The 72,089-nt window shown below is 43.8% G+C and overlaps 1 protein-coding gene and 1 long non-coding RNA gene across 2 annotated transcripts; both read right to left on the bottom strand.

The window, feature by feature from the left end:
* Positions 1–20,978: 20,978 nt before the first annotated feature.
* On the bottom strand, positions 20,979–21,546 carry LOC123404581. The gene is made up of 4 exons (XR_006611856.1): positions 21,528–21,546; positions 21,356–21,431; positions 21,132–21,261; positions 20,979–21,038 (listed from the first exon to the last, which is right to left on the bottom strand). It is a non-coding gene; the product is annotated as an uncharacterized LOC123404581 (long non-coding RNA).
* Positions 21,547–23,383: 1,837 nt separating this feature from the next.
* LOC123405732 lies at positions 23,384–24,713 on the bottom strand. The gene is made up of 4 exons (XM_045099309.1): positions 23,979–24,713; positions 23,723–23,875; positions 23,503–23,651; positions 23,384–23,413 (listed from the first exon to the last, which is right to left on the bottom strand). The coding sequence occupies exons 1-4, from the start codon at positions 24,337–24,339 to the stop codon at positions 23,384–23,386; spliced, it is 693 nt and encodes a 230-aa protein (XP_044955244.1). The 5' UTR covers positions 24,340–24,713.
* Positions 24,714–72,089: the final 47,376 nt, after the last annotated feature.

The following is a 72,089-nucleotide window of genomic DNA, read 5'->3' as shown; positions in this document are numbered from 1 at the left end:
ATACATGCCCTGATTGTTTGTTGCATTTTGTGTGTTATTTTTTCTAAAACCGGATACATGATGTTCCTAATAATGCTATGGCGTTGCTGGCATCCAGGCGATGAAATTGTTCATTATAACGTACCTCTACCAACTGATGCCCCATCATTTCTTGTGTAGTTATCTCGAGTCTCCCATTTTGACCAATCGAGAAATGGTTGAAGAAGCTCTTGAAGGGAAGACGGTGATATCTACTGTACCATGCTTGTGTGTCACCATTAGACCGGTTCCTGTTATCCAAGTGATATTATCAATGATCAACTTGCATGGAAGAACCCTTGTGTCTGTTGGTCCATGCTTAATGTGGATGGTTCCTTACTCGTTCTAATGAACTTGATGAGATGGGACAATTTTGAGGGAGCATATGGGGGTATTATCTTTAGTTCATGTTATTTTTTGAGAACCGGTTCATCTGCACTTGAATATGAGACTGCTTCATGCGAGGAAGGTTTATCACTAGCCCTTCAATGATGTACAACCTCGGTTGTAGTTGGAACGGATTGTTTGGAGTTAGTAAACATGGCCACTAGTGAGGAGCAAGATAGGTCAACGTTTTCAAGTATGATTGAGGAGATCAAAACTTTGATGCTCACTAGATAATCTTATATTACTCATATTAGGAAATGCCAGAATCATGTTAGCCACTACTTGCCATCTTATGCTAGACTAGAAACAGGCACCGCATTCTTGCTCCAATTTGGACCAAGAGATGTTCAGAACATTTGTAATGTAGATTATGTCCCTAGTTGATGAGAAATACAACATTCTTTTGCAAAAAGAAAAAACCAAACCAAGGGAGGGGACAAACCACATTTAGAGACACACAAACAAAATATCCCCATTAATAGTAGAGATCAGTCTCTTACTTCACTGCTTAATTCCAAATATGATCTATTGCCACAAAAATAAAATATGCAAGGCAGTGCATGCCTCTTTTCATATTTTTTTTAAAACAATTATAGAGGTGTGGTGGTCTGGAGTACAAGGATCACCGAGAAGGTGGGGGCACTAGGTAGTAGGTACCTCAGTGTCCACTCCTCAAACCTGAAATGTACAAGCTTGAGGCTTTTCTTTTCAAGCTCGACTTTGAAAAAACTTATGATTGTGTTCGTTGGACCTTGACGTTTTCCTCTCTAGAGGATTTGATCATGGATATGTCCAACACATCATGCAACAAGTGTTAGGGGACCACATGCCCATCTACATTAACGGGGTTGTTAGCCCTTATTTTCAGAATGAGAGAGGCCTTTGTCGGGGAGTCCTTTATCCCTGTCGCCTTTCACTTTTGTGGTAGACGCACTTTCATCGATTGTAGTTAAGTCGGACTATGTTTGCCCATATTCTGGGTGCTTGGTTACTTGATCCCTGGGTGTATCAGTAAGCTCTAATATGCACACAATACGAGTATTATTGCAGAAAAGAACGATCTTTAGCTTGCGAACTTGAAGTTCATTCTTCTTTGTTTTGTGCATAGAGTATCCCAAAGAAAGTGAAATTGAATGATGAAGTTGCCACATAAGGTGTTTGCACTTGCCCATGCCAAACATGGTGAGACCATCGAAGACGACCTAAGGTCCCTAATCCTGTCTTAGGGATAAATGCCTCAATTAGAGTGTGTATATAAAATCGTTCCAAGGCGAAGATTCATATTTGGCTAGATACATATCTGCTAGATGACAACCTCGAGTTTGGGCTGAGTATGGTGTACGGCTGAGTAGATTGACCTGGTGAAGGAGCACTATGGGATGCAGTTGTAAAATTTAAAAGATACGTTGGGTAAAAAAGCAAAGATGATAAACTAATGAGTAATTGGTACTTTAATGGCTTCTAGGAAGGGTTTGTTAATAGGTGATTCCACTTTTCATATTTTGGGATGGGTGTAAGGAGAGTACATCTAACCCCCTAAGTGGACTTTCATGTAAATGAAGAATTGACAATTAACCATGAACAATAAGTGAATGAGAATGTGTTATTGCGCAAGGTTGAAATCATATTGTGGAGGGGACATGGTTTCACCATATTCATGTGTCGCACGTACTATATTTTTGGTTGTAATTTTTTATGTATGTGTGCCCCCCTTCCCCCGAGTGGGCGGCCAACTACCTTATACATATCACGCCTAGATTCCTTAGAGGCAGTTGTACTCTACAAACCCTATTCAACTTGGAGAAGAAGAAAATGAGATACCCTCCCATCGACTTCTTCTTTATATAAGGAGGTCAATACCCTGCAAGGAGGTACAAGTTCCAAACAAGCCATCACCATGCGAGATCTTCCACCACATCTGTTAGACCTAATTAATCAATATTTTGTTTGTCTCAAGAACAAATTAACCTGCTTACCTAATTGATGACCCTTGCTTTTGTCATCAATTTCCATTTTCTTGAAATTGTTTTAGCATTTTTAACCAGATCATACTTTGGACAATGTGTGCCAAGAACCGAGCTAATAAAGTGATTACATGTGTTTAGTGAAGTACTCAAGGATATCATGTCGTGAAATAAGAGCATTTTATGTGTGTTTTTATATGGGCATACTAAGTCATGGTATGAGGAATGTTGTGCTAAAGAGCATGACATGTTCAGTTGGGTCTCATCTTAGCTGCAAAAGACTATATTCACATGAAATTAGTATCTCCTGTTACCCAAAATGTAAGACACGTTTGACTTTGCATGGTCTTCAATGCACGACTTTGACCATCAATATATACCAAAGTACATGGATTGACCTTGTATAAGTTGTATCACCATATTTGTATTGCAAAACAATTTTATTCTATATGTCTTTACACTAATTTTATGGACATACAACCAATGGTAACCAGAGTAAAAGTTGTGCCATGAATTATGTCACAGGTTTGAGATTCTAAAACAGCGGGGGTTCCTTGCATGGGCATGACAATCACATGATACGGACTTAATGCCCCGCAAATAAATGAGGCACTTGGTAGCAAAATGATTAAGTAGGTTCTCTCTATATGCAAAATTAAATGGCTCTCTAGATCACATGCCCCTAGGATAAAGTAGTGAAATTATGATCAATTGTAAAACATCAAATTATATTAGTTTTTGAACATAATAATGATTGTATGTATTTCATGTTAGTGCAAAAACATTCATGTCGGAACGTTTGCACAAAAGGCATGAATTTAGGTGTCCCAAGCTAAGCATATGTTAGCACACCAAATTCATTTCTTTACCACACCTGGTAATATGTGTTCTTTTTCGTGAAAACTACAAACATGCAAAATACATAATATGTAAATTATATTTTTTTTACATATATGTTGGGAATAATGGTTCAGTTATGTTGATTTGACCATTTCCTCACGAATGTAAGAACATGAGTTTTCTATAACACAAACAGGAGATTATCCAGAAAGGACAAATCCTATTAATGAATATAGTGGAAGGATGCTCTTTCTACATTTTTTTCTTTCTATCTATGAAAATATCACTTAAAGTTGTATTTCCCCAACTAATATTGTATTTGTGTGGTAATAAGTCAATTATCTGTATTTACATAATATGTGTATTTTGTGAGAAAAAGTATTTTATTGAACTCTTGGTATCTTCATGAAGATAATGCACAAAACCCCGATAATATAATATGCACATAAGGCTGAATAACTGAATCTAAAATTATGCATATGATTTACGTTGCCACATGCACATACAATATTTTTACTTCTAAAATAAGGCCAATGGCATCAATTGATGTACACAGCATAATTTACGAGATATAAGCATAACCAAGTGTGTTGCCAACTGAATCGGTTGGATAGATCCTGAGCGGCCATCTCCGTAGGTTGCATTCAAACACCACGCATGTTTGGTCCTCCTTCCAACGTATGGATAAAAAAGAAGGCTCTGGATACAACCTACAAAAGTTTGGAACATTTTGTCCTATTAAAACACATTCACAGTGATAGTTTAATCTATCCCATAATAAAAGCACACATTTCCTCACACGTCTGAGCTGTTAGTGCCCTTGGTTAACAAAAAATCACTTTGGAGGAAGAGCTCCATTGATCCCTATATTTGAATAGTGCCAAAATAGTATTTTAAAGTTTTAGAAAAATTCAACATGTTTATATGGATGTATATTGCGCATGTGCAAATTTTGTTGGTGGAATAAACAACCATGTAAGAGCAACTCTAGCAAACCCCGCATCCTGCCCCGGCCCACGAAATAACCGCCAAAGTGCGGGTCGGGGCGAAAAAACCTGCCCGACCAGACCCCGCATCGCGCCCTGGTCCATAAATATTTTTGCGGGGCGCGGCAAAATCTCGGCCCAAACCCGCGTATTCACGCCCCCTCGCCGCTGCGGTGCCGTGCATATAAGCAGGAAGCGGTTGGTGGGGGGACATTTCAGCCCGCGCTTTCCCCCACCAACCACCTCCCCTCTCCCCCCTTCGCCCAAGATCCCGGCCGCCGGATTTGGCTTTTGCCGGCCGCTGGTGGCTGCGCCAAGCGATGGAGTGGTCGGGGAGCATCTCCCGCAACCCCGGCAAGGCCGCATCAGCGCATGCAGGGACGGGTTCGTCCTCCCGGCGCCACCGACAATTTGCGGGCATGGATTCGTCCGGCCGTCCACCGGGCTCGGTGCTCGCGCAGCGGCTCTGTGGCTCCCCGTTGCCGCTCATACAGTACGACGACTGCACGCGGACAGTGCTGCGGCTTACTTCGGGCATGCCGAACCACCCCGGACGGGTGCTCTTCAAATGCGAAAACGACGGGGTACGTGCACTTGCAATATCTCATTGTTTGGTTCAATTGCGGATCCTCATTCCGAACATGGTTATTCTTTTTGTGTAGGAATATGGATGTTCATTTTGGTTTTGGGAAGGCGAATACATTTATTTATTGATAGAAAGAAAGTTAATAGATGTCGATGCACTCCTTAATAGAATAAAAACAATGATGAGGCTGCATGTGCAACGTCTACTTCTTCCAAACCAAAGATGAAGAATGCAAGATGAAGAATCCACAGATCAACAACAAGTGCATGGAGAAGATATTGCTTCAACTAGTTGGAGCAGTTATGGAAGTTGGAAATCTTTTAAAATGCATAGTTTTTGTTCTTGTTTTCTTTGGTCTTGCTATTCTAGCAAAGATGTGGTGATGTTTATGTATCCAAATGTTGTTGGAAAAACAAAGAAATGCATTATTCTAGCAAAGATGTGGTGCAAATTTAGGTTTTTCGGGCCAAGAGGAGCTGCGCTAGAGCAGACCCCTCAAAGACGACCCGTAAAAAAGCATATTCCGCGAATATGCTTTTTTATAGATCCGTTATGCGGGGTCTGCATCCATGCCAGCCCGCGCCGGTCCGCAAAAGGGGTTTTGCGCGAACTGCAAACACGTTTTACGGGTCGGACGGATGCGGGGTCTGCTAGAGTTGCTCTAAGTTACACAAAAATGACAAAATCATGATTTTGGAAAGATGATCAATTTGTTTTATTATTCACTATTTAGAAATGGTCATTTTTTTTTCATTTTTTGTATATCTCACTTGTTTGTTTATTCCATCATCAGACTTTACACACTTATAATATACATCCAATCCATATGTGCGGTAAAAAAAGATACATCCATATGATCATGTAGAATTCTTTTCAGAGTTGTTTGGAATTTTATATGTGATTTTTAAACTATTTAAAACAAGGTCCTCCAATGCACCCAGGCTCCAAAAATCCACTCTTCGTTAGCCAACTAGTTTCTAAACATATTTATACTACTCACTAGTAGTGGTGGATTAAAAGCAACATAGATAGAACGCCACGAGAATTTAGCATGTGAAAAACCAGATGTTGTATTGATTCTGGTTACCATAAAATATATTTTCTGCAACATTTTGGCATATTTGAATATCTATATTAAACTTCCCATGAAGTCTAGTTACTTGACAGGACTTAATCGCATGAACGACCACATACCAACTGAACCATACCAGACAAACTAATATCCTAATTAACCATGCACAACAATTACAAGCGGCAGGAGATAAAAAATTTCTTAAACACCTCCATATATTAATTAGTTAAAATGATATTAGATCACTCATTACAGCATACGCCACGCACGCAGGGCAGGATATAAGTTAAGCTATCAAGAAACAATAGCACACCATTTTTAACACCTCTTATGCACTAGTCCTAGAAATTATTCATCACACTGGTAGAAAAAGAGGCTTCCGTCCAGCCCCATAAGTCGCGAAACTGTAGGAACCGCGACTAATGATTTCTTTAGTCGCGGTTCGGCAGACGAACCGCGACCAAAGGCCTGGGCCAGGGCGCTCGGTGGCCAGCTGGTGCACGTGAGGGGCTAAAGGTGCCCAAAGGCCTTTAGTCGCGGTTGGCCATGCCAACCGCGACTAAATCTCCTCCCCTATATATACCAGTTCAGCACACTCACTTAGCCATTTGGTGCCACTTCTCTTCACAAGCTTCACAAGGGGGTGTAGGTTTGCTTTTGGTTCCTCTTATGCACACAAGGTGTTTGATGAAATGCCCCAAGAGCGTGAAACAAACATGATATGAAGTGTTGGAGCCACACTTGAGGTTCCTCATTTATTTTTTCCTCCTCGATCGCGGTTAGCAACTTGAACCTTTCATGCATGTGTGTCATTGATAAAATATGCATGTGTGTTGTTCATTGTTTAATTTCTATTGTTTATAGCTAGTTAGTTTAACAAATGCATGATGGTTAATTATATATTTTATATTATAATAATGCAGATGAATCGGCAATGGATGTACAGTAACCGACTCTCCCGCGAGTTCACTACGGGTTTGAAAGATTTCCTCGTAGTGGCTAATGCGAACAAGCAGAAGGGTTTTGTTATCTGTCCATGTGTTGACCGTAAGAATCAGAAGGGTTACTCTTCCTCAAGAGAAGTTCACCTGCACCTGCTTCGGCACGGTTTCATGCCAAGCTATAATTGTTGGACCAAGCATGGAGAAAGAGGGGTTATAATGGAAGAAGATGAAGAAGGGGATGATTTCATCGATGAAAGCTATCTTGCTCATTTCGGTGATACTTTCATGGAGGATGCTGAAGGTGAAGGGGAAGGTGAAGGGGAAGGTGAAGGTGAAGAAGAGGCACGTGATGAGACCGTTGATGATCTTGGTCGGACCATTGCTGATGCACGGAGACGCTGTGAAACTGAAAAGGAGAGGGAGAATTTGGATCGCATGTTAGAGGATCACAGAAAGTCGTTGTACCCCGGATGCGATGATGGTCTGAAAAAGCTGGGCTGCACACTGGATTTGCTGAAATGGAAGGCACAGGCAGGTGTAGCTGACTCGGCATTTGAAAACTTGCTGAAAATGTTGAAGAATATGTTTCCAAAGAATAACGAGTTGCCCGCCAGTACGTACGAAGCAAAGAAGGTTGTCTGCCCTCTAGGTTTAAAGGTTCTGAAGATACATGCATGCATCAACGACTGCATCCTCTACCGCGGTGAATACGAGAATTTGAATGAATGTCCGGTATGCACTGCATTGCGTTATAAGATCAGAGGCGATGACCCTGGTGACGATGTTGAGGGCGAGAAACCCAGGAAGAGGGTTCCCGCCAAGGTGATGTGGTATGCTCCTATAATACCACGGTTTAAACGTCTGTTCAGGAACAAAGAGCATGCCAAGTTGTTGCGATGGCACAAAGAGGACCGTAAGTCGGACGGGGAGTTGAGACACACCGCAGATGGAACGCAATGGAGAAAGATCGACAGAGAGTTCAAAGATTTTGCAGCTGACGCAAGGAACATAAGATTTGGTCTAAGTACAGATGGCATGAATCCTTTTGGCGAGCAGAGCTCCAGCCATAGCACCTGGCCCGTGACTCTATGCATCTACAACCTTCCTCCTTGGTTGTGCATGAAGCGGAAGTTCATTATGATGCCAGTGCTCATCCAAGGTCCGAAGCAACCCGGCAACGACATCGATGTGTACCTAAGGCCATTAGTTGATGAACTTTTACAGCTGTGGGGCAGACCTGGTGTCCGTGTGTGGGATGAGCACAAAGAAGAGGAATTTGACCTACGAGCGTTGCTTTTCGTAACCATCAACGATTGGCCTGCTCTTAGTAACCTTTCGGGACTGTCAAATAAGGGATACAATGCATGCACGCACTGCTTACATGAGACTGAAAGTGTACATTTGCCAAATTGTAAGAAGAACGTGTACCTTGGGCATCGTCGATTTCTTCCGAAAATTCATCCAGTAAGAAAGAAAGGCAAGCATTACAACGGCAAGGCAGATCACCGGCCGAAGCCTGCGGAACGCACTGGTGCTGAGGTATTTGATATGGTCAAGGATTTGAAAGTCATCTTTGGAAAGGGTCCTGGCGGACAATCAGTTCCGAAGGGAGCTGACGGGCACGCAGCCATGTGGAAGAAGAAATCTATATTCTGGGAGCTAGAATATTGGAAAGTCCTAGAAGTCCGCTCTGCAATCGACGTGATGCACGTTACGAAGAATATTTGCGTGAACCTCCTAAGCTTCTTGGGCGTGTATGGGAAGACAAATGATACAAAGGAAGCACGGCAGGACCAGCAACGTTTGAAAGACCCTGATGACCGGCATCCGGAATGGTTTCAAGGTCGTGCCAGCTACGCTCTGACCAAAGAAGAGAAGGTCATCTTTTTTGAATGCCTGAGCAGTATGAAGGTCCCGTCTGGATTCTCGTCCAATATAAAGGGAATAATAAACATGGCGGAGAAAAAGTTCCAAAACCTGAAGTCTCACGACTGCCACGTGATTATGACGCAATTGCTTCCGATTGCTTTGAGGGGGCTCCTGCCGGAAAATGTTCGAGTAGCCATTGTGAAGCTATGTGCATTCCTCAATGCAATCTCTCAGAAGGTAATCAATCCAGAAGTTCTACCACAGTTACAGAACGATGTGATCCAATGTCTTGTCAGTTTCGAGTTGGTGTTCCCGCCATCCTTCTTCAATATTATGACGCACCTCTTGGTTCACCTAGTCGAAGAGATTTTCATTCTCGGTCCTGTATTTCTACACAATATGTTCCCCTTCGAGAGGTTCATGGGAGTATTAAAGAAATATGTTCGTAATCGTGCTAGGCCAGAAGGAAGCATCGCCAAGGGCTATGGAAATGAGGAGGTAATTGAGTTTTGTGTTGACTTTGTTCCTGACCTTAAGCCGATTGGTCTTCCTCGATCGCGGCACGAGGGGAGACTAAGTGGAAAAGGCACGATCGGAAGGAAATCAACGATATGTATGGACGGTCATTCTCTGACTGAAGCACACCACACTGTACTGACCAATTCCAGCTTGGTGGCTCCGTACTTTGAGAAACACAAGAATATTTTACGCTCGGACAACCCGGGGAAGCCTGAATCCTGGATTAGGAAGGCCCACATGGAGACTTTCGGCAGTTGGTTGAGAAAACATTTAATGAATGACAATGATGTTGTAGATCAGCTGTACATGTTGGCCAAGACACCATCTTCGACTATAACGACTTTCCAAGGGTACGAGATAAATGGGAATACATTTTACACGATCGCCCAAGATAAAAGAGCACCAACCAAAACAGTGGTGTCCGCTTTGATGCAGCAACCGAGAATGGGCAAAAGGTCACATATTATGGTTACATAGAGGAGATATGGGAACTTGACTATGGACCCTCCTTTAAGGTCCCTTTGTTCCGGTGCAAATGGTTCAAGCTAACAGGAGGTGGGGTAAAGGTGGACCAGCAATACGGAATGACAGTGGTGGATTTCAACAATCTTGGTTACCTTGACGAACCATTCGTCCTAGCGAAAGATGTCGCTCAGGTTTTCTATGTGAAGGACATGAGTAGCAAACCGAGGAAACGGAAAGATAAGAAAACGATCAGTACATCATGCGATGATCCAAAGCGCCACATTGTTCTTTCAGGGAAAAGAAACATCGTGGGAGTGGAGGACAAGACAGACATATCAGAAGGTTATAATATGTTTGCTGAAATTCCGCCCTTCAAAGTGAACACCGACCCAAGCATTAAGTTAAATGATGAGGATGCTCCATGGATACGGCACAATCGTAAGCAAGCAGGGACACAAGGGAAGAAATGATGTGTAATAATTTATTGTACCAAACTTTGTTGAATGGATCATGTGAATTATATTACCCGTGATGTGTTTGGTGTCCATTTTCGAATGATTCGAGATACCACTGATGATACATGAAATTTGGAGTGATTTAGTCATACTCCTGCCTAGGCGTATAATATGCATACTCGTAGTCTTCATAGCTGCCGTCGTCGTTGTACTGGTAGTCGTCGCCTTCTAAGTTGCCGCCGTCGTCGTCGCTGCTGTCGTCGCTGTCGTCGGGCGGCGCTCGTGGCTCGAACTGAGGGTAGCGCAGGCGGGGGATATCGCCGGCCGTGATGTAGTCCATGACGCTCTGCAGAGTCCGGCCGTACCACCATAGCCGACGGCCGGCCTCGTGGAAGTTCCCAGGAGGCAGACCGTCCTCCTCATACCTGGCGAGCGCCCTCTCACGCCGATTGATGAAGAAGGCGTCCCAAGTATGCTGGTTATCGGGATGCCAGCGGGGATTCATCCGCTGCTCCGGCGTGAGGTCGAGGTAGTAGTGGTTCGTGATGGCCGCCCGGCGCGCAGTACCCTGAGGGACGGGAGGGACCGGCACGCCGCCGGCGCTTAGGCTCCAGCCGGTGGGGACGCGGTAGCCCGGTGGACAAGGGTAGTTCGAGGCGCAAAGCTCCTCCACCTGCTGGTAGGTTAGAGTGGGTGCGGTGGAAGCCATGAGAGAGTGATGAGAGATTGTAGAGATGTGATAATGCTGGCCAAGCCGGGCTACATATATGTAGTGAGAAATGGCGGGAAAAATGGGAGCGGGAAGACAGGAGGCGGGAAGAAAGTGGCGGGAAGAAAGAGGCGGGAAGACAGGGAAGAAATGGCGGGAAGAAGAGGAATCCAGAGCTGGTCATCTAACCTTTAGTCCCGGCTGGTTGGTGCAACCGTGATTAAAGCTGTCGGCAGGATAAGGACGCGTGGGTAGCAACCGTGATTTTTAACATTTTGAATTGAATTAGTTTTATTTTTCTTAATTTTTTGATATATTATTTGTATTTTTAACATTTTGAATTGAATTAGTTTTATTTTTCTTAATTTTTTGATATATTATTTGTATTTTTAACATATTGAATTGAATTAGTTTTATTTTTCTTAATTTTTTGATATATTATTTGTATTTTTAAGATTTTGAATTGAATTAGTTTTATTTTTCTGAATTTTTTGATATATTATTTGTATTTTTAACATTTTGAATTGAATTAGTTTTATTTTTCTTAATTTTTTGATATATTATTTGTATTTTTAGAATTTTGAATTGAATTAGTTTTATTTTTCTGAATTTTTTGATATAATTTTTGTGTTTTTAACATATTGAATTGAATTAGTTTTATTTTTCTGAATTTTTTGATATATTATTTGTATTTTTAAGATTTTGAAAAAGAAAAGTATTTTGAAAAATACCTTTAGTCGCGGTTGGCCTGGCCAACCGCGACTAAAGTTTACCCTTTAGTCGCGGGTCGCCTCCCCAACCGCGACTAAAGGTCGTTGTGCGCGGGAACGAAAAACCCGCCAAAAAACCCTTTAGTCGCGGTTGGTCTGGCCAACCACGACTAAAGGTTACCCTTTAGTCGCGGGTCGCCTCCCCAACCGCGACTAAAGGGGGGGACTATAAATACAAGCCCGAACCGTCGCCTCTTCTCGTCTTCTCCGATCTCTGCCGCGCCGAAGGCCTGCCGCCGTCGCCCTCGCCCTCGACGCCGCCCGCCGTCGCCCTCGCCCTCGACGCCGCCCCCTCTCGCCCACGTACGGCGCCGCCGGCCGCTATCACCGGCCTCCCTCGCCCACCGCGCGCGCGCCGCCTCGCTCGCCCGCCCTCAACGCCGCCGGTGCTGCCCGCTCTGCTACTGCTAACTAGAGCGCCGACGAGCCACCGCCCACCCTCACCGGAGTAAAAATCCTCATCGGAGGGGTCGCCGCCATAGCTCCCCTGCACGACCTTGAAAAAAGTTTTTCGGACATTTTCAAAGATATTTTATACAATGTAAAAAATATTTTTTTGCGTAATATAAGAAATGTTTTGAAACATTAAAAAGATGTATGTGACATTTGAGAAAAACAAATCCAACAATTCAAAAAAGATTCATGACATTTTTAAATTTGTTTATACAATGTTCAAATGTTGTTCCATAGGTTAGAAAATGTTGTTCCATAGGTTGGAACTTGAAATTCCTCTATAAGCGTAGGGAATTTGGAAAATAAAACCTTCAACGTATGAAATGAGCTGATTTGCAGGAACTATCCAACTCTATCTCATTTGCCTCATACGAACAAACGGTTTAGAAATAGGATCGAAAATACGATTCTTGTTTTTTTGTATCAACAAAAATGGTTTTCAAAACTATATTTAAACTATGAACATTTTGACAAAAAATTAAACTAGGCACACGGAGAACTTGATAATTAACAACAAAAAAAGTATACGGAGAGGGGGCGGCGAGGGGGGCGGCGATGCGCGCGGTGTTTTTTTTTGGGATCGAGAGGGGGCGGCGAGGGTTATACATGTGTGTTGTCCTCGCCTCCCTCTCCGTGACGCCGTCATCTGCCGCCCCGTCTCGCGCTCTACCGCGACACCCTCTCCCACCCCTTCCTCGCCCCCTCCTTTTGCCACCGCCCTTTCGCCACCGCCACCGCCACCGCCCCCCTTCTTCACTTAATTAATTTGTTTTTACTACATGTTTTCAGGACTGACATAATGGCGGACGATAGAGCTGACCCGATTATGGACAACTATGATCCGGACGGTGAAGCACATATGTTCGGCATCATAAACGGCGATATTCTATATGTGCCGACCGGAGAAGAAGAAGATGATATCTCTTCTTATCTGAACCTTGACGGTGAAGATGAAGGGCGCCGTCAGCAAGATGATGCCGAACAAACGTCGATAAACGACGATCTTCAAATGGAAGTAGCAACCACCTCCGGCGCCGAGGTATATATATACATTGAGCCTCTGGTGATACAAACTAACTGATTTGAATAAATATGTGTGTACTAACGCGCGCGACTCTCTTTCTTATTTTAGCCCTCGGCCGGATCGTCGAAACAATCGAGTACGTCGTCAAAGCGTGGCGCAACCAAGACGATGAAACAAGGAGAAACATGCACCATCGAGGTTGTCGACAGTGCAACCGGCAGGCTGCTGGAGCCCCGCAAGAACGCCACCAAGTTTGTCAGCCAATGCGGAGCCGTTGTTAGAGACAACGTCTCGATCACCGTCCAGGAGTGGAATAAGCCAAAGAAGGCACGAATTGCTGGTTTCACTTTTGTCGATAAGAGAACAAAAAAGATTGCTTCAAGAAGCTTATGGAACATTTCGTTCTACCTCCGGAATACAACAAATTCGATGAGGAGGGTAACAAGATTGAGGAAAACAAGGAGAGGAGGAGGCTAGTCAAACAGTTCGCTCTTCATAAGATGGCCGACGCATTCCGGAAATTCAAGCAAAATCTAGCCCATGACTTTGTCAAGCAGAACAAGACTCCGGATTTCAAAGGACAATATGAGAAACTGAAACATGATTGGCCAGAATTTGTGAAGCAAAAGAAATCGGAGCAGTTCATTCAAATATCGAAAAGAAATAAGGAAAATGCGGCTAAGAAGGAGTACAATCATATTATGGGGCCAGGAGGGTATCGCATTTGGGTGCCTAGGTTGGAGAAGATGGAGAACGAGCTGAGGGCGCGAGGAATCCGTCCAGGTACGGAGGGATGGGACCCAAGGGCCAAAAGCTGGTGGTACGGGCATGGGGGAACGTTGAACCCGGAGACAGGGGAGTGTGTTTACCGGGGCAAATTAATTAAACCCACCCAAGCCCTTATTGACGCAATGAGGGATGCTCAAGAGGGGAAGATCAAGTTCAACAGAGAGAACGACGCGCTGACAAAAGCCCTCGGGAATCCTGAACACGGAGGACGTGTACGAGGCATGGGGCACATTCCGTGGAAAATAGGGTTCCCCCAGAACGATGACCCGTACGGTTACAGAAGCCGTAAGAGAAAGATGGATCGGGAAGCAGATGTTGTGGCGCGGTTGGCATCGGAAATGGATGTGATGAAGAAAACCGTGAGTGTACTATTAGCCGAAAGAGATGTAGCTCGGGCGCAGCATGAAGATCATCCAGCGGATCTCGGAAGCCAGCAGCGGAGAAGCAGCGTGGCTTCCACGGAGGCCCCACCAGCTGGTGCAGATGCACCGACGATCGAAATTACTGCACCGGAGCCTCTGGTGGTCGAAATTACTGCACCGGAGCCTCTGGTGGTCGAAATTACTGCACCGGAGCCTCCTCGCTACCCCGTGGACGATATAAAGGAGATGAAAGAATGTCATCTGTATTATCCTATCGGGAACATGTCCATGAAGGTAGCCATCGGCAGTGCTTTACCATGTTTACCTGGAGCACTCCACCACAACAACCCCATTCAAGATGGCTATGCTCGTGTCACGGTGGAGGACATAGTCCAAGGGTTTGAGGACCTGGAGATTGACATTGCTACACCTGAAGGGGAGAAAAGACTTGGAGATGTCAAGCGCCATTTCATTCTATGGCAAAAGAAGTTTATCAAGTTTCCAGGCGAGGCGCTAAGGACAACAAGTCCACCCCCCTACGGTGGTGGTGGTGGCGGTGGCGGTGGTGGTGGTGGTGGTGGTGCTGGCGGTTCACCTACACCTCCGTCACGTCAGCCGACGCCCCCCAGTCCACAACGTTCGGCGGGTGATCAGACGCCGCCCCTCAGTCCTCGTCCGGCGGGTGATCAGACGCCACCCCCCAATCCACCTCCGGCAAAGAAGCAGAAGCAGTCCTGGATTATTAACCCGGACCCTTATGTACCTAAGACCACAAAGGTACCGGAGCCATCACTGAAGCCTCTCCCCACAAGGCCTTGGGAACGTAGTGCCGAGGAAACTACCGCGGCCGCGGCCGCTGATCATGAGAAATGGAAGGCGGACTGCAAGAAGAAAAGAGAGCCCGAGCCCAAGCCAGTATTTTCTGATGAGCAAAAGAAGTGGGCTAAGTCATTTTTGAGCACACCGTCCCAAGCCGCGAAGAATCTGCCTGACGACTATGCACGTGAACTTCGTAGGCAGGCATTCATGTTGAAGGAGAAGAAAGAGCGGGCGGAGAACCAGGAGAACAAAGCCTTGGAGGAGGCCGAGAAAACGGAATTAGAAAGTAAAAAAAGCGGGAAACGAGTTGCCCAGCTCGGGGAACAAAGTAAACAATCGATTGCCCCGCTTATAGTGAAAGCCGCCGGTCCGGATGACCCCGATATCATAGCAGCTGCGGCAGCACATGGATTGACTGTAACGAGTGCCAGAGAACAAGCGGCCAACTTAGGTATTACTCTTCGGGAACTGTTAGGCCTTGATGAGGCGCCAGTGAAGGAGGTAGTAATTACATATGTGAAGAATGGGCCTCTCGTCGAGCCTGCGCAGGAAGAGGATCTACCTCCACAAATGAAAGGTCTGCTGAAATGGTACAAGGGTTACATAAAAAATAAAAACGCCAAAGAATATATTTATGCGGAAGTTAGATATGAGCATCACTTCAAACATTACTATGTACAAATTCATCTGAGTGAATTGTTCCAGCTTTTCAATCTGCGCGAGCTCGACAAATCTATCATCAGTTGCTACGTTCTGTAAGTGATTTATTTCTACCCCATCTCGTTCATATTGCCTGCACTATATATATGTCGTAACTATATTGTTGTGTCCGCTATTATACATGCAGAATGAAGATTAAGGAATGCAGAGTAAGGAACATCCATGATGTTGGGTTCATTGACCCACACATCGTTAATGGATATGTGTTGGAGCATCACCCCGCCGACAAGGAGGCAGACCTGTGGCAGTTTCTTACAAAGCAGGAACTCAAAAGTGATATTCTATTTCCTTACCATTTTGGGTGAGTGTTTCTGTCTTGAGCACATTCTCTTTTGTTTACTCCATGCATGGTATGTGGCCGGCTAATCGATGAGTTATGCATGACGTACTGTGCATGTATCGTGTCCGCAGGTTCCACTGGATTCTGCTAGTAATTAAAGTTGACACCTCAGAATGTCTCGTCCATGACTCTCTGAATATGGATCCAAAGCTTTGGGGCGGCATGAGAAGAATGCTGCAGAAGTAATTATTTTCATTCATTTGCGCTCTATATCGATCGGCCTATTTCGTTCATTTCCTAATATCAAGTAACTAATAACTCTCTTGTTCATTTAATTTTCTTTGCCTCGTAGGGTTTGGAGACGGTTCGTAGATACAAAGGTCGGTGAATTCAAAAAAGAGCTAGAATTCAAAAGGTCAAAGGCTAAGAATGGTGGGGATATTCAGCCAGCGGGGACCAATCTATGTGGATACTATGTCTGTGAGATGATCTGGAGATACACCTCTGAGCGGGTTCCGAGTGATACCAATGCTCAGCGGAATAACCTCCGGGTGATGCTTAGTCCAGAAGCTCGCTTCCGACCACTTCAAGAGGAACTAGCTGGATGGTTCAGGAGGGAAGTCCTCCATCCTAAAGGAGAACACCATTACGAGGACGTAGAACTTTATATGCATTAAATTATGTATGGAAACTTGTTCAAAATTGTATATGGTCATCCGATGATATTGAATATATATTGTATATTCCTCTTGAATTCTTTTTGGTTCTAATTTCAAATTTGTTTGAAATTGTACATTCATATGCATGTATGTAGTACCGTAGAATATGTGAAACTCCTTCAAAATTAAAATAAAGCACAAAAGAAATAAAACAATACAAATTAAACAAAAAACAGGTTTAGGGGGGGGGGGGGGGGCTAAACCCTGTGGCGGCCTTTAGTCGCGGTTGGCCAGAAGAATCGCGACTAAAGGTCCTCCGCCCCGACGGCCGCCTGGCGCCCACGTGGACGGGCCTTTAGTTGCGGTTCTTAAGCAACCGCGACTACAGGGGGGCCTTTAGTCGCGCCTATTTGGTCGCGGTTGCGAACCGCGACCAAAGGCCCTTTTTCCACCAGTGTCAATGGTAGATGACGACGAGCAGCCGCGGAGAAACTGCCAAATGCTCTTCTTCACGCCGTTGCGACCAGCCATATTCCCCTGCTTCCACCCGAGATCGATCACTGCCTCCTCGAAAGCTGAAAATGCTCCAAAAATTTGCTGCTGGTACGACAGAAAATTCCTGGCATAAAAATAAAGAAAGTTTATATACAGATTTCTGTAGCAGAGCATGTTTCCATCCGTCGCTGCCACCATACCTGAGAACAGCAACTGCCTCCTGCTTGAAGAGCTAATTAAGCAAGTCAGGATTGGTGCCTATGAATGACGCCAATAAGCAGCACAACGCGTATTTATAAGAACATATTCAACAGTCCGTATGTCCACATCAACAACCAATAACACATCGTACAAGCTCTTTAATGAAGTGTATGTTAATCGTATGTAAAATAACTAAGCGGGTCCACTAAACATGGAAGAAATAACCATGCTTGCCTCGGAGCTTGTGCGTGAACCGTTGCTTCAAGTTCATACGATTTCATTCTCTCTCTTCTTTTATTATGCACCATGTCATCAAAATAATCTATGTGGCAAATTTACCAACGATGATCATACAATTATTGAAGATGCCCTAAGAAGTCACACACTCACACTGACACAAGCAGTTAGCTACACTTTTTAATTAGTACCTCTACCCTACATGTCGGTCTTGCAGTGTACCTACATCAGACTTTACTAGGAAAAAGAACATGGCAAACCACAAGAAAATTCAGGGGAGTCAGTGTCCAGTACTCTGCTCACAGTAGTACTCCAAGTCACACAACCAGAGAAACTTGGGGTTGCACGTCCCTGGAAAAGTACATGAACAATCACAAAAAAAAATAGCTCAAGCTAGGCCAGGTCACTTGGAATTAGTTGGCGCTTTTCATAGAATGTTCAATGAAACATATTTCCTTTGTCTTAAAATAAGTGTCTTAAATTTATTATAATTTTATATTAAAGCTAGTATAAAATTAAAACAATTATTTTAGGACAGAATGAGTACTTGTGAGATCTTGTCAAATACTCATTCCATCTTATAGTATAAGAGTGTTTTTTATACTAGCAAAAGGACCCGTGCGTTGCAACGGAAGAAAAAAATACCACACGTTTTTAATATTTTCATAATTATTTTGATTTATTAAAATAATAAGCTAACTAACTAATGTAGTCAGTCCTATCCTATTTTGTTGAGAAACCAACCCATCCATTGTTAATTCCACCATGATGAGAAATTAAGCAGGACAAGCAAAGCAAAACAAAGAGGCTACGTGAATTGATCAATGAAATGTTATCTTATTTCACTCATGGGGTAGAGAGTGTGGGATCAGATGACAAACTGAAGGTGGTGTTCCATTCTCTATCTCTACAACAATACAATCTTACATTCAATACATTCATTCATCACCAAACAAATCCCAACAAAACAAAATTTCTTGCCGGTGCTTGGCACACGGTTGGAGACATGGGGAGGGGATCTCACCAGATGATGGGTTCCTGCCAGAGGAGGGGATACGATGAGGGGACCAAGGGTTAGGCGCCTCTATCTGGTCATAAGGAGTCACCGTTGCCGTGCCATAACCTCGGAGTTCCCGTGTGAGCCATGGAGACCCGCCTCCACCTGCAAGTACTTCGCTCCGCCGCGTCGCCGCCGTTCTGCATCGAGCAGACGCATCATCCCCAGTCACTGTAGCTGTCGCGTTGATTTGATCCAGAAGCTGTGCTCGAGCGCCGAAACGGGGGCAGCAAGCGGGCAGAGGTAAGACCGCGGAGGCGGGTGGGTTGAGATCGACAACAGTGGTGGTTGAGGTCGGCCGCGGCGGCGAGTGGTGTGGCAGCGGCCTGTACACACGCTAGGGTGGACCAGGGTCGACGCGATGCGCTCGAGCGCCGCAACGGGGGCAGTGAGCGGGGAGAGGTACGGCCGCGGAGGCGGGTGGGTTGAGATCGGCAGCGGTGGCGGTTGAGGTCGGCCGTGGCGGCGAGTGGTGTGGCGGCGGCCTGGGCACAGGCCAAGGTGGCCGAGGGTCGACGAGAGGAGGCGATGCGTACGCGTATAATTTTTGTAGCGAATCGTTTTTTCCTTTTGCGTTGCAGATAAATGATGGAGCGCGGGTTGAATAACAAAAATTACAGGGGCTTTTTTATAAAAATGCCGTGGTGGGTTTTCCGACGGAAGCAATAGCCTCTTTATTATTAGGTAAAGATAGCAAAAGGACCCGTGCGTTGCAACGGGAAAAAATAATACCACACATTTTTAATTAAAGAATTTAGAGAAAGAAATTAAAGGAAAGAGAGAGAGTAGTAGTGCACAACCCATTAGGCGTGCCAAGGCCCAGCCTTACCCATTCCTAAATCCCCTAACCTAGCCCGATCCCCAGCCCCCCTCCTCTCCTCCACCCCGTGCCGCTAGGGGAGAGAGCCCCAGTGGATCCCCAATCTCCCCGACTACCCCTTCCAATGGCGCCCACACTTCCCTCCTCCTCTGCTCATCCACCGCCTCCCACCTCTGCACCTCGTGACCGCCTCCCATGGTGTGCTTCTGCGAGGTCGGCCTATGGGGCCATTGTGGAGGGTTGCTGGAGACTGGGGGCGACGGGGCCAGCTCCAGTGCCCGAGCGCCAGCCAGTACTCCTACCCCCGGTCTCCTCTCTTTTCTCTTCTGCCCCCATGGTGCTTCTTGCGTTTCCGGCAAGCCTTACCCCGCCGGTTGCCTGAATCCTCTAACCCCGACGCCCCCACCTCCACCTATGCATCGTCGGTGCCAACCCCTTTCCTTCGCCCCTAACCCCCTCTGTCTCGCGGCTCCACCTCTGTTCGTGTCATTCCAATTTCTTCTTCTCGAATTTGTTCCTCTGTTGATTTTCGTTGCCTCTTGTAAAATCACCAAGGCGCATGTATATAAAGTGATGAAATTATCTGTGAAGTATCGATGTGGGATTATGAGGGCAGAAGCGATATCCCTCTCGTGTGTTTTTTGTCAACCCAGATGCGTTTCTCTTATCCAATGCCATAGGGGGCTCTCTGCAAAAATTAAACGTTTTCCTGTTCGTAACACATAAAAAGGTACTACGGGTTTAATTACCTAAAAGACAGTGGTTTTTTTGAAAAATGGCAGCGGTGGGTTTTCCGACGGAAGCAATAGCCTCTTTATTATTAGGTAAAGATTTCTTGTATGGGCATCTGCTTATTCCTTATCCAAGTTGGAGCATCCACAACCCGACTTGTCAAATTTGCCCCCTATATGTCCGTCGATAGCACCTGATCACCCCTCATTTCTTCACCCCCGCAACCGCCTCCCTTATATCCGAACCCTCAAATGCATGCTATCCCGTGCAACATGATCAAAATAGTATGCAGATAAATTTGACATAGCATAGATCGGACATAGCAAGTTTAGTTACAACCGGAACATAGCATAGCAAGTTCAAAAAAGATCGAAGGCATGGAAGCAAATATACATAATTAGGAGTCCAAGGAAGTTGGAAATCTTTTCTTCTTTGCGGGAGAACAAAACTTGGCAATTGCCTCACAAAAACTATGGTAGCAGCAAACAGTCGTAGACTTTGTTCCGGCGATAGATGATCACATTGCAACGGGGTTGTCTCCATTGTTATTCCAGTGTCAGTTGACAAAAAGGACAGTATGGGAGTACAGAAAGCACACTATCATTACACGGTTTCTTAAGAGGTTTGCTTCTATCTATGTTTTAGGTTGTCTGTGTGATTGAGGAGAGCCAATCGTGAGCAAGGAATTCCCCTCCTTGCGCTAGTCGTTCCATGTGCACCTTGATACTTTGTGATGACACATTATATAGATGATGGTCTCGGCCCAGATTTCGGCCATCACCTTCTTCAGAAATAGCATGCACGTCCTGTTTGAGCAAATATAAGTTAGTATGACAAAACAATCAATCTTGAAAAAAGAATTTGTTATTACGAAATTTCCCAAATTGTACTATATTTACCAGATTTAAATTGGATTTTCCTGATACAACTGATGAATTCAAGTACACCCGCAGGCATGTTATCTTCACATTCATTGTCCTTGAATGTTAATAGTTGGCCCAAAATTAGTTTTCTGAGTTCATATCCATCCTGCACAACCATTATTTTTGTAAACGAATGGCATCAAAATTAGATGTGTAATTATAATATAACATTAAATGATAAATATTGTCTTGATATTTACCTTTATAAATGGCAAATGTGGTCTTTCATCTTCCCATGTGGACATGAACAGGGGAACAATATAACCGGAAAGTTCCCTAATATATAAGAATATATATGTTATTAATTTAAATTTAAATTCATTTCCAAAACAACAATTTCTCAGTATATAATATTCATCTATTCAAAAATACCTGTTATAAATTGGAATATCATCTAGGACTTTTTGATGCCATAGAAGAATGTTCTCGTTCCATCTAGACCCAGGGCATGCCTTTGACATTGCTTTTGGTAAGTGTTCTGCAATCCATATAATTTTGTGCACATTTTTTGCGAGTGGGTTGCATCTGTAAATGGGATTAATAGGAGCAGGGTCCAAAATATACACTATTCTGCTATCTTTGTCCAATGTGAATAGAATGAAATCATTGTTGGATTGTACTGGAATATGGATCTAAAATAGGATACATATATTAGATGTAATAAAAAATATGTGGTCCAAAGTATACAAAAGTGCTCTTACCGATTTGCATTTTGAAACATTATATTTGATACCAGGCCAACTACGAACAGAATTTGCTAGTTGTTCAACATCTAACTTTTTACGAAAATCTGGGTGCCATCCAAAATCAGTAGTCATCTAGCACATAAAAATAATTGGTTAGAAAAGTGCTTAAAAAATAAGAATATAGAAAAAAGTAAATAATGAATTTAAGAACATACCCAAAATTTCATGTCCATATAATGTTTTGCTATCAATTGTTTTGTTTTTTGTGCCGTTTGGATGTCATCAAACATAAACTTCCGTATGACCAAATTAAAGCAATCTCGGTCCATAGGTAAATCATCCTTTAGCATTCCTTGTAGTTTTCTGAGAGACAAGCTTATTGGATATGGCTTTGAACTTTGGATCCATACTTTCCTAGTAATGGAAAAAATTAAGATAATGAATCATTAAGAAAATAAGTAAGATATTGTACAATTTTATTACTAATTTGAAATGACTTACTCTAAAATCTCGGTGTAATTGATGGATTTAATGAAGCTACAAAGTCCAGATGTTAACTCATGTAAGCTCATATTAGAAAGAATAGATATCAGTGATCTGTATTTCATTTCAACCGATAATGGGATTTTGTGTTTTGAGTTTTTTATATCATCTAGACTTTCCAATATTTGAACATCATCAGGATCTCCATTGGTGTCATCGTCAGTTTCTTCAACGATTGTAGTGATTGATGCAGTGTTTGTTTTCCAACATAATAGTATGATGGCTAACTTGAACCTAAATGAAGTAATCATTTCCTGTGCAATATAAACAATTATTAGTATATTTTCAAAAATTGACATACTTTATGTAAAATTGATATACTTTCTATTAAACAAAAAGAGATATACCTGTGTAATTGCGTATGATAGTGCACTTACGGCGAAATATTCCATAAATTTGACCATAAATAAACCACATGAAGAACTGTCTTTTTGAACTGGCTTTTGAAATTGTTCCGTGATCTTCCATTCAGTAAGATCAACGTCTTTCCAATCCTCGTTAATCAAGTTTTGACTTTTAATAAGGTCCAAATGAAATTGTATTCCTCGTAGCTGAAAAAGATTTAGTGATAAGAAAAGATAGACATTAACAATGTATGAATTTATGTCATTTACATGTAGGATTAAAACTGATGATGTAACTAAACGTAATAGAGAGATCATCTCGGTCAAACTTCCAACACAATGAGTCCAGTACTTGAATCTCACGTTTTTTGGAATTTAAAATAGCTAAATACCAATGTGTGTTGCTGGTATTTATTGGAAGTTCAATCTGTAATAAAGATAATTAGGAAAAGAAAAATAAATATTGATTGAAACATGAACATGAAAATTATGGATACGGATATTACCATGTCATGCTCCATATATTTCTTGACAATCTCTGTAATGAAGGCACTATTTTGTTGTATGCCAAGGTTACCATCCCGTTTTAATAGTGAGATAACAAAAGGACTCTCAAAATATACTTTATTGCCATTCTGGACATGTATTTGGTCCCTTATACAACATATATATATGCATCGATCACCTATAATTAAGATTATTTTCAAACAAATACATTAGTAATAGATATTAGTGATTAGAAACTAATTTCTGTTCGAGTAAGGGTATACTTACATCATCATTTACCCACTCTTTTTCATCAAGCAAGCACATCAATTGATTTTGTAACACAATACTTCCATCTATCTGAACCAACTCTTGTTTTCTCAAAGATGATTCAATTATTATATGAGCACATAGATCATAATCGGTCAATGTATAGTCTGCAAAAAAAAATCAAATAATTTAATAATATATTGGATAGAGAAGTACACAGAATAAATGAAACAAATACCTTGTGGTAGATAATCATATTTTTGAACAATTTTGATCTCTTTATTTGAATCTGGTTCCTTAACATCATGTAATGGTAAAAGAGGAGATAATGTCGAGCTAGATGGGGATGGAGGTGATGCCAATGGATCACGATCTATCTGAATGTCTGATTCTGGAACAATTGATTCAAAACATTCAGAATTTGGAGTAGATGCTGACATATAATTTAATAATATATTGAATAAAAAAGTACACAGAATAAATGAAACAAATACCTTGTGGTAGATAATCATATTTTTGAACAATTTTGATCTCTTTATTTGAATCTGGTTCCTTAACATCATGTAATGGTAAAACAAGAGATAATGTCGAGCTAGATGGGGATGGAGGTGATGCCAATGGATCACGATCTATCTGAATGTCTGATTCTGGCACAATTGATTCAAAACATTCAGAATTTGGAGAAGATGCTGACATAGTTGGTGACATTGGTTTTCGCTCCAGAACACCTAATTCAGAAATTTTTGCTTTTTTGGAAGGTCGGTTATCCAAATCCTCTACAATGTTCAGTTCAGCAATGTTATCTATTTCCTGCAGTAACAACATAATTATAATTAGCCCAACATAAAGGTACATGAAGGTAATGTCCTTAAATCCTTGATGGTTATTCTGTTAACAAAGACAATGCATGGGAATTTCTCTTAACATAATATTATCATTACATGCATTATACCATGCACTTTCAATGGATTATGTGACTGTAGCTAAGCTTCAGGGCAAGCTTGATGGCGAAGCCAACCAGAGCACAGTTCGAAAGTTGATTGAAAAAATGGTGCAAGATTGATACATTAAGAATTCAGCCAACAGAAGATTAGGTAACTACTTGGATTTATCTGTATGAAGTCAACCTTTTCGAAAATCTGTATGAAATCTAAGATGCCTGGACTGTATCCTCCGTTCACGTGTTATTTGTTCTTTTAGTAAAGTTGGCCAGCCAGTGAAGATGTTTATTCAGTAAAAGATGTTCTTTTTAATCACTTAAGGACAATGGAAAAGGACAAAATGCTCTTTGAGAACAAGAAATCAGAGGCGGCACAAGCTATTGAAGAAGCAAAGAAGCTTCAGCAGAATGTACAGAAATTAGGCCCAAAAATCTGGGCACAAGCGTCACCAGGATAAGCTTTGATTATCTGCTCAATTATATTAGTGCTGCCAATGTTGATCTTTTCCTTTGACAAGAGCATTTTTCTTCTAGAACATTGGACCTGGGCACCCCTTTTCCTTGTTTGTTTTTTGTTCACCTGCTGGTTAGAATATGATGAAACAACAAAGTGTTGATGTCCATGTTGTCTCTTGTTTATTTTTGTATGCGAGTGCAGCTGTTGTATTCCCAATTATTTGCAGTTGTGTTTCGGTATTCAATTCCTAGCCATGCTCATTGCTCAAGCATTGTTCTTGCGGTTGGGGCAGATTTTTGGACTATCCAGGCTCTACAAATGCGCATCCAGATGTCTGGGCTATTAACAACGTAATCTCCAGCAGCATCTCTCTGTTGTTTCTGTTGCTTATATTTATTTGTCATTCGTCTATCAGTGTGCTTAGGCTTATTTTGGTATAGCAGTTGTACTATAACATTCCCGTTAAATTGAGATCATTATAGATAATTTCTTGTATGGGCATCTGCTTATTCCTTATCCAAGTTGAAAACTGCACACCACCATCCCCTTGGATGCTAACATGTGTTATGAAACCCCACTAAAATTTGTATTGATTTGGAAAGTCCTCTATCTTAACTCATTGAAAATTTGCCTACAAAAAAGAAACTACTACGACAAGTATGGTAAAAGCTTTCCCTCGAGTGCTAGTGTACACTGAAAAAGATTCAGTTAATGTAATCTGTTTCAGTTAGCGCTGGTGAAGAAACTACTACTACAAGTCAAGTAACAAGGTCGAGAAAGATTCAGTCAATGTACCCTGTAAAAGCAATGTAATGTACCCTGAAAATTGCTGACATCCCTTTGCACCCAGAAATTACATCTAAAAAACTGCACACCACCATCCCCTTGGATGCTAACATGTGTTGTGAAAACCCACTAAAATCAGGTGTTAAAGTCTTCTCGGATGCGGCCTTTAGATGTTCCAAGATCCCTGGAATGGGGTCTTCTGCTAAAGCTATAGGAGTTGGTCTTTTTATAGATATTCCAGATGGAAAATGTGGACAGCAGATTCAGATTTAGGCATCGGCTCCTATTATTAATTCCTCTCTTCAGTCTGAAACTCTTGCTCTAGTTCTTGCAGCTAAGATATCACACATATTTCAGCTCAAGCAAGCCACTTTTCTCACTGGGTGTTTGCCTCTAGCCAAAGCTGATGCAAGTAGAAGACTCGACTCTGACGATGTACATTGGACAGTCAGGCGCTCGCTAGCAGAATTTTTCTCCATCTCCATTCAGTTGCAGCCATCTGTTTATCATATATCCAGGATGCTAAATGGTATTGCAGACAATGTGGCACATCAGGTTCTCAATTCCTCGATGGAACCTATCTTTGGACGTAATTATTCAGCTCAGGCACTCTCCATGTCCTTCTATTTCTACACTCTCTCAAGTTCATCTTCAGGACTTTGTAATCCATAGCTAGTTTGGAGCCAGTTCCAGATAAAGGAGCAGGAATATGCTATGCTTCTTAAGAACAAGGAAGTGGCAGCAGCACAAGCTACTAAAGCAACACAAATCTCGGATACGCCAACGGTCTGGCAGAGCTAGGGGAAAGAAAAATCAAACAGCGTTCGGTGTGATACATACCTCTGGTGTAGCCGTAGCAAGCGACATTGGAGTGCTCGGCGGATGATCTTCTACCTCCGGCGAAGTCGGCGCTTCTTTCTCCGACGAACTCGACGCTTCTTCCTGCGGCGAACTTGTTGGCGACATGGGATGCTTCGTCCAAAATAGGAGCTGACGGAGATTCAGGCCGAGGACCCTCCCTTCTTATAACAGCCAACAACAATCTTGATTTGAGTTGAACAAGGACACAGACTGTCCATCCAAATCGAGACGTGTTGGACACGGACTGGGATGGAGGAGGCCGCGTGTGCAGGCAACGAGACCGCCGGGCGTTCGCGCCGCCGCAGGGAGTGCCTATGGGTGGCACTACACTGCCAAGGAACCCCGCTGCCGTCGCGGTGGCCTTTCCTGCTCCCACGCCGCCCCAGCACGCGCAGGGCGCGCCTGGGAACACTTCGGTCGCCATTTTCTCCTGCGGCGGGAGGCCCGGGAACCGCACGACGAACGATGGGTCGTGGCGGTGGTCGGCCACGACGGCGGCGTAGCCATGGAAGTAGTGGTAGTAGACGGCGAGCACCGCGGCCGGCTGGATCCAGTAGAGCGCGGACGGCAGACCTTTCTCGCGAGCCACGTCCACGGGCCACGGGAGGAGCATCGTGTACACGACGCGGGTCACGGGGCGGCCGCGCGCGGCGAGCGCGTCCAAAAGCTCCCCGACGCTACGCGCGCGTGCGGCCTGGAAGGACGCCATGTAGTCGGTGAACGCCGCGGAGTCGGTGCTGCTCCTATCATACCCGGCGTCGGTGCCGTCCGAGAACCATCGTGGAGGTACTTCGGTAAGGGGCGGCGCGGCGCGCCGGGCAGTCGCCGGCCCATCGCCTCCTCGCCCATCGCCGGCGAGAAGCCCCCACGCCGCCCCAGCAGGCGCAGGGCGCGCTTGGGAACGCCACGACGCAACCGGCACCTTCGGTCGCCACTTTCTCGGCAAGGGGCGGCGCGGCGCGCCGGGCAGTCGCCGGCCCGTCGCCTCGTCGCCCATCGCCGGCGAGAAGCCCCCTGCTCAGGACGGCAATGGATAAGTCGGTGAGGGGATATAAATGAAAAGTTTTTTTATGACTTAAAAAGTACTGCGGGTTAAATACCAGAAAAGGGAGGGGTCTTTTTGCAAAATAGCCGCGACGTACGGCAGATTATTACTAGCAAAAGGACCCGTGCGTTGCAACGGAAGAAAAACAATTATAATCTTCAATGGTGCTGATCATATTATGTCTTTAGAATTTTAAGACATTTCTTGAAATGCATGAACATTTTTTGAATTAACAAACATTTTTTTCAATTGCACTCAAAAATAACACACAAACTTTTTTTCAAAATCATGGACTTTTATTGTTTTCACCAACATTGTTCTCAAAATTATGAACATTTTTCTGAATATGCGAATATTTTTATAAAAATCCTGAGCATTTTTTGAATTCACAAACATTTTATATTTTCTTCAAACTTTTATTTTAAAACTCCCAGTTTTATAAATTGCAAAAGTTTTTCAAAGTTCTAAATTATTTAAACTAAAAAAGGGAACAGAAAAATGAAAATAAAAAATGAAACTAAAAACAGAGGCACGAACTGTTTTAAAGATTTTTACACGGACTTTTGTTTAAAATCGTTGACTTTTTTATTTTACGGAAATTTTCTCAAAGTTTAAACATTTTTTTTATATGCAAACATTTTTCAAAACTCCTGAGTAGTCTTTGAATCCTCAAAAAAATATGTTTTTTTAATATTTTATTTCGAAATTCTCAGTTTCTTAAAATTGAGAAAAGTTGTTTGAAGTTCTAAATTATTTAAAGTAGAAAAAAATGGAACTTAAAATAAAAATAAAAAACTAAACTAAAAAAACAGGCGCCCACGCATGGACCGGGCCCAAACAGGTATGCTGAATCTTTTTTTCAACGCCCAGAGCGTAATATAGGAGGTGCCTACATGGGCCGGCCCAGTCCGGATTTTTTTCCTGTTTGAAACGTTTTTTATGACTTATATGTGGCATTGGTGGGTAATTTTAGTCAACTTTAAGAGCAATTTGAATGACGGAAGAAGCACTATTTGCTTTATTAGTAGGTAAGATTAGGGGAGATTAGTATATTGTCAAAAACGTTTTTGTATTATGAAAGGGATGGAGTATAAGCTGCTCGCGGTAGCTACTTTATTGTCTTCAGTACTTGACCAGTGACCAGTGTTAGAAGTGAAAACCAACAGCAATTGACTCCTGAAGGACTCTTTTACTTTTGACAATTCCGATGTTTTCGTGTGACGCTGTCAGTCAGTGTGAGCGTATGACCGCGACTGCTAGCTTATAGATTTACACATGGCTCCGAGATTTGATGCTTTCAATGTTCAATCATTCAACGATTCGCTGGTCGGCACCCGTGCAACACAATTGGTTAGGTTAAGCCACATGTAGTACGCGTAAACGGAGACTGAAATACCGAATGGGCCGTGTGTGTGGCTATCCGTTGAAAGCAAGCGAAGCTCCCATGACCGAAGCATGGAAGGTCTCCACATCGGCTTGGAACGGTTCAAGTTCAACCACTGCAAATGATGCACGTAACGGAGAAATCCATGTTTGACGCAAATTGAACTGACGCGGTTCACCTTTGCAGTGTCGAACTGGGAAAGGATGAATAGGTGCCACGGTGACCCACCTGCCAAAACACTGTTCATTTTAACTTCTGTCTTTGCCTCTCTGTCAGATTTGGTTACACAAAGCCTCAGGAAACGGGCGAGGTCTCAGGAAACCGAGCTTCGCTACTTCTGTCTCCGTTTGGTTCATTCCAGATCTCCCAGGGATTCACATCCATGACAAGTAAACAAAACAAGTTTGCGAGATTTATTTCTGAATCTGATCACATGACACGCGTTTACATGCTCCTTGCTGAAGAAGAAGCAAGCCTGACACAACCACACGACGACAAACCAATGAAACCAAAGAACTTAACAATATCTAATCACATACTTTCTCTGTACCTAAATAATTATTATTGAAAAAAACTTCTCTAGTCCTTTCCAACAATACTTATTTAGGTATAGAGGGAGTACAGTTTTTAGACTCAACATCAAGCAACTTCCGGCGACCAAAGCCACAGGAGCTGACAGATGCTCTTCCGATCTTAATTAGTTGCTGGTCTGAGGCGACCCACAGCCGCAGAGGAGCTGCCAAATGCTCTTCTTGACGTTGTTGGGGTTGCTGCCAAATGCTCCAACGAACACAAGCTGAATTGCTCCAACACGACGATCCTGAAAAATAAGAGTAGAAACATGGTAAGCAACTAAGCATAAGCCATGGTTGGCCGGAAATTCAGACAACTGAACTATCTCGCCACTCTGAACCTACGTGAAAATAACAACTCTGGAACCAGTTCAGCTACACGACAGCTCAGTAGCTCTGTGATGCAACCGTGCAGGCATGCCGGCCTATTTATAGGAAAACTCCTGGTCGTAAGATCACTAGGAAAACTTACCTGAAATCCACGAGAATATTCAGTGAAGAATGACTGAATGAGTCCAGAACTTGAACTTGAAAGTTGGACCGCAGCAGAAACTTCAGTGACGCTTACCACGGGTTATAGTTTAAAGAGATCTCTAGCTTAATTAGTGGAGTCCTGCTCCTGCATCGTTTACACACATAGTCAGCATAAAGCGATTCTGAGACAGTCCAAACACGTTTTAGTGCAGCACATGCTTGTGTAAGTTAAATTCCAGTTGTTAATTTCTACATTTAATTTTATTTGGAAAAGATAGATATTTACCGCTTGGTATGAGCGGTTAGCTATTGTATATAAAAGGAACAGAGAGGGTTGATGGAATCGATGTTTATTGTTTGAGTCTTGTGGTCATATATATAGCAATGGATGATCATTTTGAAGTATAAGATAAGATAGAACAAATCATAGTCTATCAAGTATTTCCTAAATAATCACGGCACTCAAGATGCCCCCACAATCACAACGATAGCGACGCACACGGTGAGGCCGAACAAGAGTCGGAAAGTTGTAAGCCGACAGACATCACTCACAGTCGGTCGATGCATCGTGGTAGTCATGGCTGGAGTGAAAACCGATGAGGTTGCTCAAGCAAGGCGGTAGCCCTTTGTGACATTGTCGATGTAACCAAGAGCGTAGGATGGTGTAGCCATGCTCAGGGTAGCCGTGCAAGGGATGTCGTGGTTGATGTCAGGTCGGGGCGGCCGGTACCGAGGTAGTCGTCGTGGAGCCGCAGGCGCTAGGAGGTGCCGGGTTAGTCATGGGCGTAGTGGTGCGCCGGGGAGAAACAATTGTTGACGAGGCATCGCGTCGGCTTTGCCAAGCCTAGGGACATGTCGTGGTCGAAGGCACACGTCGGTATTGCCAGCACCGGGCATGTGTAGATGGACGAAGTGGATGTTGACAAGGCGCCGCACATGGCTTGCCAGGGCCTGTGATACATCATGAACGAAGGCACGCGTTAGTGTTGTCAGCATCGGACATGCATAGATGGGGACGAGTACGAGCTATACTCCATGTCGAGGGGGCTTGTAGAGAAAGAATCGACGATGGTTGTGGCGCCAATCGACATGGGGCCGATGTCGCCCACGGCTGTCGATGTATATGAAGTGTTCGTGGAAGATAATTAATTGATTTGACTAAAAGTTAATTAAACATGTGGAGAATTAGATATGGCATTAATTATTTCTGTAATTAGTTAAGCAAACAACAATCATGCTGAATTATTTCAAAAGCGCTCGTGGACAATGATGATCAATAGACTCTTAGGGATATTATCAGACACTACTCGCCAATAATAACAATAATCACCATGTGCTTGCTACATGAGCAATCTAGCGTTCACCAAGTTGGATGATGACCATGCTGTGGAGGATGTCCATGCGCTGACAGTTGTCGAAACATTCACGAACGAGGACAATACAACACAACATTGACCAGATGGTTCGCTATAGTAAAAAAAGTGTGTCCCGGGAATAAAAAGAGAAAAAAACTAAAGCAACCAAGTGATAAATTAATGTTAAAAAAGAAATGAGTGTTCCAAAAAAAATAAGAAAATAGTATTTAGAAAATAAGTACGGACGAGAACTAAACTTGGTGAGGAAGGACGAAATAAAAAAGATAAGGTGTCACTAATGAACACACTAATATTGACGCAGTGATAGTTGGCGCCAATGAAACGGGTTGACGAAGAGGCTATGAGTAGAAGATATAGGGAAGGATGGAAAAGAGAAGAACAACAATTATCCCTTCTAGCAATGAATGGTATGTGGGCTGGAGGTGGATCTTATGGTGGCTAGGAATGCGTTCAGTTTGCTACTCGCCTCCCACACTAGTACGCATTTGTAATGTTGACTGGACCTTTAAGAATGCTATTTATAATTATTTGTTGTTTGTGTCAATAGTATTTGTTAGTCTGACCCACTCTATCACAATGGAAATATAAAAAGTTTCATCCATACTAAAATGCATGGCAAAGGTGGAGTGAACATCACTTGATATTAAAGAATGATGCTGCACCGAAAACTGCCCCACTATGATGAAAAATGTTGGGGAACGTCACATGAGAAACAAAAAAAATTCCTACGTTCACCAAGATCAATGTGTGAAAACTAACATCTACGAGAGGGGGGAGTGCATCTACATACCCTTGTAGATCGCTAAGCGGAAACGTATATAACGCGGTTGATGTAGTCGAACGTCTTCGCGATCCAATCACGACCCTTCCCGCGATCTCATCACGATCCGTCCCGCGATCCCATCACGATTCGTCCCGATCTAGTGCCCAACGAACGACGCCTCCGCGTTTAGAACACGTACAACTCGACGATGTTCTCCACCTCCTTGATCCAGCAAGCGAGGATGGATAGGTAGATGAGTTCTCCGACAGCACGACGACATGACGGCGATGGTTGTGGAGCTGTTCCGGCAGGGCTTCGCTAAGCAATACCGAAACCGATCTAGTGGAGAAAACTGATCGATCTATGGTAGAGATAGGGCTGCGCCATTGCGTTGGGTTGTTGCAGCCCTCTCCCCTCTCCGTTGTATATAGGGGGGAGGGAGAAGGGGCTGCGCTCTAGGGTTACCCCCCTAGGAGGGGCGACAGTCAAGTGGAGGTGGGGCGGCTGCCCTAGGGGTGGCTTGCCACCCAAGTTAGGGTGGCGCCACCTCCTAGAGTTGTCCCTCCACCATCCTAGCCACATGGACCTCCTTTTTTCACTTTAAATTGCTCCAAATACGTAGAATTTCTGACTTTTCACGGAGGTGTGCCCAGCCCACCAGGGGCTGGTGCGCATCCCTCACATCTCATGTGGCTGCTTCAGGGCTGGTGGCCCCTTCCGGTGGATCCCCGAAACCCTTTCGGCATTGCTCGTACGCTACCGGTGACGCTCGAACTTTTTCCCATGACCAACACAGAACTTTCCATATATCAATCTTTATCTCCTAACCATTTCGGAGCTCCTCGTGACGTCCGGGATCTCATCTGATACTCCGAACAACCTTCGGTCACCATCATTAATAACTCAACAATACAAAATCGTCACCGAACCGTAAGTATGCAGACCCTGCGGGTGCGAGAACTATGCAGACATGACCTCAAACATTCTTCGGTCAATAACCAACAGCGGGACCTGGATGCCCATATTGGCTCCTACATATTCTACGGAGATCTTTATCGGTCGAACCACAATGTCAAGGATTCAATCAATCCCGTATACTGTTCCTTTTGTCCGTCGCTATGTTACTTGCCCGATATTCGATCGTCAGTATCTATGTACCTAGTTCAATCTCGTTACCGGTAAGTCTCTTTACTCGTTCTGTAATACAAGATCATGTGACTAACTTTTTAGTCACATTGATTGCAAGCTCCTTGTGATGTTGTATTACCGAGTGGGCCCTAGAGTTACCTCTCCGTCATACGGAGTGAGAAAACCGAGTCTCGATTCATGCCAACCCAACAGACACCTTTGGTGATACCTGTAGAGCACCTTTATAGTCACCCAGTTACGTTGTGACGTTTTGTACACACAAGGCATTGCTCCGGCGCCAAGGAGTTGCATGATCTCATGGTCATAGAAACAGATATATACTTCACATGCAGAAAACAGTAGCAATAAACTAACACGATCATAAGGTTCATAGTTTGGGTCTTTCCATCACATCATTCTCCTAATGATATGATCCCGTTATCAAATGAAAATCCATGTCTATAGTCAGGAAACCTTGACCATCTTTGATCAAGGAGCTAGTCCTTAGAGGCTCACTAGGGACAGTGTGTTGTCTATGTATCCACACATGTACTTGAGTTTCCAGTCACTACAATTCTAGCATGGATAATAAATGATTATCATGAACAAGGAAATATAATAATAACCAATTTATTATTGCCTTTTTGGCATATTTCCAACATAAAACCCGCGCGGGAAGAGGAGGGTCCGATATAACAAGAGAAGGGTGCATTATGGGGTGGAATTTTTATGTTGAGCCGCGTGTTGGAAATAACATGACATATAGCTTGTAACAACCATTTCAGAACATTTAAAATTATAGAAATATCTATTGTGTAGTCACGTTATTCATGGAGGCTAATGCTAGAATATTTGTATGTCAAATGAACAGTTTTCATGTATTTGTAACTACATCGCTAGAATAGGATACCATTTTTGACTATGAGCTTAGACTGCCTAGATATTTGTGTTATTCCCCATGAAATTGGTTGTGTTTAATTTACTACAGCTGAAGCTTCTCGCAAGATAACTGCTTCTGTTCTACTAATAATCATTTATAAATTTTATCAGTTTTAAAATTTATTCCTTAGTGTGATAAGATAATTATGTCATTGGCGTTCCTCCCATGGACCGGTAAAACACTCTGCTATATGAAGCTATCAGTGGCACCATGTTAGTCGGACTTGGGTTCATGAATCTGATGAAGAACAGCTCGACACTGCTACCGGTCCAAGGAAGAAGACTACCCCCAAGAAGCATCACGGCTCTTCCTCAACCGCCAAGGAGTGAAGTCTTCACGGGCGTTAGTCCTCAGTTTGTCCCTTTTTGTCACTTGATGACAAAGGGGGAGAAACTTGAGAGTTAGTCTTCAAGCGGGATATTTTTGGGGCTTATGAACTATATTTAAGTTACAAACTCTTGGCTCTTCTGAAGTTTTTATGTAATGAGTTGTAACTTAAGCCCGATGGTACTCTGACGCTTTTGAACGTTTTTCTTCGCATGCTTATTCCTCAACTTTTAATGCACGCATGCTGGAATTCGTCAGATACCATCTCTCATCATGCATTTTCATTTTCTTCATATGATATGTTATATGTATGCATGATTTACAAGACTCAGGGGGAGATCTCCATGATATAAATCATCAATGTGCATTTGCTGTAAAAAGCAAAATCCTCAAAATATGCACATCTTCAGGGGGAGTCTCTCTGAATCTTGACTTCAAATTCCTCAAAATGAGTATTTACACTTCATATTTTTGATCCCTGTTGAAGACTTAACCTAATTGTCATAAACCACCAAAAAGGGGGAGATTGTAAGTGCATCTAGTGCCCCTTAGTGATTTTGGTGGTTTGAAGACTTATAGGTTAAGTATCTAATGTGTTTGTAAGTGTACACAGGATCTATAAGTCATTGAGGAGTCTGAGATATTTGAAGAATATCGACCCCTAAAAATATATGTCTTCAGTTGAAGAAATTGGTCTGAAGCTGAAGAAATGAATCGCGAGGAATCTGCGATGAAATTGATATTCCTCATGAAGATACTGATATTGAGAAGTCCGGTGGTTCCTGAAGAAAATCATTCTGAAGAATTTGAAGCATGAAGATTTACACTTTCTGTTTTACTTTCTTCGCATTTGAGTAATAGGGAGACCGTACTGTTAAAGGGGGTCGAAGTTACACTATGGAATGAATTTCCTCATGATGCTCAACCCAACCCTAATCCTACCAAAAGCCTCAAGTGAGGAATATGAGTGACATGAGGACTCTCACAGTTGAGGGTTCCGACCGTTTCGATAGCCATGCCAAGTCACTGATCTTATCCACTCCAACGGTCATATTATTTAAGGGCATTAGTGTCAAATCATGTCGGGATGCTCCCAGGCTATAAATAGCCACCCCCCACAACCACTAGATGGTTGGCTGCTCCGTTAGAAACTGACACTTGTCATAAGAGCAGCCCAAATTCCTCAGAGCCTTCGAGAGTAATTCATGAGTGAGGAAATACACCACCCACCGAAACCACAAACCAAACCTAGTGATTGAGCATCACTGAAGAAGTTGTTCCTGTGTGGGACTGAAGCCTTTTACCTTTGAGGACTGTGCATCCTCCAGACGGTTAGGCGTCATGGTCTAGAGCTTTCCAGCAGTCAATTGTGGATCGCCGGGTGACCAAGTTTGTGAGGGTTTGGAAGTCTGCGCTGAAGACTTACCACGAGTGTTGGGCGAGGACTGTGTGTCATTAGCTCAAGGAGAATACGGTAGGGACTGTGTGTCCCGGGACTGGGTGTCCTTTGGTTTCAATACCAAGCCGCTCCAAACCAGATGTACGACTGTCACAGCAGTTGGAACTGGGTCATCAACGACTGTCTTCACTGAGAAACGGGTTCTAATTCCTCAACTCTTTACTTTCCCCGTATTATGTGTTGATGACTTTCACTGCGACTGTTTGAAGAATTTGCTGAAGACTTTCTCTGAATTTCCTCAACCCCAAATTCTTCACGTTAGTTATCCCTCATCTGTATTCTGCGTGCCTGCTCACTGTGCAATCTGTTTTCACATTCTTCACTTCGAAAAACTGCTGTTGTGAAACTTTGCACTTCCGATCCTTTACTGTTTCCGCTATAAGTTAGTCATCAGTGAGGAATTTCCTCAAAAGGAATTTACTCAGCGATGAAATTCTAAAAATCTCCTATTCACCACCCTCTAGTCGATATAGCGCACTTTCAATTGGTATCAGAGCAAGGTACTCCCTTGTTCTGTGTGATTTTGGTTTAACCACCTGGAGTTTTAGTTATGTCGACTGCAGGCATGTTTAAGGTGACTGCAACATGTCCTACCTACAAAGGAAAAGCTTTCCCTTCTGGAAGAACAAAATGCAAATGCATCTACAAGCTATTGATAATGATCTCTGGTATATTGTGGAACATGGCGTCCCCATCATCTCTGCCAGTGTCTCTGCTGCTGATGTGAAGAAATTCAAGCAACTCGATTCTCAAGCGAAGAACATCATCTGTGGCCATCTGAGCCCAGTCCAGTTTCGAAGTGTAAGTGCTTTGGGCTCTGCAACACTGATCTGGGAGAGACTGTGCAAGGTAAATGAAGGAGTATCAACCCAGCGTGACTGTCGTGTTGATATTCTTCACAATCTCTTCAATCGCTTCAAGAGACATGACAATGAAAGCTGCCAAGACACCTTTGATCGCCTCACTGACATATCAAATGAACTGCAAGCACTGGGAGCTCGAGACATCACTGATCACGAAGTTGTGAAGAAACTGCTGAGATCTTTGGATTCTTCATTTGATACTTTAGTTCTGATGATTCAAGAAAGACCAGATTACAAGATGCTTGATCGAGCTGATATACTAGAAAGGCTAAATACTCATGAATTCCAGCTAGAAGAAAAGAGAGATCTATATGGACCAAGCTATTCCAGACCACGTGCACTGAAGGCTAGAGCAATTTCCTCATCTGAAGACGAAGACAGAGATGACAGTATTTGTGACCCTGAAGAATTTGGACAGGAGCTTGCAATGCTCGTGAGGAAATTCCAGAGATTTACACGACGTGGTCAGTTCGGTAAATCTTCAAGAAGAGATATGAGGAAATCAGAATCTTCATCTGAGGACTACAAGAAATGAAAATGTCACAAGTGCAAGAAATCAGGTCATTACATTGCTGATTGTCCCCGTTGGGGAAAGGAATCAAAGAAGAAGAAATACAAGGATGACAGTTCTGATGACTCAAAGAAGAAGAAGAAATCTTCAAAATCCTAATCTTCAAAGCCCTCATCGCACAGGAAGACTAGTTTCCGAAAGGCTCGGGCACTTATTGGCAAGGAAATGGACTCCGAGGCAGAATCAAAGAAATGTGATGAAGAAGAGGGTTCTGATGAAGACTCAGAATCCGGACAGGCTAGTCTTGCACTGGCAACCACTTTCGTCAGCAAGTCAATCTTCAACCTTGAAGAAAATGATAGCACCATCCTCACTGATGACTATGCTGATGACTTCGCTCCAACCTTTTGCTTCATGGCAAAAGGTTCAAAGGTACCAAATAATGCCTCCTCCTCTGATTCAAGTGACTGTGAACATGATGATTAGGATGTCTCATGATGATCTTCGTATGGAAAGTGATTCATTACTAGCTCAACAGATCAACACTGGTCAAGTTGAATTCATTCCTCCATGTCTTAAATGCATTGAACGTGAAACTGCTAATTCCTCACCAGAATCATCAAATGCTACTATTGCTACAAATTCTTCAACTGCACCTCCTGTGTCTATTTCCTCACTTGAGGAAAACACAAATGTTACTGATGAAAATGCAGGGTTGAAGGAATTGTACGTAACAGGCATGTACAAAAGCCTCAAAGGACATCAAACCCTTTGTGATGTGCTCAAAAAGCAGATCTTGAACAGGAACCCGAGGAAAGAAGGAATTGCCTTTGAGAGGAAATTAAATGCTGATGGATCTTGTTGGAAACCTGAGCAGTATCCCAAAACCTCATGGGTTGCTCCTACTGGGCCTCCTTTTGATCCATCTAATCTAACTGGCTTTTCATGTGAATTATCCTATTCCTGAGATGAGTCAATTGACTCCAACTATAAACTGTTCAAAAATCAATCTGGTGAAGTATTTGCTCGATATGTAGGAACTAACTGCAGGAATGGCCCTCCTCTGAGGAAAATCTGGGTTCCCAAAAGCTGTCTTAAAAATCTTCACGTGAATGTCCTCATGACACCACCACTGAAGAATCTGAACCCCAGATCAAATTCCTCAGGAGGACCAAAGTCTTCAAGAGGATCAAAATGCTCAACTGGTCAAAACTATGCTCGTACCCATGCTAATGCGTCTAACATGCAGGGAAACTACAAGGAATATGAATATGAGCGTTACTCCTCAAATCATTATGTTCATAAATCCTCAAACCAGTTCTCTGCATATTCATATGAGTACTTTAATCCCCCTACTGTTAGGAGAAGTGCATTGGCTTCAATGCCACCTTTCTCATATGGTGCTCGCAGGATGATGAATGCTTTGCCACCCCTTCAGATGTGGGTGGTGAAGAAATCGAACAAATCGCTTCTGCAGGTCAGGTCTCCAGATGAAAATCATCATCTCAAGAATTTGCTGGAGACCTGAGGAAATGCTTGATAGGACGCAAGCTAATGATTGATGAAATAGAAATATTTCACACGTCCTTACATTTCTGTTATGATGAAATTACTGATCTGATGAAATTAGTATCATATTCTTCAAATCTGAAGCATATGAGATGGTAAGCTATACTAATTCATCTACATGATGACAAACCCAAGAATACTGAGTGGGTTCTTGATAGTGGCTGCACACATCACATGACTGGTGATAAAAGCTTATTGATGAATATGCCACTAACTCCATCACCTCTGAAGCAAATCACATATGCTCACAAAGGTAAAAGCAAGGTATTGGGACTTGGCAAAGTGGCTATTTCCAAGGATAGGCATATGGACAAAGTGATGCTTGTTGAATCCCTTGGTTTTAACCTCATGTCAGTCTCGATGCTTTGTGATCTTGATATGATTGTTATTTTTGGTAGATATAGATGTGTAGTCATTATGGAATCTGACAGATCCAAAGTCTTCGAAGGTGTAAGAAGAGGGGATTTGTACATTGTTGATTTCTCTACAGGTCCTCAACCAGCCACTTGCTTACTAGCAAAAACCTCAGAAGGATAGTTGTGGCACCGAAGACTAGGTCATGCAGGCATGAGGAATCTGCACAAGCTCGCGAAGAAGAAGCATGTCATCGGCATCGAATCAGTCAAATTCCTCAAGGATCATCTCTGCGGTGCTTGTGAATCTGGGAAAATGACCAGATCCAAGCATCCCTCGAAGACTATCATGACCACTACACGTCCATTCGAATTGCTTCATATGGATCTATTTGGACCTACTCACTATGCCACACTAACCAATGCAACATCTTTATATGGCTTCGTCATAGTTGATGATTATTCCAGATATACTTGGGTGCATATCATAGTGTATAAAACTGAAGTGCAGGAAATGTTCAAACGATTTTCTTCAAGGGCCTCGACGAACTTTGGCATCAAGATCAAACATATCTGGAGTGATAATGGAACCGAGTTCAAAACACTGGTCTTGATGATTATCTTGATGAACTTGGTATTACTCATGAATTATCTGCTCCTTATACTCCTCAGCAGAATGGTGTCGTCGAAAGGAAGAACAGGACCCTGGTTGAAATGGCAAGAACTATGCTTGAAGAATATCAGACTCCTCGTCGCTTTTGGCCTGAAGCAATCAACACTGCATGCCATATCATCAACAGGGTATATCTTCACAAATTCCTCAAGAAAACCTCATATGAACTCCTCACTGACAAGAAACCCAATGTAAGTTATTTCAAAGTCTTCGGTGCAAAATGCTGGATTAGAGATCCTCACCATAGCTCAAAATTTGCACCTAAGGCACATGAAGGTTTTATGCTCGGTTATGGAAAGGACTCGCACACTTACAGAGTCTTCAACAACTATCACAACAAAGTTGTTGAGACTGTAGATGTGCGGTTCGATGAAACTAATGGCTCACAAAGAGAGCAATTGCCTTATGATCCAGATAAGCTGTCTCTTGAGGAAGCAATAAAGCTCAAGCCTACTGAAGACATTGTCCCCAGTGAGGAAATTGATGAAGAAACGATCCCCATCACTGATAAAAATCAAGAAGATACTCCTGAGGAAATTGCACCAGCACCACTTCCTCAGCCCAGACAAAATCCTCAACCAGCTCATCCAAGGATTGCAAATGAAGTAGAACTTGACAAAATCCTCAACGACATCAACGCGCCAGGTCCTCTCACTCGCTCAAAAGCTTCACACTTAGTTAACTTTTGTGGGCATTTTTCCTTTGTATCCATCACAGAACCCTCAAAAGTTGCTGAGGCTTTTCTGGAACCGGAGTGGATCCAAGCTATGCAAGACAAACTTCTTCAATTCAAGCTGAATGACGTATGGGAGCTCGTCAAACGACCAGATCCTCGCAAGCACAATATCATCGGCACCAAGTGGATTTTCCGAAACAAGCAAGATGAGGACGGTCAAGTGGTGAGGAACAAGGCACGACTTGTAGCCCAAGGCTACACCCAGGTTGAAAGAATAGATTTCGATGAAACTTTTGCACCTGTCACTAGACTTGAAGCTATTCAAATACTACTTGCTTATGCTAATCATCATAACATCATCTTATATCAAATGGATGTGAAAAGTGCATTCCTCAATGGTAAGCTTGAGGAAGAAGTATATGTTGCTCAGCCCCCAGGTTTTGAGGATCCAAAGAATCCAGACAAAGTCTTCAGACTCAAAAAGGCTCTTTATGGTCTCAAGCAAGCCCCTCGGGCATGGTATGATACATTGAAGGAATTCCTCATGAAGAAAGGCTTCAAACCTGGTTCACTCGATCCAACTCTTTTTCACTAAATCCTATGATAATGAGCTATTTGTGTGTCAAATATATGTCGATGATATCATATTTGGCTGTACTGACAAACGATACAGTGATGAATTTGCTTACATGATGAGTGAAGAATATCAGATGTCCATGATGGGGGAGCTGAAATTCTTCTTAGGTCTTCAAATTTGTCAACAAAGCAATGGAATCTTCATATCACAGGAGAAATACCTCAAGGATGTTCTGAGGAAATTTGACATGCACGAATGCAAAGGTGCCAAGACTCCAATGCCTACCAATGGCCACCTCAGCACTGATGAAAATGGTAAAGATTTCGATCAGCAGGTATATCGTTCTATGATTGGCTCTTTATTGTATCTATGTGCATCTAGGCCAGATATAATGCTTAGTGTTTGCATGTGTGCACGTTTTCAAGCAAAACCGAAGGAATCACACCATAAGGCTGTGATACATATTCTTCGATACTTAGCTCACACACCAACACTAGGATTATGGTATCCCAAGGCTCCAATCTTCATTTGGTAGGGTATTCTGACTCAGACTATGCTGGTGACCGTGTGGATCGCAAGTCAACTTCTGGCACATGCCATTTCCTCGGAAGATCTCTAGTTTGCTGGTCCTCAAAGAAGCAGAACTGTGTATCACTCTCCACTGCCGAAGCTGAGTACATTGCTGCTGGTTCTTGCTGTGCTCAATTGCTATGGATGAAGCAAACCCTCAAGGACTACGGCATAAACATGAAGAATGTGCCTCTCTACTGTGATAATGAGAGTGCTATCAAGATTGCATATAACCCAGTACAGCACTCGAAGACCAAGCACATCCAGATTCGTCATCATTTTCTTCGGGACCATGTCCTCAAGGGCAATATCCTCATCGACCATGTGAAGACTGATGATCAACTGGCAGATATCTTCACTAAGCCCTTGGATGAGAAAAGGTTTTGCAAGTTGCAGTGTGAGCTAAATATCTTAGAATCTTCAAATGTTTTGTAAAAACATGCACACATCCTAACACTTATGCAAAGTTGATGACTTAGATGTGCAACACATGATGAATCGATTTTCTTCAACTCATGAAGAATGTCACTCTGAATGTGAAGAAATTAACGAAGAAATTGATTCTCAGGGCCCTACGACAATTGTACGCGGCGTCTGTAATCAACATTCTTATATGGTGGGTCACACCACCGCCCAATGTGAAATTCCTCAAGTTGTTTTTCTTCAAATGATCAATTTCCTCAAAATGTGTTTTTCTTCAAAATAGCTGTTCTTCAGTGTGATGATTTATCACAAAATCTTCAGAAACACTTGATGACTTTCACTTGACTAGATAGACTGTGATTTCAAGTCCTCAACAGCATTCACTTATTGCTATTTCTTCAAGTTGATATTTTTGCTAAGTGAATGTGATCGGACCCTACATTCTCTCTATGCTATACTCATCCAGTCTATTCAATTCTTCATATGCGTTCTACTTGAAACTTTGTTCAAAATCCTCACTGCGTCCGTGTCAGCTGATGATTTTGTGACGAAAATCCTCAAATATTCAAAATTTGTTTCCTTAAATACACAGTAACTGAACCCACTTCCCACGATCGGATAACCACGATCTCCACTATCTCCACCACACTATTCAGGAGCTACACGTGTCCTGCAGAGACGTAGAGGCAGGGGCGGTTTGGTCCGAAATTTTCGCGCCAACAGTAACTTTTGGCTATAAATATGTCCTTATCCCCCTCGGCATACCCTTCTTCGCTCCATCGCTCTCCTGCCACAGCATACACCACCGAACCCTAGCGCCATCGCTGGTAGTCTCGTCGCTGGTGAGGAAGAGCTTCACTACCTCAACTTCTCCGTCGCCGGAACCACGCCGGAGTCGGACCATCTTCGTCCGCCACCGCCGTAGACGTTCTTTGTCGCCGGGTTAGGGTGCATTGGACACGCGACCGAAGAGCTTCTCCACACACAACTTTCTGTGTTCTTCGTGCGCACCTTCCAGGGTAAATAAATCCCATTTTTACCGCAAGTTAGATCTAAAATTTTACATCTTCTATGTGAAATCTGTTTTTCCTCAAGAAACGATAAGCACTTGATTCCTCAAACACTGCCTATCACCACATCATTGATGAACTATACAACTCTGGATTGTGCAAATTTTCGGATCTGTACAACTCTCGAACCCAAGAACAGTATGCTTAGGCAAATTCCTCAACCACTGGTTATATTCCTCAAACTGTCAAACTTTTTCATTTTCCTCAAATCTGAGAACGCATATGACCTCTCCAAATTCCTCGCAACTATACTCTGTTCACAGGTACACACATGTCAGCTGATAATCTCTCGGTTCTCATCACATTAACTCATTTGCAGCGTTTCTGGAAGAAACTCTTCAAGGCTCATCAGAATCCTCAAGAGTTCAAACTCATCAGCAAAATCCTCAACTGAAGAAAATGGAGGATGACAGAAAACAGAAGGGAGGAAATAAACTTGAGCAAAACACAGCTGTGGATATCCCTGAGGATATTTACTTGGACTACTGCACGCCTGATGAAAATGAGACAATGGCCAAGAGAAAAATACGGCTGCAGAAGATAGAACGCCGATGGACAAAGGAATGGAAGGAATACAGGTTTGTGACTGCCAAGTATGCGAAGAAATTCGCTCTGAAGCCCCTTGGCAGACGAGCCCCACTTGAGGATCATCAAGTAGCACATCCCTCAAGCCTCAAGACCATTGATGACTATCCAGATGAGAAGGAAAAGCATCTGGCTAAGCTCAAGAAGCAGGCAGAAGCTGCAGTGAGGAAATTCAATGAATCCTCAGCTGCTGCCTCAGCTGCTGCCACTTCCTCTGCCGCTGTGACCTCTGGTTCAGCAATTCCTCAACCACACTATGTGCCGTCAAATCCAAGGGCTCCAAAGCCTCAAGAGAAGTCTGCTCAGGCTTCAGTCACAAAACCCTCAACACCAAAACCATCTGCGTCAAAACCCTCAGTACCAATCTCTTCAGCTCCACCTCCAAAGCCTCAAGAGAAACCAGTACAGAAGCAGGTCATGAAGCCTACGACCGCCAGCTCCAGCTCCTCACTCCTAGCTGCAACCAGCTCGGAGACAAAGTCTTCACCACCTCCTACGAAGACTTTGGTAACTGCTGAACGTGCTACTCTGCCCAACCCCAACAAAATCATCACCGTCCCGTCTGCATCAGATGATAGTGATGAATATGATGATCAAACCCTGCAAGCCATCATCAGAAACAAGCAGGAAAGAGTAGCTCAAGCATCAGGCAGTGCCATTCCTCTGGCCATGGACCCCAAGGTCCTCCTTGACTACATCAACATCTGGTATGAGGACCCAAACACTCCGCTTGATGATTTGAAACTTCCCCCTGGCATCGGCCACATGGTGGCCACTTTCATAAATGAAGCCAAGTGGAAAGTGTAAGTGCATCTAGTGCCCCTTAGTGACTTTGGTGGTTTGAAGACTTATAGGTTAAGTATCTAATGTGTTTATAAGTGTACACACGATCTATAAGTCATTGAGGAGTTTGAGATATTTGAAGAATATCGACCCCTAAAAATATATGTCTTCAGTTGAAGAAATTGGTCTGAAGCTGAAGAAATGAATCACGAGGAATCTGCGATGAAATTGATATTCCTCATGAAGATATTGATAGTGAGAAGATCGGTGGTTCCTGAAGAAAATCATTTTGAAGAAATTGAAGCGTGAAGATTTACGTTTTCTGTTTTACTTTCTTCCCATTTGATGAATAGGAACACCGTACTGTTAAAGGGGGTCAAAGTAACACTATGGAATGGATTTCCTCATGATGCTCAACCCAAGCCAAATCCTACCAAAAGCCTCAAGTGAGGAATATGAGTGACATGAGGACTCTCACAGTTGAGGGTCCCGACCGTTTCGATAGCCACGCCAAGTCACTGGTCTTATCCACTCCAACGGTCATATTGTTTAAGGGCATTAATGTCAAATCATGTCGGGATGCTCCCAGGCTATAAATAGCCGCCCCCCACAACCACTAGCTGGTTGGCTGCTCCGTTAGAAACTGACACTTGTCATAAGAGCAACCCAAATTCCTCAGAGCCTTCGAGAGTAAATCATCAGTGAGGAAATACACCACCCACCGAAACCACAAACCAAACCTAGTGATTGAGCATCACTGAAGAAGTTGTTCCTGTGTGGGACTGAAGCCTTTTACCTTGGAGGACTGTGCATCCTCCAGATGGTTAGGCGTCAAGGTCTAGAGCAATCCAGCAGTCAATTGTGGATCGCCGGGTGACCGAGTTTGTGAGGGTTTGGAAGTCTGCCCTGAAGACTTACCACGAGTGTTGGGCGAGGACTGTGTGTCCTTAGCTCAAGGAGAATACGGCAGGGACTGTGTGTCCCGGGACTGGGTGTCCTTTGGTTTCAATACCAAGCCGCTCCAAACCAGATGTACAACTGTCACAGCAGTTGGAACTAGGTCATCAACAACAGTCTTCACCAAGAATCGGGTTCTAATTCCTCAACTCTTCACATTCTCTGTATTATGTGTTGATGACTTTCACTGTGACTGTTTGAAGAATTTGCTGAAGACTTTCTCTGAATTTCCTCAACCCCAAATTCTTCACCTGAGTTAATCATCATCTGTATTCTGCGTGCCTGCTTACTGTGCAATCTGTTCTCATAATCTTCACTCTGTAATACTGCTGTGGTGAACGTTTGCACGATTGATCCTTAACTGTTTCTGCTGTAAGTTAGTCATCAGTGAGGAATTTCCTCAAAAGGAATTTCCTCAGTGATGAAATTCTAAAAATCTCCTATTCACCCCCCCTCTAGTCGATATAACGCACTTTCAATTGGTATCAGAGCAAGGTACTCCCTTGTTCTGTGTGATTTTGGTTTAACCACCTGGAGTTTTAGTTATGTCGACTGCACGCATGTTTAAGGTGACTGCAACATGTCCTACCTACGAGGGAAAGAACTTTCCCTTCTGGAAGAACAAAATGCAAATGCATCTACAAGCTATAGACAATGATCTCTGGTATATTGTGGAAAATGGTGTCCCCATCATTTCTGCTAGTGTCACTGCAGCTGATGTGAAGAAATTCAAGCAACTCGATTCTCAGGCGAAGAACATCATCTGTGGTCATCTGAGCCCTGGCCAGTTTGGAAGAGTAAGTGCCTTAGGCTCTGCAACACTAATCTGGGAGAGACTGTGCAAGGTAAATGAAGGAGTATCAACCCAACGTGACTCTCGTGTTGATATTCTTCGCAATCTCTTCAATCGCTTCAAGAGACATGACAATGAAAGCTGCCAAGACACCTTTGATCGCCTCACTGACATATCAAATGAACTGCAAGCACTGGGACCTCGAGACATCACTGATCACGAAGTTGTGAAGAAACTGCTGAGATCTTTGAATTCTTCATTTGACACTTTAGTTCTGATGATTCAAGAAAGACCAGACTACAAGATGCTAGATCCTGCTGATATCCTCGAAAGGCTAAATACTCATGAATTCCAGCTAGAAGAAAAGAGAGATTGATATGGACAAAGCTATTCCAGAGCACGTGCACTGAAGGCAAGAGCAATTTTCTCATCTGAAGAAGAAGACACAGATGACAGTAGTTGTGACCCTGAAGAATTTGGTCAGGAACTTGCAATGCTTGTGAGGAAATTCCAGAGATTTACACGACGAGGCCAGTTCGGTAAATCATCAAGAAGAGACATGAGGAAATCAGAATCTGCATCCGAGGACTACAAGAATCGGACCTGTCATAAGTGCAAGAAATCAGGTCATTACATTGCTGATTGTCCTCGCTGGGGAAAGAATCAAAGAAGAAGAAATACAAGGATGACAGTTCTGATGACTCAAAGAAGAAGAAGAAATCTTCAAAATCCTCATCTTCAAAGTCCTCCTCACACAAGAAGACTAGCTTCAGAAAGGCTCGGGCACTTATTGGCAAGGAAATGGATTCCGAGGCAGAATCAGAGGAATGTGATGAAGAAGAAGGCTCTCGAGAAGACTCAGAATCCGGACAGGCTAGTCTTGCACTAGCAACCAATTTCGTCAGCAAGTCAATCTTCAATCTTGAAGAAAATGAGTGCACCATCCATACTGATGACTATGCTGATGACTTCGCTCCAACCTATTGCTTCATGGCAAAAGGCTCAAAGGTATCAAATAATGCCTCCTCCTCTGATTCAAGTGACTGTGAACATGATGATTACAAAAAACCCAGTTACAGTAAACTTGCCATCATTTCCACTAAACAACAAACTGCTCTGGAAAAGCTTCAAAAACTCCTAGACAAAAGTGATGATCTGTTGAATGATGAAATGAATCTTAATCAAATCCTCGCTGATGACATGAAAAATCTTCAGTCTAGATTTGATAATCTTCAGGATGGTCATGATACACTTCTCACAGAACATGAGAAGCTTTCCTATGAATTCCTTCAAAGAAAGCTTGATCTTGAGAAGTTGAGGATGTCTCATGATGATCTTCGTATGGAAAATGATTCATTACTAGCTCAACAGATTAGTGCTAGTCAAGTTGAATTTATTCCTCCATGTCTTAAATGCATTGAACGTGAAACTGCTAATTCCTCACGAGAAACATCAAATGCTACAAATTCTTCAACTGCACCTGCTGTGTCTATTTCCTTACTTGAGGAAAACACAAACGTTACTGATGAAAATGCAGGGTTGAAGGAATTGTACGTGACAGGCATCTACAAAAGCCTCAAAGGACACCAAACCCTTTGTGATGTGCTCAAAATGTAGATCTTGAACAGGAACCCGAGGAAAGAAGGAATTGCCTTTGAGAGGAAATTGAATGCTGATGGATCTTATTGGAAACCTGAGCAGTATCCCAAAACCTCATGGGTTGCTGCTACTGGGCCTCCTTTTGATCCATCTAATCTAACTGGCTTCTCATGTGAATTATCCTATTCCTCGGATGAGTCATTTGATTCCAACTACAAACTGTTCAAAAATCAATCTGGTGAAGTATTTGCTCGATATGTTGGAACTAACTGCAGGAATGGCCCTCCTCTGAGGAAAATCTGGGTTCCCAAAAGCTGTCTTGAAAATCTTCAAGTGAATGTCCTCATAACATGACCTCTAAAGAATCTGAACCCCAGATCAAATTCCTCAGGAGGACCAAAGTCTTCAAGAGGATCAAAATCCTCAACTGGTCAAAACTATGCTCGTACCCGTGCTTATGCATCTAACATGCAGGGAAACTACAAGGAATATGATTATGAGCGCTACTCCTCAAATCATTATGTTCATAAATCATCAAACCAGTTCTCTGCATACTCATATGAGTACTTTAACCCCCCTACTGTTAAGAGAAGTGCATTAGCTTCAATGCCACCTTTCTCATATGGTGCTCGCAGGATGATGAACGCTTTGCCACCCCTTCAGATGTGGGTGGTGAAGAAATCAAACTAATCACTTCTGCAGGACATGTCTCCAGATGAAAATCATCATTTGAAGAATTTGCTGGAGACCCGAGGAAATGCTTGATAGGACGCAAGCTAACGATTGATGAAATAGAAATATTTCACACGTCCTTATATTTCTGTTATGATGAAATCACTGAACTGATGAAATTAGTATCATATTCTTCAAATCTGAAGCATATGAGATGGTAAGCTGTACTAATTCATCTGCAGGATGACAAACCCAAAAATACTGACTGGGTTCTCGATAGTGGTTGCACACATCACATGACTGGTGATAAAAGCCTACTGATGAATATGCCACTAACTCCATCACCTCTGAAGCAAATCACATATGCTGATAAAGGTAAAAGCAAGGTATTGGGACTTGGCAAAGTAGCTATTTCCAAGGATAGGCATATGGACAAAGTGATGCTTGTTGAATCCCTTGGTTTTAACCTCATGTCAGTCTCGATGCTTTGTGATCTTGATATGATTGTTATCTTTGGTAGATATAGTTGTGTAGTCATCATGGAATCTGACAGATCCAAAGTCTTTGAAGGTGTAAGAAGAGGGGATTTGTACATTGTTGACTTCTCTACAGGTCCGCAACCAGCCACATGCTTACTAGCAAAAACCTTAGAAGGATGGCTGTGGCACCGAAGACTGGGTCATGCAGGCATGAGGAATTTGCACACACTTGCAAAGAAGAAGCATGTCATTGGCATCAAATCAGTCAAATTCCTCAAGGATCATCTCTGCGGTGCTTGTGAATCTGGGAAAATGACCAGATCCAAGCATCCCTCCAAAACCATCATGACCACTACACGTCCATTTGAATTGCTTCATATGGATTTATTTGGACCTACACACTATGCAACACTAACCAATGCAACATCTCTATATGGCTTTGTCATAGTTGATGATTATTCCAGATACACTTGGGTGCATATTATAGTGTATAAAACTGAAGTGCAGGAAATCTTCAAACGATTTTCTTCAAGGGCCTCGACGAACTTCGGCATCAAGATCAAACATATCAGGAGTGATAATGGAACCGAGTTCAAAAACACTGGTCTTGATGATTATCTTGATGAACTTGGTATTACTCACGAATTGTCTGCTCCTTATACTCCTCAGCAGAATGGTGTCGTCGAAAGAAAGAACAGGACTCTGGTTGAGATGACAAGAACTATGCTTGAAGAATATCAGACTCCTCGTCGCTTCTGGCCTGAAGCAATCAACACTTCATGTCATATCATCAACAGGGTATATCTTCACAAATTCCTCAAGAAAACCTCATATGAACTCCTCACTGACAAGAAACCCAATGTAAGTTATTTCAAAGTCTTCGGTGCAAAATGCTGGATTAGAGATCCTCATCATAGCTCAAAATTTGCACCTAAGGCACATGAAGGTTTTATGCTCGGTTATGGAAAGGACTCGCACACCTATAGAGTCTTCAACAACTATCGCAACAAAGTTGTTGAGACTGTAGATGTGCGGTTCGATGAAACTAATGGCTCGCAAAGAGAGCAATTGCCTTCTGGTCCAGATAAGTTGTCTCCTGAAGAAGCAATACAGCTTAAGCCTACTGAAGACATTGTCCCCGCTGAGGAAATTGACGAAGAAACGATCCCCATCGCTGATGAAAGCCAAGAAGATGCTCCTGAGGAAATTGCAACAGCACCACTTCCTCAGCCCAGACAAAATCCTCAACCAGCTCATCCGAGGATTGCAAATGAAGTAGAACTTGACAAAATCCTCAACGACATCAACGTGCCAGGTCCTCTCACTCGCTCAAAAGCTTCACACTTAGTCATCTTTTGTGGGCATTTTTCTTTGGTATCCATCATAGAACCCTCAAAAGTAGCTGAGGATTTTCTGGAACCGGAGTGGATCCAGGCCATGCAAGACGAACTTCTTCAATTCAAGCTGAATGACGTATGGGAGCTCGTCAAACGACCAGATCCTCGCAAGCATAACATCATCGGCACCAAGTGGATTTTCTGAAACAAGCAAGATGAGGACGGTCAAGTGGTGAGGAACAAGGCATGACTTGTAGCCCAAGGCTACACCCAGGTTGAAGGAATAGATTTCGATGAAACTTTTGCACCTGTTGCTAGACTTGAAGCTATTCGAATTCTACTTGCATATGCTAATCATCATAACATCATCTTATATCAAATGGATGTGAAAAGTGCATTCCTCAATGGTAAGCTTGAGGAAGAAGTATATGTTGCTCAGCCCCCAGGTTTTGAGGATCCAAAAAATCCAGACAAAGTCTTCAGACTCAAAAAGGCTCTGTATGGCCTCAAGCAAGCCCCTCGGGCATGGTATGATACATTGAAGGAATTCCTCATGAAGAAAGGCTTCAAACCTGGTTCACTCGATCCAACTCTTTTCACAAAATCTTATGATAATGAGCTGTTTGTATGTCAAATATATGTTGATGACATCATATTTGGTTGTACTGACAAAAGATACAGTGATGAATTTGCCTATATGATGAGTGAAGAATATCAGATGTCCATGATGAGGGAGCTGAAATTCTTCTTAGGTCTTCAAATTCGTCAACAAAACAATGGAATCTTCATATCACAGGAGAAATACCTCAAGGATGTTCTGAGGAAATTCGACATGCATGAATGCAAAGGTGCCAAGACTCCAATGCCTACAAACGGTCACCTCGACACTGATGAAAATGGTAAAGATTTCGATCAGCAGGTATACCGTTCTATGATTGGCTCTTTATTGTATCTATGTGCATCTAGGCCAGATATAATGCTTAGTGTTTGCATGTGTGCACGTTTTCAAGCAAAATCGAAGGAATCACACCATAAGGCTGTGAAACATATTCTTCGATACTTAGCTCACACACCAACACTAGGATTGTGGTATCCCAAGGGCTCCAATCTTCATCTGGTAGGGTATTCTGATTCAAACTATGCTGGTGACCATGTGGATGGCAAGTCAACATCTGGCACATGCCATTTCCTCGGAAGATCACTAGTTTGCTGGTCCTCAAAGAAGCAGAACTGTGTACACTCTCCACTGTCGAAGCTGAGTACATTGCTGCTGGTTCTTGCTGTGCTCAATTACTATGGATGAAGCAAACCCTCAAGGACTACGGCATCAACATGAAGAATGTGCCTCTCTACTGTGACAATGAGAGTGCTATCAAGATTGCATATAACCCAGTACAGCACTCGAAGACCAAGCACATCCAGATTGGTCATCATTTTCTTCGGGACCATGTCCTCAAGGGCAATATCCTCATCGACCATGTGAAGACTGATGATCAACTGGCTGATATCTTCACTAAGCCCTTGGATGAGAAAAGGTTTTGCAAGTTGCGGTGTGAGCTAAATATCTTAGAGTCTTCAAATGTTTTGTAAAAACATGCACACATCCTAACACTTATGCAAAGTTGATGACTTAGATGTGCAACACATGATGAAACGATTTTCTTCAACCAATGAAGAAAGTCACTCTGAATGTGAAGAAATTAACGAAGAAATTGATTCTCAGGGCCCTATGACAATTGTACGCGGCGTGTGTAATCAACATTCTTATATGGTGGGTAACGCCACCGCCCAATGTGAAATTCCTCAAGTTGATTTTCTTCAAATGATCAATTTCCTCACAATGCATTTTTCTTCAAAACAGCTGTTCTTCATTGTGATGATCTATTGCAAAATCTTCAAAAACACTTGTTGACTTTCATTTGCCTAGGTAGACTGTGATTTCTAGTCCTCAACAGCATTCACTTATTGCTATTTCTTCAAGTTGATGTTTCTGCTAAGTGAATGTGATCGGACTCTACTTTCCCTCTATGCTAGACTTACCCAGTCTATTCAATTCTTCATATGCGTTCTACTTGAAACTTTGTTCAAAATCCTCACTGCATCCTTGTCAGCTGATGATTTGGTAACAAAAATCCTCAAATCCTCAAAAAAAATTTCTTCAAAGGAACAGTAACTGAACCCCCACTTCCCACGATCGGATAACCACGATCTCCACTATCTCCACCGCATCGTACGGGAGCTACACGTGTCCTGCGGAGACGTAGAGGCAAGGGCTATTCGGTCCGAAACTTTCGCGCCAAACAGTAACTTTCGGGCTATAAATATGTCCTTAACCCCTTCAGTATCTTCTTCTTCGCCTCTACAACACCACCTTTTGTGTTCTTCGTTCGCACCTTCCAGGGTAAATATATCCCATTTTTACAGCAGATTAGATCTGAAATTTTACCTCTCCCATGTAAAATCTGTTTTTCCTCAAGATACGATGCGCACATGATTCCTCAAACACTATCCATCACCACAATCATTGATGAACTAGCTAAGCATCTAAGATTTTCACGAGATTCCTCAATTGTGCGAATTTTCGGATCTGTACAACTCTGGAACCCAAGAACAGTATGCTTAAGCAAATTCCTCAACCACTGGTTATATTCCTCAAACTGTCAAACTTTTTCATTTTCTTCAAATCTGAGAACGCATATGACCTCTCCAAATTCCTCGCAACTATACTCTGTTCATAGGTACACACATGTCAGCTGATGAATCTCTCGGTTCTCATCACATTAACTCATTTGCAGCGTTTCTAGAAGAAACTCTTCAAGGCTCATCAGAATCTTCAAGAGTTCAAAATCATCAGCAAATTCCTCGTCTGAAGAAAATGGAGGAAGAAAGGAAACAGAAGGGAGGAAAGAAACTGGAGCAGAACACAACTGTTGATATTCCTGATGACATATACATGGACTATTGCACGCCTGATGAAGAACCTGAGACAATGGCTAAAAGAAAGATTAGGCTGCAAAAAATTGAACGCAGATGGGCAAAGGAGTGGAAGGAGTACAGGTTTGTGACCCCAAAATATGCGAAGAAATTTGCTTTGAAGCCTCCTGGCAGAAGGGCTCCACTTGAGGATCATCAAGTAGCTCATCCCTCAAGTCTTATGACACTTGATGACTACCCAGATGAAAAAGAAAGGCATCTGGCCAAGCTCAAGAAGCAAGCCGAAACATCAGTGAAGAAATTTAATGAATCCTCAGCTGCTGCCTCCGGTGCTGCTCATTCCTCAGCAGCAGAAACTTCAGGCTCAGAGATTCCTCAAAAGCAGTCTGCGCCATCAAAACCAAAGGCTCCAAAGCCGCAAGAGAAGTCTGGACAGGCTTCTGTCACAAAACCCTCAGCTCCAAAACCCTCGGTTCCAAAACCGTCAACACCAAAACCATCAGAGCCAAAACCCTCAGCACCCATCTCATCTACACCAAAGTCCTCAGCTCCACCTCCAAAACCAGTACAGAAGAAAGTCGTGAAGCCTACGACTGCCAGCTCCAGCTCCTCACTCCCAGCTGCAACTAGCTCGGAGACAAAGTCTTCAACACCCCTTTGTAAAGACTTTGGCAACTACTGAACCTGCACCTCTGCCCAGCCCCAGCAAAATCATCGCAGTCCCGTCTGCATCAGAGGGAAGTGATGATTATGATGATGAATCCCTGGAAGCCATCATCAGGAACAAGCAAGAAAGGGTAGCACAAGCATCAGGCAGTGCTATTCCTCTGGCCATGGACCCCAAGGTCCTCCTCGACTTCATCAATGTATGGTGTGAAGACCCAAACACACCCATTGATGATTTGAAACTTCCTCCTAGCGTCAGCCACATGGTGGCCACCTTCATAAACGAAGCCAAGTGGAAGGAACAGAAGGCCAAGCAGGCAAAGATTGCAAAGGCCAGAAAGGAAAAATTCCTCAGGCAAAATCTCCTCAAGCTGACGCCTGAAGCATTGGTATCAACCCAGGCAGAGCTGCAAGTCTTGACAGACAAGTGTGAGAAACTGTCAGACCACAGAAGCATCAAATGCAATTTCATCAAGCTAGCCACTAGTGCTGTTGATGACTACAACAAACGTCACCCACCACCAGCACCAACTCCTCAGCCCCTGGTTGAACAGCCAGAAGATGCATCTCCTGATGAGGAGGAAATTCCTCAAGCTGAGGAACACCACCAAGAACGCCGTGCTGATGAGCCGGCCATTGAAAAAATCATCACCGAGACCGCCACTGATGAAATTGCAACCCCTGATGCAACTGCTCCTGATCCAGCTGCTTCACCAAAGCAGGCTGATGACTCAGTTCCAGCTGGTTCCTCACTACCAGCTGAAGAATCTGTAGAGAAAACACCTTCACCAAAAGCTTCAAAGGTGAAGAAGTTAATCCCGTCTGCATCAGACGCGAAAAAGAAAAGAGCTGCTGAGAAGGAAGCGAAGAAGAGAAAAGCTTCCTCAGCAGAAGAAAAGATTGAGGCAAAACGCCTCAAGGAAACTGATGGAATGATGGAAGTCCTCATGAAGCCTTTGGCTGCAGGAAAACCCTCAAGAACCACATTCCTCGTCCATGAGCTCAAGTACACACCCCGGTCTGTCTACCCATTCTCTGCAGTGTGCTCGCGCCAATCAAAGGCCATGACAATGAAGAAGATGTTGTCGGCCTCATGAAGAATATCCTCTTCAACATCATTCACGGTATCCCCATGAATATCCATGATTTCTTCTTGAGGACTTTGGCTGACAATGCAATGTGACCCTATGATCACAAAATATATGCACCGTGGATCATGAGATTCCTCAGGACTAGGACAGGCATCAACTTCCACGCAGATTTCCAGAACCATGCTGGTTATATGCCTCCTATCCGAATCAACAAGAAGACTTTCGAGCCCATTGAGGGAAAAGGAAATCCTATGATTGATGAAGGCAGCAGGCCTCTTGATGGCCAGTTTAAAGAGCCAGACGCATATTCTTCATGGGACGATACTGAGACTCGTCCACCCAACCCTGTTCCTCCTCGCGTGCTAAACACCAGAGAGCTTCTTCTCAGTCTTCATCAGAAGGTAGATCACAACCACAAATGGGTCAAACGCCAATTTGGTGCCATTGTGAAAACCCTCACTGAGACACAGAACTCTGTGAAACTTAATCATCACTATCTGCATGAGGTTTTCGATCGCACCTGGGCTACCCTTGCACATCTGAAGACCCAGACTGAGCTTGAAGAAATGAACTTTAAGCAAGACTTTGAGTGGTCGTGGCCTCCCAAGAAGAAGTTCAGGCCCATTCCAGTGCCAGATCTTGAAGACAGCTCCTTCTCGTCATTCCGCTCCGCCGAATCTGATGAGGAACAACTCGACACCGCAACAGGCCCAAGGAAGAAGACTACACCCAAGAAGCGTCAAGGATCTTCATCAACCGCCAAGAAATGAAGTCTTCATGGGCGTTAGTCCTCAGTTTGTCCCTTTTTGTCACTTGATGACAAAGGGGGAGAAACTTGAGAGTTAGTCTTCAAACGGGATTTATTTTTGGGGCCTATGAACTATAATTAAGTTACAAACTCTTGGCTCTTCTGATGTTTTTATGTAATGAGTTGTAACTTAAGCCCGATGGTACTCTGACGCCTTTTGAACGTTTTTCTTCGCATGCTTATTCCTCAAGTTTTAATGCACTCATGCTGGAATTCGTCAGATACCATTTGCCATCATGCATCTTCATTTTCTTCATATAATATGTTATATGTATGCATGATTTACAAGATTCAGGGGGAGATCTCCATGATATAAATCATCAATGTGCATATGCTATAATAGCAAAATCCTCAAGGTATGCACATCTTCAGGGGGAGTCTCTGTGAATCTTGTCTTCAAATTCCTCAATTGAGTATTCACACTGCACATTTTTATTCCCTGCTGAAGACTTAACCTAATTGTCATCAACCACCAAAAAGGGGGAGATTGTAAGTGCATCTAGTGCCCCTTAGTGATTTTGGTGGTTTGAAGACTTATAGGTTAAGTATCTAATGTGTTTATAAGTGTACACATGATCTATAAGTCATTGAGGAGTTTGAGATATTTGAAGAATATCGACCCCTAAAAATATATGTCTTCAGTTGAAGAAATTGGTCTGAAGCTGAAGAAATGAATCACGAGGAATCTGCGATGAAATTGATATTCCTCATGAAGATATTGATAGTGAGAAGATCGGTGGTTCCTGAAGAAAATCATTTTGAAGAAATTGAAGCGTGAAGATTTACGTTTTCTGTTTTACTTTCTTCGCATTTGATGAATAGGAACACCGTACTGTTAAAGGGGGTCAAAGTAATACTATGGAATGGATTTCCTCATGATGCTCAACCCAAGCCAAATCCTACCAAAAGCCTCAAGTGAGGAATATGAGTGACATGAGGACTCTCACAGTTGAGGGTCCCGACCGTTTCGATAGCCACGCCAAGTCACTGGTCTTATCCACTCCAACGGTCATATTATTTAAGGGCATTAATGTCAAATCATGTCGGGATGCTGCCAGGCTATAAATAGCCGCCCCCACAACCACTAGCTGGTTGGCTGCTCCGTTAGAAACTGACACTTGTCATAAGAGCAACCCAAATTCCTCAGAGCCTTCGAGAGTAAATCATCAGTGAGGAAATACACCACCTACCGAAATGTGACGCCCTAGGCTTAATCGTATGCTAATCATACACGCAAATGCGTACGATCAAACCCAAGGACTCACGGGAAGATATCACAACACAACTCTAGACACAAATAAAATAACATCAGCTTCATATTACAAGCCAGGGGCCTCGAGGGCTAGAATACGAAAGCTCGATAAACACACGAGTCAGCGGAAGCAACAAATATCTGAGTACAGACATAAAACATGGGGTGCCTTAGAGAAGGCTAGCACAAAATATACAACGATCGAACGAGGCGAGGCCTCCTGCCTGGGAACCTCCTAACTACTCCTGATCATCAGCGGCCTCCCCGTAGTAGTAGGCACCGTCGGGGTAGCAGTCGTCGGCGGCGAGGACCTCCATCTCCTGGGCTCCATCATCTGGTCGCAGCAAACGGATCAAGGGGACAAGGGGGGAGCAAAGCAGCGGTGAGTACTCATCCAAAGTACTCGCAAGTCTTACATCAGACTATCCTAATTATGCATCAGTATCAAGAAGGGGGTTATATGTGGACTGAGTGCAGCAATGCGAGAATAGAGAGAGAAGGCCTAGTCCTATCGAAGACTAGCATCTTCAGGGTCTTGCAGCAATAGACGAGAGTAGAACAGGGGAGGGGGGTAACACATTAATAGTCATATTGTTGCAGCAATATTAAAGTGAGGTCACGCCTAAAGATCCTTCCTCGACTCCCTGCGAGGAAGCAATCCCGAGGCAAACTAATTCCAGTTAAGTAACAATTGTAGTTGTAAAAGATCGGGGCACAACTCCAAGTCGTCCTGTAACCGTGGACACGGCTATCCGAATAGTTAATTTTCATCCCTGCAGGGGTGCACCACATGTCCCGTCACGCTCGATAACACTCTGGCCGGACATACTTTTCTGGGTCCTGCCCGGCCTCGGAATATCGACACGTCGCAGCCCCACCTAAGACTAATCAGAGAGGCCAGCCCGCCGGTCTAAATCCTAAGCACAAAGGGTTCGTGGGCCCAGTTCCCCTTCACGCTCCTGCACGTGGCGTGGGCGGCCGACGTCAGTCCTAGCATCCCTTAATCACAAGCGCGATGCATCTCGGGACCACTCGGGCGCGCGCCGCTACATTGCTGGTATCTGAAAAGCTTCGGCTGATACGCGACGCCGAGTACCCATAATTCTTCCTGCGTAGCCGGTTAGTGCGAAAAGGTCTCCGACCAACCCAGATCAAATACCCAAATCCATTAGCATTTTAATTAGGCCGACAACACAGTCTCACGGGAATCCACCCATCTTACAACTAATCACCAATGATCCCGGTAACATGGTCGAGTAACTGTGTGGTTGTAACATCGAGGGGGATCCGAGGTATCACCCTCGTTGGATCCCGAACGATGTACCCGTCAAGGTGGGCTTAGAGGAATCACCCTCGGGGGTCCCACACTCGCGGGGTTGCACGACAGAGGCGTCATCGGGAATGGTGAAAGAGGAATCACCCTCGATAACCACGACCGACTAGCTATACTACAGAGATATCATCAGGAGTACTTAGCGAGGTGTCACCCTCGGTACCCGATAGTATCTCTGTAGCGTCGTACAACGAAGGTGGGTGAATGTGCTGTGTCGGGTCTGGCTCGTCGATCAAAGATCGAGATTTGAAAACAAGCAGGGCAACTGAACTACAGGGTCAGAGGGGATGACTGCTCCACCTATACTAAGCAGATTAAAGGTACAGGACTGAAAGTAGCAGTTCATCAAAAACAGGCTATGCATCAGATATAGGAGCTAACTACAACAGTAGCAAAATACTAATGCAAGCAGTAGGGAGAAAGACATTGGCAATATAGGAATGATCAAGGGGGTTTGCTTGCCTTGCTGCTCTGCAGACAGATACGGATCCTCGACCGAGAAGTAGTCGATCACCGGATCATCATCGGTCTCGGGGTCTACCGGAAAGAAAATAATGGAGGGGAAACACAATAAATAACAGAACAATTAAATGCAACACAAATGCAATGGCACGACAAGATGTGTGGGTGACATGCTCTAATGCATCCTTAAGCATTTTAAAAGAAGAGGCAAAATATCCCGCAATATATTCCCGACTCCAGGTAATTTTCGGACAGACGATCCTGATGCAAAATGTTCATGTGCATCATGCGAGCAGCGGGCACGCACCTGGGCGTGGCCAGGCTGTGCCCCGGGGAGACCAGTACGCGGCAGGGCGCAGACAAAGGTGAGGCAGAGCGCGCCGGACACACACGCGGGGATGGGCACGGTCGCGGTGACCACGACCACAAGCCGAAACTCACGCGACACAGGATGGCGACACGAGGCGATGAACATAGGGGAGACAAGGGAAATGGAGGTGCCGCTCACAGGGGAAGGCGGAGGACGCGTCGAACGGGGCGGAGGAGCTCCGGTGTGGTAGATCGGATGAGGCAACGGCGACTGTAGGTGAGGAAGACGACGTCGATCCCGGCGATGTAGAGACATAGAGCTCGAGGTGGTGGTCGTAGACGATGTAGAGGAGGCTGACGGAGCTGCATGACATGGACTCCGGGCACGGGATCGACGGAGGGCGCGAGCTTCACGGCGAGAAGGCCATGGGGTCGCGGACGACGACGGGTGTGAGCGGGGCAGAGGGAGGAGAGGCGGCTAGGGTTCGGGAGGAGGCTGCGGGGTCGGGGGCCTCTTCTAGGGTGCCGGGTGTGTGTGGATGGCTGCCACCACGGCCATGGCGTCGTGGATGGCCGCCACGCCCGTGCCTCCTGCACTGTAACGAGAGGAAGGGGATAAGTGAGAGTGTAGGCTGGGCCTGCCCAGAGGCCTAGTGGGCTAACGCCCAGGGGAGGTTTTTTCTTTTTTTTTGTTTAAATCTCTGTTGTTAGAACTTAGTTAATTTATGTTTGTATTTTTTTAGCACTATTTGACTTATGAAAAATAAGTGACCTCGCCCATAATCATACAACAATATTAGGCAATGGCACAAAAAAGTTTGGGGCCCATTTCAAAAGTTTAAGAATTTTCATAATTCAAAAGGCATTTAATTAATTGTTTTGGCCTCTCTTATAATTGTTTTCGAGGTACTAAAGTACTTTATAAAATGTTGGTTTAATTCTTATAAATACTAGGTGAATAGTTGTAACCCATCTATGATTTTAGTTTTCATGTTTGCAAAACTATTTAAATCGCTTATTATTTGAGTTCTTAATTTCGATAGGAATTTGGAACAAGATATGAATCAAATTGTGATCAAACCTTGTTTAGCAAAAGTATTAACTGCACGTCATGGTTTACTGTAGCTTAATCACATGCATTACTGTAGCAAAAGCTGAGGATGTCACAACTCTCCCCTACTAACAAGAATTCTCGTCCCGAGAATTTATAGGTAGAAGGAAAGAGCTCGGGGTATTCATCACAAAGATGATCCTCACGTTCCCAAGTGGCATCATCTTCAGAATGATTTGACCACTGCACTTTAAGGAACTTGGTGACTTTTGCGACGAGTCTGACGTTCAGTCTCGTCGAGAATGCGGACCGGATGTTCTTTGTAAGAAAGGTCTTGTTGCATTTCAAGCATACTATGATCCACTGCTCGAACCTGATCCTTGAAGCAGCGGTGGAGCTGAGAAACATGGAAGACATCGTGAACCTGAGAAAGGTTCGCCGGCAGTTCCAATTGATAAGCCACTTTTCCTCGCCTTTCGAAAACAGTGGAAGGACCAATATAGCGAAGAGCTAACTTGCCCTTGATCCCGAAACGGTGTGCACCTCTCATTGGTGTGACACGAAGATAAGCCTTTTCGCCAGGTTGATAGACCATATCCTGATGATGTCGGTCATACTGACTTTTCTGACGGAACTAAGTAGCCTTCAGATTGTCGTAATTAATGCGGACTCGATCTTTTGCATGTTGGATAACATCTGGACCAAGGAGTGATAAGTCCATTGAACGGTGGCTCGGGAATCCCATATGAGCCAAGTGAAAAGGATACTTTGGAGTCAAAGATGTACAGGAGAGCCAGGTTTCAATCATGTGGAACTTTGGGTTATGGGTCCACCATGTGGGCCGAGAGTAGGTAGAGCGGCGACATCTTATACGGTCTTGGTAGCAAGACATGCCAGATGATAACCTGTTAGTTATGTCGGCAACAGCCTCGGTACCAAGGGCGGGGGACGAATAGAACCATTTTCCTGCTCGTTGAAACGAGGCGGACCAATAGGCAAGGTCCTCGTCCACCGGCGACTACCGGGATGTTATCCACAATAGTAACAGGGTCTTACTGGCAGAGTTGTATACCGAGAATTTTACCTAAGCAGGGAATTAACACTGCTTAGATAAGTTATGCCACAATAAAGGTCAAAGAGACCAATGGTAAGAAAAATGTGTTCACACACACAAGTATTAAAGTATACCATTCCCGAGGAAAACATAGAGTATGGTATACATGATAGGTCATTAAGTACATAACCATTTTGACAAAGAGGCAAGAACAATCAAGATGTTTACCCATACCACGTGGTCTGGATAATTGATGAAGAACAATTTAGCATTGCGCTTCCAATGTTCCTGTTGAAATTTGAAGTACCACATCCATGCTTCGGGGGAGCATGGACATGGTCACCAGAGAAAGGTTGGACTTGGTTACACAAAGGATTCATCAAAAACAACTTATAAGATAAGCCATTTAGTTTCTGCATGGTAGAATGTCTAATCTTAAGTATGGCAGAATTTGTAACAATAGGCCCTTCGGTCCGCTGTTCCAGACAAGATATCACTGTACCGGTTACATAAAGACCAAAGTTATAATTATTGGGAAAATGTTCCAACCATCTTATCTGCCCGAGATTCATATCTGATAGGTGTAGGGACACCTCAGTCTCAGGGTGCCTGAGAAGAAAATGGGGCCACCAAAAACATACGAGATGATACTGCAATATCAGCGGGATATGATCCACGGAAGCAAGTTTGGATCATGAGTTAGATTGTAAGACACATGAACACAATGTCAAGACATTCGTGTCCACGTGGAATTTTTACATCACAATGCAACTGAGTTCTGATTTGAGAACCATCATCGAGGATATCAAGGTCCTTGCGTAAACCTCGATTAGCTCTTATGACGGAACTTCTTTTCCCTTGATCAAATCATTCAGTGGCTTGGCGTGCTAAGAGAAGTTATATGAAGTGAAGATAACAAATCTTCAAAACATATAACACTTCACACATGGGTGAATGATTTGGTATTTCCCGAGGGGAAGCGAAACAAAACTTTCACATATTCACGGCGGAAAGATTGCACGTGAACTTTGGGGAAAACACTTCTTTTATCAACATATCCTTCCTGAGCTAAGCACAAGGCTAATGCTTTCAAGAGCTTCATCGTCGCACCATGAATAAGTTGAGGGTGTGGCCGATGGGCTTGACAGCAATCCCACAAGGTTTTGGTAGAGATGAATTTTCAAAGTTATAATATCAAGGAGATAGCATTTGTCAAGTCAAATGATATAATGTCGCATGTTCGAGGGATCAACAACAATTAAACATTGGTCAAAGGGTGCACCCGGGAATACGGACGGAGTAGTACAACCAATGTCAAAAATGATGAGTCATCACCCAACACACTAAAATTGAAACAATCAGCTATTAACCTCAAGGCAATAGGGTTGCTAGAAGTATTGGAATCACACATCAGAGTTCACTTGTCGGTATACCGGTTAGAAACAACACGGGACCAAGAAATGAATGGTGATGACGAGATGTATTACTATATCAAGAATTCTTAAGACGTGTGCAATCCTCACGACATTCTTGACATACCAGATAGTAATACTCCAAGGTAGAAGATAACATAAGCTGTATAGTGAGGAACACAAAGGACAACACAAAACATGAACACGTTTGTGTTGGAGGGAAGTTAAACAATGATGCCGATGATAATACAATCATCAAGGGGCAACGATGGTATTTGTCAACATGCATTCGATTGATACCGTGCAAGAGCTCAGAATGCTGATGATGATCACGACACATTTGTCGAGAAATCTCATGAAGATGTAATCGTTTAGCAATGACGTCAAGCAAGGGAATGATGAAGCCAGAGGTTGTTGGAAACACAGATAAGACTGCTAGCTTAGAATTGAGATTGCCTTTCAAGACAACCAACATGATGTGGAAAGCTTGATGCAAGCTTATCGCATAGTTGGAATTGTGTTCCAGGGATGAAGGGTATAGATAGCATGGTCGAGCTCCAACATTACGATGATGATGTAGCTTAACAACTTGGAATGACAGGATCGAGTACAAACTCGTAAACAAGGAAGATTGATAAAAGTTGTTGAATCGCAATGCGTACTTGATTTAGTTATCGATGTACTCGCGTGTTCAACAACTCAAATACGAGGGAGCTGGAATTAATGAAAATATCACAGTTGATGAGGAGCTCACAAGAAGTTATATAGCTCCGTGATATCCTCGAGCTACAAGGAATAATATTCGGAGGTAGATCAACATTAAGGCCTGGACCGATGTATTGATCTGAAGAAGACAAGTACTTTAACTCGTCTAAGAATGAAATCAAGGTAGGACAACATGGTCGGAACCATGGTTGCAAAGTACAAAATCATAGATACAAAATTCAAACCACAAAATGAATGATTATTGATATGAGAAGTTTTTATGATAGGATCAACGTCGTTTCCATGGGCATGAACACAAAGTTCAAGGTCGACTCCCACTTCATCAATGCATCACCTGCCATTTATTCCTCGCCTTTGATCGGTTGTAGCTTTGAAAGAACATTTGGCAAAACACCAGAAGAGCAAGACTTGTGAAAACTCTTCGGGTCATATTGATTAAGGAAGGCACATTTCCAACCCATCGGGGCATCTTAGGAACATATACCACAAACTTCAAGAGTAACTAACACATGCTTGAAGGGCATGGCTGACAATTCGTATGGTACAACTTATCAAAGGGAGAAGACACAATTTACCAATGGCATCATGTGTCAGGGGAAGCAATCAAAAGAATTTTCTAAAGCAAAGGATGCCGTCGGATAATAACTCAAATGAGTCTGACAATCCACAAATGATCTGATGTGAGTAACGGTACTCAATCAGAGGGATATAGGATGCAATGCATCGTGTTAATAGAACATCTGAAAAATATCGATACTTAACTACGAAAGTAATTAAGATTTCTAGATTGGTGTATCATAATCAGATGCTCCGGTCAAATACAAGTAAGCTGAATGGATTTAGATGGACAACCACCACAGTTGATTTGTCGAGAACCAGCTCTGTCTGGAAGGACGTATGCACCGGAAGATAATTCAAGAGTGTCTGCAGATGATTGTGTGCATTCATACAAAAGTAGAATCGATAAGATCAGAGGAAATTCACAAAGGAATTTAATGAATGCGGCTAGACATATGGATTTAACCCTAACACAAGCAGGTGAAAAAGGTCAAAAGCAATAGGTTACAGGGGATTTCAAAAGATCAATTAGTAATTCGAAGAACTCTCGAAACCCCAGACAACTAATGATGGATGAATCCCCGATAAGAAAATTCATTGCCTCTCGTAAATTAAGAGTAATTGGAGAAGAAGGTATGAAGGACATTTGTATGTAGTCATCCATAGTGGTTGACGAAGGAAGGGAAATCGCAAGAGCGATGGGCACAAGTTCTAGAGAGAAAGCATCGGAGAATATCATCGGAGTCTCCTCACGAATTGAGTCATTATCAGGAGTGGGGACTCTTCGGACGGAAGTATTTACGAGAACCTAATGTTAGAGTTAGTAAAATCTTTGACCCGAAATAGAAGAGAGAGTAGAGCCCAGAGTATAGGAAAGGAGTAAAAGATACTAATACCACCCAATTGAGATGTGGGCCCGTAAGCCACAACATCAGTGTTAGTAAAGTTTTTCAAACACTAGACTCAACTTCGGCCAAGGAGTTGGAAAGGGGGCTACCTATAGGCAGTCGGCTCTGATACCAACTTGTGACGCCCTCGGCTTAATCGTACGCTAATCATACACGCAAATGCGTACGATCAAACCCAAGGACTCACGGGAAGATATCACAACACAACTCTAGACACAAATAAAATAACATCAGCTTCATATTACAAGCCAGGGGCCTCGAGGGCTAGAATACGAAAGCTCGATAAACACACGAGTCAGCGGAAGCAACAAATATCTGAGTACAGACATAAAACATGGGGTGCCTTAGAGAAGGCTAGCACAAAAGATACAACGATCGAACGAGGCGAGGCCTCCTGCCTGGGAACCTCCTAACTACTCCTGATCATCAGCGACCTCCACGTAGTAGTAGGCACCGTCGGGGTAGCAGTCGTCGGCGGCGGGGACCTCCATCTCCTGGGCTCCATCATCTGGTCGCAGCAAACGGATCAAGGGGACAAGGGGGGAGCAAAGCAGCGGTGAGTACTCATCCAAAGTACTCGCAAGTCTTACATCAGACTATCCTAATTATGCATCAGTATCAAGAAGGGGGTTATATGTGGACTGACTGCAGCAATGCGACAATAGAGAGAGAAGGCCTAGTCCCATCGAAGACTAGCATCTTCAGGGTCTTGCAGCAATAGACGAGAGTAGAACAGGGGGGGTAACACATTAATAGTCATATTGTTGCAGCAATATTAAAGTGAGGTCACGCCTAAAGATCCTTCCTCGACTCCCTGCGAGGAAGCAATCCCGAGGCAAACTAATTCCAGTTAAGTAACAATTGTAGTTGTAAAAGATCGGGGCACAACTCCAAGTCGTCCTGTAACCGTGGACACGGCTATCCGAATAGTTAATTTTCATCCCTGCAGGGGTGCACCACATGTCCCGTCACGCTCGATAACACTCTGGCCGGACATACTTTTCTGGGTCCTGCCCGGCCTCGGAATATCGACACGTCGCAGCCCCACCTAAGACTAATCAGAGAGGCCAGCCCGCCGGTCTAAATCCTAAGCACAAAGGGTTCGTGGGCCCAGTTCCCCTTCACGCTCCTGCACGTGGCGTGGGCGGCCGACGTCAGTCCTAGCATCCCTTAATCACAAGCGCGATGCATCTCGGGACCACTCGGGCGCGCGCCGCTACATTGCTGGCATCTGAAAAGCTTCGGCTGATACCGCGACGCCGAGTACCCATAATTCTTCCCGCGTAGCCGGTTAGTGCGAAAAGGTCTCCGACCAACCCAGATCAAATACCCAAATCCATTAGCATTTTAATTAGGCCGACAACACAGTCTCACGGGAATCCACCCGTCTTACAACTAATCACCAATGATCCCAGTAACATGGTCGAGTAACTGTGTGGTTGTAACATCGAGGGGGATCCGAGGTATCACCCTCGTTGGATCCCGAACGATGTACCCGTCAAGGTGGGCTTAGAGGAATCACCCTCGGGGGTCCCACACTCGCGGGGTTGCACGACAGAGGCGTCATCGGGAATGGTGAAAGAGGAATCACCCTCGATAACCACGACCGACTAGCTATACTACAGAGATATCATCAGGAGTACTTAGCGAGGTGTCACCCTCGGTACCCGATAGTATCTCTGTAGCGTCGTACAACGAAGGTGGGTGAATGTGCTGTGTCGGGTCTGGCTCGTCGATCAAAGATCGAGATTTGAAAACAAGCAGGGCAACTGAACTACAGGGTCAGAGGGGATGACTGCTCCACCTATACTAAGCAGATTAAAGGTACAGGACTGAAAGTAGCAGTTCATCAAAAACAGGCTATGCATCAGATATAGGAGCTAACTACAACAGTAGCAAAATACTAATGCAAGCAGTAGGGAGAAAGACATAGGCAATATAGGAATGATCAAGGGGGTTTGCTTGCCTTGCCGCTCTACAGACATATACGGATCCTCGACCGGGAAGTAGTCGATCACCGGATCATCATCGGTCTCGGGGTCTACCGGAAAGAAAGTAATGGAGGGGAAACACAATAAATAACAGAACAATTAAATGCAACACAAATGCAATGGCACGACAAGATGTGTGGGTGACATGCTCTAATGCATCCTTAAGCATTTTAAAAGAAGAGGCAAAATATCCCGCAATATATTCCCGACTCCAGGTAATTTTCGGACAGACGATCCTGATGCAAAATGTTCATGTGCATCATGTTAGAGAGGTGTGGCAGGTATATGGATGGCATATTCAGATTCGTTATATTTTTCTGATCATCCTTTATATATAAATTATTTTCGTTCGAGTTTGTATGATTTAGATATGATTTTCTGAAGCTTATTTGATTTTCTAAAATCGTTTAAAACGAGTTTGACCAAGTCAACTTACTAGTCAAATGGGATGGGTGTGGCCCACATATCATAGGCAGCAACTAAACTATGCTACTTAATTAAATTAACTTAGCCGAGGCTCCACTTGACATAGGCTATTAGTTAAACTAACTAGTTAAACTAATTATTAATTACTACTAACCCACTAAGCTACACACGACTCACACACTCACGCTCTCACTCACAAGCACACACACACTCACGCTCCACACTCACAGGCACGTACGCCCGTGCCTTTGCTATGGCCATCGCTAGCAGCAACTACTTGCAAAACAGCAGTGCTGTGGCCTGGGCAACGGTAGCTAACAGCAGTGTATAGCGGCAAACATGTAGGCATAAAAGCAGCAGCGGCGAGCGAGGCCGGAGTGGCCAAGGGCGTGCAACATAGCAGGAGGTAGCGGCGGGGCTGCAACTGCGAGAAGAAGTAGCTGCAGTGGACAATGGCTCAGAAAGAGCAACAGAGCAAGGATGACGTGCACGCACGCGCGGTGACACAGCGGGGTGGCCTAGGCACAGCAGCAACACAACAGCAGAGACAAACGCGGGCACGCACCGGGCGACAGCAAGCAGCAAATGGCAGCAACGGGGGCATCAGGCGCGGCGCGGCGAGCAGCGGGCACGCACCTGGGCGTGGCCAGGCTGTGCCCCGGGGAGACCAGTACGCGGCAGGGCGCAGACAAAGGTGAGGCAGAGCGCGCCGGACACACACGCGGGGATGGGCACGGTCGCATTGACCACGACCACAAGCCGAAACTCACGCGACACAGGACGGCGACACGAGGCGATGAACATAGGGGAGACAAGGGAAATGGAGGTGCCGCTCACAGGGGAATGCGGAGGACGCGTCGGACGGGGCGGAGGAGCTCCGGTGAGGTAGATCGGATGAGGCAACGGCGGCTGTAGGTGAGGAAGACGACGTCGATCCCCGCGATGTAGAGGCATATAGCTCGAGGTGGTGGTCGTAGACGATGTAGAGGAGGCTGACGGAGCTGCAGGACATGGACTTCGGGCACGGGATCGACGGAGGGCGCGAGCTTCACGGCGAGAAGGCCATGGGGTCGCGGACGACGACGGGTGTGAGCAGGGCAGAGGGAGGAGAGGCGGCTAGGGTTCGGGAGGAGGCTGCGGGGTCGGGGGCCTCTTCTAGGGTGCCGGGTGTGTGTGGATGGCTGCCACCACGGCCATGGCGTCGTGGATGGCCGCCACGCCCGTGCCTCCTGCACTGTAACGAGAGGAAGGGGATAAGTGAGAGTGTAGGCTGGGCCTGCCCAGAGGCCTAGTGGGCTAACGCCCAGGGGAGGTTTTTTCTTTTTTTTTTGTTTAAATCTCTGTTGTTAGAATTTAGTTAATTTATGTTTGTATTTTTTTAGCACTATTTGACTTATGAAAAATAAGTGACCTCGCCCATAATCATACAACAATATTAGGCAATGGCACAAAAAAGTTTGGGGCCCATTTCAAAAGTTTAAGAATTTTCATAATTCAAAAGGCATTTAATTAATTGTTTTGGCCTCTCTTATAATTGTTTTCGAGGTACTAAAGTACTTTATAAAATGTTGGTTTAATTCTTATAAATACTAGGTGAATAGTTGTAACCCATCTATGATTTTAGTTTTCATGTTTGCAAAACTATTTAAATCGCTTATTATTTGAGTTCTTAATTTTGATAGGAATTTGGAACAAGATATGAATCAAATTGTGATCAAACCTTGTTTAGCAAAAGTATTAACTTCACGTCATGGTTTACTGTAGCTTAATCACATGCATTACTGTAGCAAAAGCTGAGGATGTCACACGAAACCACAAACCAAACCTAGTGACTGAGCATCACTGAAGAAGTTGTTCCTGTGTGGGACTGAAGCCTTTTACCTTTGAGGACTGTGCATCCTCCAGACGGTTAGGCGTCAAGGTCTAGAGCAATCCAGCAGTCAATTGTGGATCGCCGGGTGACCGAGTTTGTGAGGGTTTGGAAGTCTGCCCTGAAGACTTACCACGAGTGTTGGGCGAGGACTGTGTGTCCTTAGCTCAAGGAGAATACGGTAGGGACTGTGTGTCCCGGGACTGGGTGTCCTTTGGTTTCAATACCAAGCTGCTCCAAACCAGATGTACAACTGTCACAGCAGTTGGAACTGGGTCATCAACAACAGTCTTCACCAAGAATCGGGTTCTAATTCCTCAACTCTTTACATTCTCTGTATTATGTGTTGATGACTTTCACTATGACTGTTTGAAGAATTTGCTAAAGACTTTCTCTGAATTTCCTCAACCCCAAATTCTTCACTTGAGTTAATCATCATCTGTATTCTGCGTGCCTGCTTACTGTGCAATCTGTTCTCATAATCTTCACTCTGTAATACTGCTGTGGTGAACGTTTGCACGACTGATCCTTAACTGTTTCCGTTGTAAGTTAGTCATTAGTGAGGAATTTCCTCAAAAGGAATTTCCTCAGTGATGAAATTCTAAAAATCTCCTATTCACCCCCCTCTTGTCGATATAACGCACTTTCAGAAAGAACAGCAGTCCACGCAGGCCAAAGTTGCAAAGATTAAAAAGGAGAAATTCCTCAGGCAAAATCTCCTCAAATTGACTCCTGATGAAGTAGTGACAACACAGGCAGAGCTGAAGAAATTGAATGACAAGTATGCCAAGCTGTCAGATCGAAAAAGCCTCAAGAGCAATTTCATCAAGCTGGCCACTAGTTCTGTTGATGACTACAACAAGAGAGCTGCACCTCGAGCACCTACTCCTCATCCCTTGATTGAGGTGCCAGCAGATGACTCTCCTCATGATGAGGAAACTCCTCAAGCTGAGGAAGTACACCAAGAGCGCCGTGTTGATGAACCGGCTATTGAAGAAATCATCATGGAAACTCCAGCTGATGAATTTGCTGTAGCTGATGAGACTGCCCCTGACCCAGTTGCTTCGCCAAAGCAAGCTGATGACTCTGTCCCAACTGGTTCCTCAATACCAACTGAAGAATCTGTCAAGAAAACCCCTTCACCAAAAGCTTCAACGGTGAAGAAGATGACTCCGTCTGCATCAGACATGAAGAAAACCAGGGCTGCTGAGAAGGAAGCCAAGAAGAGAAAGGCCTCCTCAGCAGAAGAAGAAACAGAGGCCAAGCGCCTCAAAGCACTTGAAGAAACTACTCCTCTGGACCCTGTGCCACTGAATATTGCTCCTTCCTATGAAATGATCATCATTGATGATCCAGCGAAAAAGGCAGATGAGGAAATGAAAGATGTCGCCTCTGAGGAACACACTGATGAGGAAATTCAGATAGACGACAGTCCTCAACCTTTCAATCCTCAAACAGAAAATGTTCAAGCATCAGCTGCATCAGCTGATGAAACTGCCTCTGCCACCAAGCCAGCCGAGGAAGACCAAACTGAAAATCCTCAAGCTGATGAAATTCAACACTGTGAGCAGAATCCTCAAGATGAGGAACAGGCTGATCAACTCCTCCAACTGAGCAAGAAGCAGAAATTCCTCAGCTTGAAGCACAGCCAGAGCCATCTCCTCAGCCTGACGCCCAGCAAGTACCATCTCCTCAGCCTGAAGTACCAGCTGCTGAAATTCCTCACCCTGAGGAACATGCTGAAGAGAATGCACCTGCCCAAGACAATGCATTTGTTGTGCTCAACCCAGAGACTGCTATTGTTGTCTCCCCTCCTATTCCTCAGCAAAATCTTCAGCCAGTTCAGTGTCAGCCGTTCTCCAAGCGTCGAAAGTTTCAAAAGGAAAATTTCTTTGAAGAACGCATGTACTTCATCGGAGAGAACCCCTATGACAAGCCTCAAATGAGGCATTTGAAGTTTTGGACTAGGACTCAGATGAACTACAATGCCTCTGTGCTCTGTGGACGAAACAAGATATTCCAGCACAGGCATATTCCTCATGTTGATCTTGAAGCAATACCGTGCCTGGAGCCAGTCCTGAGTGTCCTTCATGATGCAGGTTTACTCCCAATGTGCTCCGACATATCTGACTGGAACAATGAGTTAATTCTTCAATTCTATGCCACTCTTCACATATCTGGCAACCCTGAAGACATTAACACATGGGTGTTTGATTGGATGACCCAAAACACTCACTACAAGGCTCCTGCTACTGAACTCCTCAAAGAACTGCCCGTACCGATTCCCTCAGATGAGGCTGTGAAGCTTTATGGTGAGCGTGAGCTGCCAAATGGAATGATGGAAGTCCTCATGAAGCCTTTGGCTGAAGGAAAATCTCTGAGAACAACCTTCCTCGTCCACGAGCTCAAGTACACACCCAGGTCTGTCTACAGAATCCTCTGCAGTGTGCTCGCACCGATCAACGGCCATGACGATGAAGAAGATGTTGTAGGCCTCATGAAGAATATCCTCTTCAACATCATTCATGGAATTCCTATCAACATCCATGATTTCTTCTAGAGGACTTTGGCCGACAATGCTATGTGTCCTGTTGATAACAAAATATATGCCCCATGGATCATGAGATTCATCAGGACAAGGACATGCATCAACTTTCTCGCTGAGTGCCAAAACCATGTTGGTTATATGCCTCCTATCCGGGTGAACAAGAAGACTTTCGAGTCCATTGAAGGCAAAGGAAAATCTGTGATT

Source organism: Hordeum vulgare, chromosome 6H, assembly GCF_904849725.1.
Source record: "Hordeum vulgare subsp. vulgare chromosome 6H, MorexV3_pseudomolecules_assembly, whole genome shotgun sequence".
Classification (NCBI taxonomy): Eukaryota; Viridiplantae; Streptophyta; class Magnoliopsida; order Poales; family Poaceae; genus Hordeum; species Hordeum vulgare.
The sequence above is the reverse complement of the archived record's forward strand: the minus strand, read 5'-3'. Positions and strand labels throughout refer to the sequence as shown.

Excerpts from the sequence above, each read along its gene's own strand:
- LOC123405732 (XM_045099309.1), bottom strand. The coding sequence starts at position 24,339 with ATGTACCTTTATGTTGGGCTAATTATAATTATGTTGTTACTGCAGGAA. Across the intron at positions 23,876-23,978 it reads ATATGATTATCTACCACAAG|AATCAGACATTCAGATAGAT; the intron begins GTATTTGTTTCA and ends CAATTGTTCCAG. Across the intron at positions 23,414-23,502 it reads AAGAGTGGGTAAATGATGAT|GTGATCGATGCATATATATA; the intron begins GTAAGTATACCC and ends TCTTAATTATAG.